General features: G+C 38.5%; 1 protein-coding gene, 1 non-coding gene and 2 pseudogenes across 2 annotated transcripts; 1 reads left to right on the top strand and 3 right to left on the bottom strand.

Moving 5' to 3' along the window:
• The first annotated feature begins 8,229 nt into the window (after window positions 1-8,229).
• LOC133304715 (small nucleolar RNA R71) lies at window positions 8,230-8,336 on the top strand. The gene has a single exon (XR_009750653.1). It is a non-coding gene; the product is annotated as a small nucleolar RNA R71 (small nucleolar RNA).
• Window positions 8,337-29,831: 21,495 nt separating this feature from the next.
• Window positions 29,832-30,473, bottom strand: LOC133304714 (protein DMP2-like). The gene has a single exon (XM_061504764.1). The coding sequence runs from the start codon at window positions 30,471-30,473 to the stop codon at window positions 29,832-29,834; it is 642 nt and encodes a 213-aa protein (XP_061360748.1).
• Window positions 30,474-33,930: 3,457 nt separating this feature from the next.
• LOC133304713 (glycosyltransferase BC10-like) lies at window positions 33,931-56,328 on the bottom strand (annotated as a pseudogene).
• A 1,228-nt stretch (window positions 56,329-57,556) lies between these two features.
• Window positions 57,557-61,404, bottom strand: part of LOC133304712 (glycosyltransferase BC10-like) — a 16,395-nt pseudogene continuing 12,547 nt past the window's right edge.

Raw genomic sequence — 61,404 nt, 5'->3', positions numbered from 1 at the left:
AAGATTGAGCATTTATTTTCATGTCACAACTATACTGAAGAAAAGAAAATTAAGGTGGCAGCCATGGAGTTTAGTGATTATGCTCTTATTTGGCTTCAACGGCTTACACAAGGTAACAAGAGTGTAGATGAGTATTATAAAGAGATGGAGGTTTCCTTGATTAGAGCAAATGTTAGTGAAGAACGGGAGGCTACTATGGCACGTTTCTTGCATGGACTGAATAGTGACATAAGGGATGTTGTGGAGTTGCAAAATTATGTGGAGTTGGAGGATTTAGTGCATCAAGCTAGTAAGGTAGAACAACAACTCAAGAGAAAGGGTGTCATGAGGAAAAACTCTTCTAATTTTAATTCTTCAAGTTGGAAGGACAGAAATAAGAAGGAGGGAGGTACTTCATCAAGCAACCCCACTGCTGCACCTCAAAGGACTCAAATTAAGTCCAATGAGACCCCTAAGAAGACAAGGAATAGTGAAATAAAATGTTTCAAGTGTTTGGGAAGAGGTCACATAGCTTCAGAATGTCCAACTAAGAAGACTATGTTACTTAAAGAGGATGGAGAGATTACTAGTGAGTCTTCTTCAGATTCTGCCTCACATGATGATGAAGATGAGTATGACGAGGAAATTATACCGGAAGGAGATTTGTTTATGGTAAGAAGGATGTTGGGTAGCCAAGTAAAAGATATGGATGATAGTCAAAGAGAGAACATTTTTCATACTAGATGCCTTATCCAAGGAAAGGTATGTTCTTTAATTATTGATGGAGGGAGTTGTACCAATGTTGCAAGTGCTAGAATGGTGTCTAAATTGGGCATGGAAACCAAACCTCACCCGCTGCCATATAAGCTTCAATGGCTTAGTGAGGATGGTGAAGTGACCGTAAGCAAACAAGTGGAGGTGAACTTCTCCATAGGAAAGTATGACGATACAGTTTTATGTGATGTGGTACCAATGGAGGCTTGTCATTTGCTTCTTGGGAGACCTTGGCAATACGATAAGAAAGTTATGCATGATGGTTACACCAACAAATTCTCTTTTGTGCATGAAGAACGCAAGACTATTCTTGCACCTTTGACTCCAAGAGAAGTTAGTGAGGATCATTTGAAAATGAGAGATAAAAGAAAGCAAGAGAGAAAAGAAAGTGGAGAGAAAAAGGGGAAAGAGAGTGGAAGAGAGCAAGAAAAAGAGAGAAAAAGAGAAAAACACAAAATTTGTTTATAAAAGAAAAAGAGGTGAAAAAGGCTATACAATTGAAAAAGCCAATGCTCTTACTTTTGAGTAAAGAGTGTAATAATATCAAAGATGCCAGTCCTACTAACTCTCTTCCAAATGAGGTTTCTTCTTTGTTGCAGGAATTTGAAGATGTCTTTCCCAAAGAGGTGCCTCATGGACTGCCTCCTCTAAGAGGCATTGAACATCAAATTGATCTCGTGCCGGGAGTTGCATTTCCTAATAGGCCAGCCTATAGGAGTAACCCCCAAGAGACCAAGGAGATTCAGAGACAAGTTGAAGACTTGATGAAAAGAGGATGGGTGCAAGAAAGCTTAAGTCAATGTGCAGTCCCAGTCCTTTTAGTGCCTAAGAAAGATGGAACCTGGAGAATGTGCACTGACTGTAGAGCCATCAATAACATCACGGTAAAGTATAGACATCCTATTCCTAGATTGGATGATTTATTGGATGAATTGCATGGTGCTTGTTTCTTCTCTAAAATTGATTTAAAAAGTGGATACCATCAAATTAGGATTAGAGAAGGGGATGAATGGAAAACAGCTTTTAAAACTAAATATGGGCTGTATGAATGGTTGGTTATGCCCTTTGGTTTAACCAATGCTCCTAGTACCTTCATGAGACTAATGAATCATGTGTTAAGGGAGTTTCTAGGAAAGTTTGTTGTGGTTTATTTTGATGATATTATGATTTATAGCAAATCCTATGATGATCATCTTGTGCACTTGAGGTATGTTGTGGAAGCACTAAGGCATGAGAAATTGTATGCTAACATGGAAAAATGTGTGTTTTGTATAGACCATGTTGTTTTTCTTGGTTTTGTTGTTAGCTCACAAGGAGTGCAAGTTGATCAAGAGAAGGTGAAATCTATTCAAGAGTGGCCAACTCCTAAGAATGTAAGTGAGGTGAGAAGCTTTCATGGCTTAGCTAGTTTCTATAGGAGATTTGTTAAAGATTTCAGTACCATAGCTGCACCCTTGAATGAAGTGATTAAAAGGCATGTTGGTTTTAAATGGGGTGAAAAACAAGAGAAAGCCTTTGCTGCCCTCAAAGATAAATTAACTCATGCACCTATTCTTGTATTGCCTAATTTTTCTAAATCTTTTGAGATTGAATGTGATGCATCTAATGTGGGGATAGGGGCTGTTTTGATGCAAGAGGGGCATCCCATTGCCTATTTTAGTGAAAAACTGAATGGGGCTACTCTTAATTATTCCACATATGATAAGGAATTGTATGCATTGGTAAGGGCATTGCAAACATGGCAACACTATCTCTTGCCCAAAGAGTTTGTCATCAACAGTGACCATGAGTCCTTAAAGTACTTAAAAGGACAAGGCAAGCTTAACAAAAGGCATGCCAAATGGGTAGAGTTCTTGGAGCAGTTTCCCTATGTGATCAAGCACAAGAAAGGTAAGTCTAATGTAGTTGCAGATGCACTTTCAAGAAGGTATGCTTTGTTCTCTACTCTTGAAACTAAGTTTATTGGTTTTGATCATATTAAGGCATTGTATGAGCATGATCCAGACTTTGCACAAATCTATGAAACTTGTGTGGATGCTGCTCAAAATGGATTCTTTAGGCATAATGATTACTTATTTAAAGAAAAGAGATTGTGTGTTCCTAACGGTTCTATTAGGGAATTACTTGTGAAAGAGGCACATGCGGGGGGATTAATGGGACATTTTGGAATCCAAAAGACTCTAGACATGCTGCATGAACATTTTTATTGGCCACACATGAAGCGTGATGTACATAAATTGTGTGAAAGATGCATTGTATGTAAGCAATCTAAGTCTAAATTATTACCTCATGGGTTGTATACTCCTTTACCTATTCCAGATTGCCCTTGGATTGATATTTCTATGGATTTTGTGTTAGGACTACCTCGGTCTAAAAATGGTAAAGATTCTATTTTTGTTGTGGTGGACAGGTTTTCGAAGATGGCACATTTTATTCCGTGCAAAAAAGTTGATGATGCAATCCATATTGCTGATTTGTTCTTCAAGGAAGTGGTAAGACTCCATGGACTTCCAAGAAGCATTGTCTCTGATCGTGATACTAAATTCTTAAGCCATTTTTGGAGGACATTATGGAGTAAGTTGGGGACTAAACTTCTCTTTTCTACTACTTGTCATCCACAAACTGATGGCCAAACTGAGGTAGTGAATAGAACTCTTTCTTCTCTTTTGCGGGCTGTAATTAAAAAGAACATCAAGTCATGGGAACAATGTTTGCCCCATGTTGAGTTTGCATATAACCGGGCAGTTCATAGTGCTACTCATTATTCTCCTTTTGAAATTGTTTATGGCTTTAACCCTCTCACTCCTCTTGATTTGCTACCTTTGCCTAACAACTCTATTTTTCAACATAAAGATGGTAAGAGTAAGGCTGAATATGTGCGAAAACTACATGAAAGGGTAAAAGCAAACATTGAGAAAAAGGTAGAGAGCTATGCTAAGCAGGCAAATAAAGGAAGGAAGAAGGTACTTTTTGAACCAGGTGATTGGGTTTGGGTTCATTTGCGAAAAGAGAGGTTCCCTTCCCAAAGGAAATCTAAGCTTCAACCAAGAGGAGATGGCCCTTTCCAAGTGCTGTCCAAAATTAATGATAATGCCTACAAAATAGACCTTCCTGGTGAGTATGGTGTAAGTGCTACTTTTAATGTGGCTGATTTGTCCCTTTTTGATGCAGGAGACGAGGATTACAATTTGAGGACAAATTCTTCTAAAGAAGTAGGGAATGATGAGGACATAGGAGGTGGCATGACCAAGACAACAAACTTGGAGGACATACAAGGTCTTGGAGGCCCAATGACAAGAGCAAAAGCTAAAAAGGCTAAAGAGGCTCTAAATCTCTTGGTGACCACTTTACTTGAGACAAGCCCAAGTCTAAAGGAAGAAGAGCCCAAAATGATACACTTAATTAAAATTGAAGACCTTGAAGAATAAGCCTCAATGGATATGCATGAAGGCTTTATTTTACTTGGCCCAAATTCTGCACTTAATTTTTTATTTTCTTATATTTAGTTAAACTTTTTGTAATAAGGCTTATTGGGCTGGATTATTGGGTTGTCTATCTTCTTTTATGTGTAAGTACTTTTAGGTTAAACTCAATATGGTTGTTGCCCACTATATAAGGGAACACCATGGCTTTTGAAGACAGATTTTTGGAATATCAAGTTAACCTATTTTGGTGAGACTAGTTCTCTTGGGTTCTTTTGAGAATCTCTGAACTTATCAAGGGCATCAATCCTTGTGGCGTTCTTGGGCTTATCAATTCTTTCGAATTGTGGCGCCTACCTATAATCCTTAAACTCCAATTTCGTTCTATATTATCTTGGATTCATATCTCTCGAATTCCTTATCCTTTTCCGGTGATTCTTGTGCCAAAATCGTGATTCAAGAAGCCATCTTTCACCTCGTTTTGGAATCACCCAAATCCGAGGTCTGTAGCGTGAGATACGCTCTGCTCTTAACAGGTCGTGTTGGTGGATGAATTTGGGGTTAGAATTTCCATTCCTAGTCGTGTTGGGGATGAAGTTCATTTACGAACAGCAACCTTCTTCAGGCTCCAAGGGACCGATTTTTGCTACATGCAAAGGGGGAAGAGACTAATTCAAGGCTGAACCTTGCACATGCAAACAAAAGGGAAGCTCGATGAGGACCATTGAAGCAGGGATACAATTAATGTAGTGTCTAATGTTAGTGGTCTTCCTTGTGTTCTTCTCCAGTATGCGCACGGTCAATAGAGAATGAGGGCCGAAATTGAGCTTCTGATTTAAACAACGCACATCCAGCTTAAGGTGTCACTCTTACAGAGCTTAGGGAGAAGTAATACAATGGTTTGAAGACTGATTGCAATGCTACAATGATCAGAACATAACTTGGTTTTACCCCCTTTCATGCGCATAATGTGGAAGAGGGGATAAGGAGAGATGTGGTTTTCAACCAATGCATGCAAACTGACTCCTCTATCCTAATTGGCTGCATGCTTGATAAATCTGACTTGGGTTTGCCTAATGGCACCAACATCAAATTGCTTTCTGCCCATTGTAGCACATGGGGCAAGGGATACAAGATGGCTGAGGATTTGCCATGTGTTGGTTTTAACCAATCATGGACAGCCTTGTAAGATTCTTAGGATAAGAGTAGGATTAGGTAAGAATTTAGGGCTGAACTTAAGTCCCCCTTAAGAACTTTGGGCCGTCGGCCATCACATGAATTGGGTCCAAAAATATATATAAGTCCAATGGCTCTCCTATCTTAGGAATTATAACTCATGCCTTATTATTTTATGTGCCCTCTAATTATTAACTAAGGAGATTTACTCGTTGTAATAAAATTAATCACCTAATGGTAACTAGCATTTAGTATATATATATACTAATCCCTAAGAGCATGCCAAGATGATTTCCCTACTCGAATTAATTCCACGCTTACTATATGTATAATCTGAGTTCCAAAGATGCTCTCCTATTCCTAACAGAAATTATATAACTTCCTAAATTCGCGGGATGTTACAACATGGGCATCCTCATCATCATCAATGGTGACAGTGCGTCTGAGTGTTTCAGGAATTGGCTGATCTGTATCAATGTAGGTGCTCCTTAGACCGTTCCAGGTCTTGCCATCGATGACAGATGCCACCTTCATTATGTCACCCTCGTGAGCTTCCACACCATCTCTTAGGCAGAGCTTTGTGATTAGGCAGGGGAGGCAGACAGTGGTCTTCCTCATCTCTCTTTTCAAACTGTCATAAATAAGAGGTACTGCATCAAAAGAGATGTTCCTCGTGATGCAGTAGATTTGGACTTGGAGTGCCCACTTGACAGTGGCTTCATGAGTGGAGGGGGTGAGGATGGAGTTGGAAAACAGTGCCCAGAATCTGGCCTCATCCTTCATGCTGCCTTTGCAGAGGGACCCTTTGGTGTAGGTGGGGTTCCTAGTGGCTATTGTCTCCTTCACGTCCCCTAGAAATTTGGACACATCCTTGCTGTCTATGTACTCCTGGTATGGACATTTGGAAATGGTGGGAAGGTAGAGTACTTCCTTGATAGCAGTGAGGGAGAATGATACTTGCTTACCCCTCACTGTGACCACATCAGTGGCGTCCTCTTGAGGCAGCCTCCTTGCCTGGTAGAGAAACTCACCCACTATGGAGACATTCATCTCACGTTCGTCAATGGCAAAACGAAGCCATTTAAGGCTGGTTAAGGCTTTCTTTACGAATGGGGGTAAAACCAGTTTGTCCTGCTGCATGGATATATTTCTTTCTGGGTACAGATGGATAATGGGTTCAGTGAGTTCAGGCTCTTGGTCACGGCTGGCTACAGGAATCACTTTTACTGAGAGTTTGGTCATTTTTTTTGGCAGAGAGGGTGTTAGGGCAACAATGCAGAAGGTGGGCAAAAGCCTCTAAGTTAGTGGGAAGTAGTAAAACTTGAAGGAATAAGGGGTTGAGTTTAAATAGATAGCAGGAGGAGGGAAATGAAAAGGTTTCTGGGACGTGGAGGTTAAGGAGAGGGAGTGGAAGAGGTAGTGGAATGGGGATGTTACAGAACGAAGGGTTAGGGTTAGTGGTCTATAACTGGTGATGATGATTGTAAGGATATGCAACGGTTAGAAACATGGGGGAGAGGGAAAGATGAAAAGGGGTCAATTGTGTTAATGGGTGAGGAGACAGTTGCTTTTTCAGGGCACGTTTTCAAGATTTGCAATAAATGCAAATTTGATACGGCTGCGTACTTTTTGAGTGACTTAGCAGGGACAGGTGTCCCACTTACTCTTATCTCCTAACACAGGGAATGTTCCCTTTGTCTTTTCCTAAATAAAAAAATATATAATAAAGGTGCTGACTAATTAGATATAAATCTAATCTAATAAGGAAAAAGGGAACGTAAAGCATATCAGATAACCAATTACTATTTACTGCAGCGTATACATAAAAATATATAATATATATATATATTTAATTGGGAATGTGTGGTTAGTAAACCACCCCAAAACTACGTTCCTGGAACGGAACGTATGTTATTTGGACTTTGGAGTTGAACATCAGACGTTCCCTCCTTTTGGGAGCTATGTAGTTAAGGTTAACCACCCCAAAACTTTGCTCTTTGTCAGAGAGCAAATGAATCCACTAGGTTGCCTCCCAGTCAGCGCTTAGTTTAATGTCTTTAGCTAGACATGGTACTTACCTTTTAGGTTTCTGGGGAAGTTGTTGAGGGAACTTCAGTGTCCCCTAGTAATGATCCTGGTGTTCTTGTTTGGAGATTGGCAGCAATCTGTCCCAGATGGGGACTCAATGTTCCTGACCACTGCATCATTCCGGGTGACATATTCCTTGACATAGTTTTCCAGGGTGTTCATGCGTTGGTCATCTCTATGGAACAGAACGTAATTATTTCTTCTTTGTTCAAATGTTCCACTGCTGCTACCTTGCTGGTACTGCTGTTGCTGCGTGTTGAATGGTCTTTGGTTCATGGGTGGCCTCCATTGGGGATTATGGTTCTAATCTTTTGTGATAGTTCCTCCAGGATTTGAATTGAAGTTGCGTCCTGCTTGCTGATTGTCTCTGGTGTAGTTCCTTTTTCCAAAGTTCTCTGCATAACACACCAATGCAGTGGATGGACAGTCTGTTGAGTCATGAAGGTCACCACAGGCTAAACATGGTTTAGTTTCAGCTGCTGTGAGTTGTAAGACTTCCATCCTTTGTGCTTCTTGATCAGCTTTCAGGTTCTTCACCTCATTCATGAGTGATTCCAGCTGGGCTTCCATGGCAGTTTGTTTGTCTATTTCTAGCATGCCAGGCTTCCTTACTACTGGGTTCACCCTGTCTATTGGCCATTGGAGACATCTTTCTGCAGTGCCTTCTATAATTTCATACCTAGATTCAAGTGTTCCTGTAAAAAAATATCCACATGCAGCAAAATCTAAATGTGACTGAAAAGTATGGTCAAGTCCTTTATAAAAAGATTGTAACACTCCCCAACTTTCTACCCCATGGTTTGGACATTTTTTGATGATGCCCTTGTATCTCTCCCAAGCTTCATAGAGATTTTCTCCATAAAACATCCTGAAGTTAGAGAGCTCTGCTCTCACATCAGCTTGTCGAGACATAGGGAGAAACCTCTCTATAAATTTGTTAGAGAGTTCCTCCCACGAGTGTATTGATCCAGGGTGAGAGTTTTCATCCATGTTTTTGCTTTTAAGCCCAAGGAGTGAGGGAATAACCTCATTCTCATACTCTCCTCTGTCACACCCTCAACTTTGAAATTATCACAAATATCTTGAAATGTTGTGAGGTGTGTGTAAGGGTCTTCTGCAGAGAGTCCATTGAAGACTCCAGCTTCCCTAATCATGTGAAACATGATAGGTTTAAGTTCAAAATTAGGTGCTACAGGAGGGAGGATTACTCCCCTCTCAGGTCTGTTCCTGAAAGGATCAGCCAAAGTTCTAAAGTTTTGTTCAGGAGGAATATCTTCATTGTGATCAGCCATATTTTCAAAAATTTCTTCCCTGAGGTTTCTTCTTCTTCTGTGAAAAGTACGTTCTGGCTCAGGATCAAAGAAAAACTCAGGTATTTCAGTGGAGTGGTCAGAATCTGGTTCAGACTCTTCACTCATAAACCATAAAACACAGGTTATATGAACAACAGAGTCAATGACAAGAAATAAGTGAAAAGAAAATATGAACTATACAGAGTATGTACTAAAAACAGTAATAAGAACCAGATTTAGTGTTTCTATCCCCGGCAACGGCGCTAAAAACTTGTTGGGTGGTTTTCTGATGGTGGAAAAATATTTATTCTGATGGAGGACGTTCCTTTGTTCTAAATTTGTAAGAGAAAACAGAGTTGTTCCCTTACTTCCAACCCAAGTGCGCAAGTGTACGCATCAAGTAATAATGGGTGTATTAATGCCCAGATTATCTTTCCCACGAGGATAGAACTCTAAATATTGTCTTAAACTATTTTATAAAGAATGGAAATGAAAAGAAAAGTTAGTGATTGAACTGTCTGGTCAAACGTTCCCTACTATCTTGACAACGTTCCTCAGGAACAGTAAGTTCAGTCTGATGGCAAACAATTGCTCGCTGCGTTATATATGTGATCCTTCCTGTTTAAAAGAAGGTGTGATAATAATCATTGGAGTTTGATAGATACAAGATTAAACAAAGTAAAAATAAAACAGTAATAACTATAATCAAGAGACAACAAGGTGGATGGTTTTAAAAACAGTTTAACAGAAGGAACAGATTCACTGCTCCATTCTTAAATAGTTATTTCCTCTGCTTAAGACTTAGCACTTTTTGGCTTTGTCCCAGTTTCTTATCTGCCAACTCTGATTCCTTAGCTCATGGACTAGATGGCTCACAAGTTTCCATATTCCTATGGCTCCCTTGACTCCAACAGGTACTTAGTACAAAACCTTAAAATGGACGAAGTGGCCCCTTATTCCTAAGGTGACCAATAGTATTTTTGCCATAATACTATCTTCCCCCAATGGCTAAGTTGTCTGAAATCCCTTCCTTACGGAAGTTCCTTTCTCAGCATGTGTTCAATTTCCAGTGATACACAATGAATATAGCTTACTTAGCCAGAGAAATACAAAAAACTTCAGTCAAGAGTTTTGAAAATAATTATTTAAGAGTTTTTCAGCTTATCCATCCCACAGATATTTCAGCCCATGGCTGATACTTTAAACATAATTATTCTAAACTGAAGTCCAATAGATCCGAGATTCAGTTCAGAGATAACGAGTGGAAAGAAAAGAAGAAACACTTATATTGAAATGAAACAAGAAAGATTACAACAAAATATAAAATGGAGAAGATGGTTGATTGTCGTGAGGAGTCTCAAGTGAATGTTATAGAACAAGGTAGAAGTTTTGTCACTTAACTACAGCTACAACTATACAGAATTAAACTACTAACTAATATTTAGGTGATCTCTTCTTCAGGAATTTTATTCCTAAGGAATTCGATGATGTCTTCGTGTTTGGGATGTCCTTTTTATAGGCAGAAGAGGGAGTGGCAGTCTCGTAAAATTATTTGGAGTTGGTTTCTTGACTGAAGGGATGGGGTGGTGGCAACAGTGTTTGGAAGCTTGCAACTTGCTTGATGGGTCAGTTATTGTTGATGATTAGCCATTTTCTTATAGTCCCCCATGCCTTGCTTTCTTCTTAGCCAGTGAGAACTCTTGATTCTCTGCTGTTCACGTTTCTTGGTGCTTAGTGGTGCACCGCCTTTGCTTTTAGAAGACGTTGTTTCCATGTTTCCTGCAAAATGAACAGAAGCATTAAATGAAGGGAGCAGGTGTAATAAATGCTCTCAATTCGTTCCCCTTTTAATATATTTTCAACGGATTACGTCATCATCTGTTCCTAGAATAATAGTTAGGACTGGTATACCAAGTTACGAGTCAAAATAATGAGAACTGACGTCAGGACTGATACCGGCTACGTAAAAACGCATACTGGCAAAGTGCTACGATAATTATAATAAAAATATGAAAAATCCTAGAAAAATGACTAGGTTCGGAATATGAAGTTTGCGATTAAAATGATAAGCGGAGCTATTAGTGCTAATACCGACGATTAAAACTTAATACGCGTATAAATAGGCGTGGCACAAATTTTTAGGTCAGATTCTTCTTCTTCTTACGTGCCTCCTTTCTGAAGCCTTGTGCTCTCCAAGCTTGCCACCTCCATTTCTCTTCAAAACTTCCCCAAGTGATCACCTTTCCTCACATTTCCTTCACCAAATTACCATTGATGAGTGAGAGCTAGCCTTGTGAGGAAGTGTGGATACACATTCTGAGTTTTGGTCTCTGTGTGGTGAGATTAGTGAGCTGACTTCACTGCTTTGTTTAGAGTGGGAGCCATTTTATTGGGTTGTGTTGCTCCAAGAAGTCATTTTTATTGAGAAAGGACCAAGCTTTGATTACCATTTTGTGGCTTTGAGTAGTTAGATCATTGGAGCTGCATAGAGAGCTCCAAGAGCAACCTTGCTTCTGTTTTAATCCTTGGTGGTAAGCACCATCACCTTTACCATTGATTTTCTATGATAAAGATAAAGTCTTGACATGTTTAATGAGATGATTAAGCAACTAGCATGGACACTGGTCTATAGGGGTTTAAAAATGCATGCTTTAACGTTTAATGGTGTTAAAAATGAAACCTTGAATGGATATCTTCGTGAAATGCAGAAACTGTATTCTGTCGCGAAATATCCGGATATGGGGCTTGTGATATTCGGATATGGATATCCGGATATGGGGCTTGTGATATCCGGATATGATATTCGGATATGCCCCCGACAAATATCCGGATATTCTAGGAATTTTGATGCAGAGCACTGTTCTGTCCGAACAGAAGTGTTGATTGGGTTTTTGGACCCATGGTTGGTTAATATGAACCTCTGTAGTAATTGAACTAAGTCAGAGTCACCTAGATTAAGGCTTATTATGGCTTTGGGAGAAGCCTAATGACATGAAATGAAAAAAGAAATGTTGTCGTAATGTCATGAACTCCTAGATTATGAATGTTGATAAGATTTCTGGTCTAAACAGATTGTGATTGTGTTGTTTGTGGACGGACCTTGGGCTGGTGTGAACTCTTGACTTGGGATTGATTGCTTAAGAGGTAAGGTTTCGTGTCCTCGGTTTTGCCATTGTTGGTTCCACCATACCTCATGGAGGGATGGTTTATACGCATGATGTGTTTTTGTGAAATTATGTGATGAATATTTGAAATGCTATTTAGCTGTTCTATTAAGTTCAAGTGCCTTATTATATGTATGTGGTGTACTACCTAGACGGTAAGCCTGAGTATGTGGAGACATACAAGATGGTGAATCTGTGGGTGAGGTACAACCGGTGTTCCTTGTACTGTAGGTTGTAGACGTATGTAATCCCTACATGTTTATTCTATGGCCAGTAGGATTATTACACACATGACATGGATATATGTTGCATTGCACAGAATTTGGAAATGACATTATTATACTGTTTTGGAACTTATATTGCACAAAAGTGAGCTTGGGGTGGAGAGATCCTTGAGGACCCCTTGTCTTACTGAGATTTCTTTTTAGAGATCTCACCCCGTGTTGGGGCATATTTCAGGTTCAGGTACCTCGGGAGTTGAGACCTCAGGCGGCAAGAGGCCAGAGTTGAACTGACTAATGCATGCTGGATGATTTAGTTATATTACATGATTATGTCTGATTCTCCTGTTATGACTATTGTATTGAGACTTGATGATTATGCTGTTTATTTGGTGAGCATGGGGGTTGTCCGTGCCACATTGATTTCAAACTTATTGGTTTATGTTTGAGTTGTATAATGTATCAGGATATTGTCTGGTCTACGTGTTGTAGTTCTGTGACCTTGGGCTTATGGAGGTTATTCAGTTAGTTATTTATTACAATTTACATACATGCTATATTTTGAAAAGGAATAAGTAATCAACTTGGTTAATATTGATGACATCATAATTGAAATGAAAAGTTAGCTTCCACATTTATTTAGCTGCGCCATTACCATATGTATGTTTAATACACCAGGTGCACATGGGGTGTTACATGCATCCTACTGGCCAGAGAATTAAAAGGTGGGGATTACATACGTATACAACCTACAGTACAAAGAACACCGCTTGCACCTCACCCACGGAGTTACCATCTTGTATGTCTCCACATACTCAGGGGTTACCGTCTAGGTGGTACACCATATACATATCATATGGCACTTGAACTCAATAAAATAGCTCAACATCATATCAAGAATCATCATTTAATTTCGTAAAACACAACATGCATAAACCCTCTCTCCATGAGGTATGGTGGAACCAACAATGGGCGAAACCGAGGACACGAAAGCTTAACTCGCAAGCTAACAATCCCAAGTCAAGAGTCCACAACAGCCCAAGGTCTCCAAACAACACAATCACAATCTATTTAGACTAGAAATCTCATAAACATTCAAAATCTAGAAGTTCATTACATTATGACAACGTTTCTTTTTTCGTTTCATGCCTTTAGGCTTCTCCCAAAGCCATAAGCCTTTAATCTAAGTGATTTTGACTTAGTTAACTTATTACAGAGGTTCATAATAACCTCTCAAAGGTTTGTTAGTATATGGGTGTCCTAGAGACAATCTTTTTGATTAAATAAGGACATAAGATGTGGACCTTTTGTCGCAAATAAATAATAAGCACTCTTTATCCTATTTCATATTTTGTCTCGATATTATTGTTAATATATTATGAATAAACTGGATAAACCCCTTGGAATAGAACAGGTATTTCTTGAGTATCTGTGATGAGATTATGAGGATTCAAGGATACCACACGTTTATTCTTAATTTTATGTTCCTAGTCTAGAGACACTGAGAATGGGGATCAGTGATCTTGGGTAAGACTAGCACGACTTATCTACTTGTATTTGGATACAAGGTAAAGTCCTCATCTGCTACAGATATGGAGATGTCTTAGCTAAAGTCATGGGTGGAACTATAAGGGTATAGCTCGCACTGAATAGACCCACAAAGAGACTCTATGAGGAAATCTCACAAAGAGTATCATTAGAGTAGTCTCTTTATATTTGGGTATGTTTTTCCTTAGAATAGAAGTTATTACCTAGACTATGTTCTAGAAGGCACGCTTTGACTGTATACCTCGTCTGCCTGAAACATGGAGACTCATAGGTACACTGTTGGGCTTGTCCTGAGAGAGCACAGGGCTAAGGTGATAAGCTGAAGGAATTCATCAAATCTCTGTGAGAGATTAGGTTATCGGTAAACCGGAGAAATCAGAATGACATTTACAAGGACTGGGGAATCTATGCATAGTAAAAGAGATCATGAGATGATCTGCCGTTAGAGTCAGTAAATTGAAGATTCCCTATTTCGAATAAAGCTTACCCTAAACTGCAAGGGTTGATACGTTTCCTTACCCTAGGTTTAATGGGAAGGTAACCGAGACGAAAGGAAATACATACGGCAATCAAATATGTGTAATAGGATGATTATGTCATTAACCTAACTAGCTCTGGGGTAACAAAGTATTGCTAGTGCTCTGTGTTGTCATTATATGGGTTGTGTGCTTGTTGGGCCCAAGCCCATTTATGTCAGTGGCTATGTTGGGCCTAATGGGTCACACACTAACACCTTATTGTCATGATAATTTAGCATTAAAGGTATTGGGCCTAATAATGGTTGTTAGCCCAAGAAGAAGTTTGGAAGCCCGCCAAAAGGGAAAAGGGCGCATGGATCATGTAATGGGCTTGGATGGTCCAACACATTACTAATTAATTTAATTAGTTAAATTAATAATCAAATATTTAAATTTTGAATTTTGAATTTGAAATTTGAATTTTGAATTTGAATTTTGAAATTTGAATTTTGAATTTAAAATTGGGATAGAATCAACTTACACCAGTGTAAGAATAATAAATCTTACACCAAATCTTAACCGTTGAATTGGTTGAATTTTTGAGAATTAAAAATTAATTAATGAGTGAGACGTAATAAATCTTAACTGTTAGATGTAGAAAATCAATGGTTAAGATTTAGTGTAAGATTTATTATTCTTACACTAGTGTAAGATGATCCTGCCCCTTTAAAATTTGAAATTTGAAATTTGAATTTTGAATTTGAATTTTGAAATTTGAAATTTGAATTTGAATTTCGAAATCTGAATTTAGAATTTAGAATTTAGAATTTGAATTTTGAATTTAAATGTTTGAACGTTTGAATTTAAATGTTTGAATTTGAATTTGAATTGGCTATGAAAAGGATAAGATAAGATCTTGTTGGAACAAATCCCAAGTATCAAGAGGAGATCTTTGGGCATCATCCAAGGCTGATTTGGGGCGCTAATTTTAGGGTCTTGTGATGGTCATAGGATCAACCAAATGAGCACCAATCAGATTTAGTTTGTTGAGAGAATAAGTGAGTGAGTTGGTTCAAGTTTGAATTTAACTGCTCAACGTATCTGGACTGTTTTGAGGCTAAATGGGGCGCACCATATGGCTGGCCATATGATGGTTGTTAAGTGAGATTTTTATTGAGATATGCACTTGATATCATGAGGATATGATAGGAGGTTGTTGGCAAGATTTGATTTGCAACAACTCCACTCATTCCTCTCCTAGTGTGCGCTACATAGAGCTGATTTTTGAGTGAAGAAATTAGATTTTTATTCACTCATTCTCTCATCTCCTTTGGTCATCCTTTTGTGAGGTTTTTCTTAAGAGAGTTTTGAAAATTACCTAGCACTTTCTAAGTGAATTCCATGCGCCACTTTTGTGTTTTTTCTTGCTGAAAATTCACTCAACTAAACACCTTGAAACCTTGCCTCCTACCTCTCCATTAGGGACGCCTAGCTTGCCTCCCTTGGTGTTCGTTGGTGGCCTTGAAGAAGAGTTCTTCCGTCTTGACAAAGGGTGGTGTGGATCAACATTAGAGGGCTTGTATCTTCAAGCCTCACCTTGATCATCTTCAAGTTTTGGAAAGCAAACAAGGTAACATCCATGTCCTAAAGCATGTTTCTTGATATGGTATGTGTAATTCCGCTTTGAAAATTTTGTTTTCATCCTCACATGCCTACGGCCTTCAAGGCCATTTTCTTTCAAGTGGTATCAGAGCCCGGTTGTTTTACCATCGGCGGCTGATGGTACTTTGTTTGTAAAAACTTGTTCTTTAAGGTCAAAAATTCTTTAAAGAATTAAAGCATGAATCATAGCATATGGATTTTGAAATACTATGATTTAAATTGTTAAAGTTTTTATTTTATGAATATGATAATGTGATTGCTATGTTCATATATCTGTATGTGTTCATGGTTTTGTTTCTTTTTCTTTGTGAAAGTTTTGAAAAGAAACACCTTTTTGAAAGGGATGACTCGGCCATGAGGGGTACTTTGAGTACCTTGATTGTTTTCTTATTTTTCTCTATGAATTGTTCCATGAGAATGACATGAAATTTTTGTGAAATTTTTTTATCATATATATGGATATGTGATTCGGCCATACAAGGTGTGGTGTCTACATGTGTGGTTTAATTTTGTGTTCTTTGAGAAAGAGTCATCAAAATTTGAATTATATTAATTGTTATATAATTCGGCCATTAAGAAAATTTGAATCATGATTCTTGCAATGATATTTTAATTGTTAAAATGATAAGACGTATGGATGAACATGTTATATAATATTTGATATTATGTGCTTGCAAGTTATTTGAATTTTCAGGTGCAAATTGGAAGGGGATGGTCATGGTGCCCGAGTTTGAATTTCAAATTTTATATTTTAAATTAAAGGTGTAATTTTGCTCGATTTGAATTAAAATGTAAATTTGAATTTTAAATTTTGAATATTCATTTGTCCCTCCAAAGATGTTTTGGAGTTTCTTTAATTATTTTGTAATTAGAGAATTAGGCTAGTGGCGTTTAGACGACAAGGAGCCGTGGCTTGAGAAGCAAGAAGGACGAATGCACGAGCACCATGACCGTCTCAAATAAAATTGTTTTATATGCATGTATGCTTTTATGTTTTAAAAACGACTAGTATGCATGAAATTGGACAAATCGCGTTTGTATGTATTATTATGCACGTCCAATTACGACTAGTGTAATCCGATAGATGTTTGACATAGGATACGACTAGCATGATAATTATACCTATGCGTTTGATGAGACTTAATAAACCCTAAATAAAAGGAACCCTTAAAAGGAATAAAATTATTAAGCATGATTACCTCCCACCACCAATATTACTCAAACCTCCTCTAAATAGTGGTGCTCCACAACTCAGTTGGGACCCACTGTTTCGTTGAGTAAGAGTAGTATTAGAAGTGTTAGACACTTAGGGTGCTGGTTAATGCTTAACTGAGGCATAAGTTGCAGGCTCAGCCGGGCTTATGTGCTTAGGGTAATAATGCTAGGTTGGTTGCATGAGATGCACCACTAAGTGACAAGGAGTTGTCAACCTAATGTTAAGAGAGGGTATGAGATACTGTTGATAAGGATCAACCCATTATTTAAATTAATCTTGCGGTCACAGACGGGGGTTAAAATAGATAAACACACTTTTAATCTCACTAAGTAGATTAACCCTAAGTCAAACGGTAAGGGTCATTGACTTAGATAAAATAGTGGGAGGGGAAAATTATTTAAAGTCTTTAATAATTTGTTTTTACTACATGTCAAAATATATTAATTAAATTATCTTTACATCTTTTCAGTTTTTAGTATGACTAATCCACTGTCACTGCGCTCAATACTCGATACGAACAAACTGACCGGTTCAAACTTTATGGACTGGTATCGGAACTTAAGAATTGTTCTTAGGGCCGAAAAAATAGCTTATGTCCTGGATGTTGCATTACCCGTAGCTCCTAAGGAAGGGGAAGATGGGTTCACGAATTTGATTTTGAGGCCCACAAACAGCACATGGATGACAATGTGTTGATTGTCTGCATCATGTTGGCATCCATGTCGCCTGAACTGCAAAAGCAGCATGAGCATATGGATGCTCCCTCTATTGTCTTACATCTCAAAGAGTTGTATGACATTAAAGGCAGGCATGAGAGGTATGAGGCCTCTAGAGAATTGTTCTCATGCAGGATGTCTGAGAGCATGTCTGTGAGCTGTCATGTTTTTAAGATGATCGGGTTCATTGAGAAGCTAGGAAATCTAGGCTTCGTGATGGATGCCGAGCTAAGTAATGACTTAGTCCTGACCTCGCTTCCACCTTCCTTCAGTCAATTCATTATGAATTACAACATGCATGGGATGCTTGTGAGCTTGCCTGAATTGTTAAGCATGTTAACAACTACTGAAGTGTCTATCAAGAAGGATAGGACACATGCTCTTCTGATTGGTGGGCCTAGCAAGGCCAAGGGTAAGGGCAAGGAGCCTGCGAAAGGCGACTCCCTTAATCCCAAAGGAAAACCCAAGAAGAAGAAAGGCAAAAAGAAGGGTAAGAATGCATCCAAGGACAAAAGCGATGTTGAGTGCTTCCATTGTGGCAAGAAAGGCCATTAGAAGAGGAATGTCCAGACTACCTTAAGAGTGTGAAGGACAAGAAGCATGGTGATGCTTCTACCTCAGGTATTTACATGATTGAGATAAATTATTCTTGTGCTAATCCGACTTCATGGGTATTGGATACCGGTTGTGGTTCTCATATTTGCAATTCGTTAGAGGTGCTTAGGAACCCTAGAAGATTGGAAAAGAACGAGGTGGATCTCCGCGTTGGTAATGGAGCAAGAGTTGCTGCTCAAGCTGTTGGAGATGCCGACCTCATTTTGCCTACGGGTCGTTTATTGCATTTGAATAATTGTCTTTATGTTCCTAGCATTTCTAGAAACATTATTTTTATTTCTTGTTTAGAACAAGATGGTTTTGCTTTCACTATTAGGGATGGTACATTTTCTATCATTTCGAATGATATTGTTTTTGGTACTGCTTCTTTAATAAATGGCTTATATGTTTTGGAAATGAGAACTGAAGTGCTCAATGTAAATGTGAAACGACCTAGGATAGATAATCAATCTTATCTTTGGCATTGTAGACTAGGGCACATAAATGAAACAAGATTGTCTAGGATGCATGCAAATGGATACCTAGATTCCATGGATTTGGAATCCTATGGACAATGTGAATCTTGTCTAGCTGGGAAAATGACTTGTCACAAGCCAAAGGGCTAGTGAGTTATTAGAACTCAATCACACTGATGTTTGTGGGCCAATGTCTATAGAGGCTAGAGGAGGATACTCCTATTTCATTACCTTTACTGATGATAAATCAAGATTTGGGTACGTGTACCTAATGAGATATAAATCCGAAGCTTTTGAAAAATTCAAAGAGTTTAGGACTGATGTAGAGAAATAGCGTGGCAAGATGATTAAGACATTACGATCAGATCGTGGTGGTGAATATCTGAGCCATGAGTTTCAGGATTATCTGAGAGAAAATAGAATTCTCTCGCAGTTTACCGCACCTTACACACCACACCAAAATGGTGTCTCCGAAAGGAGAAACAGGACCTTGTTAGACATGGTCAGGTCTATGATGAGTGAGACTCAACTTCCAAAATCGTTTTGGGGATATGCCTTAGACACAGCGGCATACCTCCTAAATAGGGTACCTTCTAAATCTGTTCAGACCACACCATATGAAATATGGAATGGTAAGAGACCCAACCTGAGTTACCTCAGGGTATGGGGATCGCCAGCTTATGTTAAAGTGTTGGCATCAGACAAGCTTAGTGCTAAGAGTACTAAATGTTTATTTGTGGGGTATCCCAAAGGTACTAAGGGATACTACTTTTACTCCATGGATGAACACAAGGTGTTTGTGTCAAAGAATGCTGAGTTCCTTGAGAAGGATTTGATCTCTCAAGGAGCCAGTGGGAGTAAGATTGATCTTGAAGAAGTTCAAGAACCACATGAACAGATTGAGGAACCCGACTCTGTTCCGCAGGCGACGTTCTCCAATGGATAAGTAAACACACAACTCTGTAGGTCAACGAGGGTCATCCATCCACCTGAGAGGTATGGGTTTGTGATTGAGAATCAGCAAACCGTCGAGGATGATGAACCAAGGAACTACGAAGGGGCAGTCAAGGATGTTGACTCTTCTAGATGGGTTGAAGCCATGGAATCTGAAATGGATTCGATGTATCAAAACAAGGTATGGACCTTGGTTCCTAAACCGCAAGGAATAGTTCCTATCGGTAACAAATGGGTCTTTAAAAGAAAGACTGATGCAGATGGCAACGTTCAGACCTACAAAGCTAGGTTGTTGCGAAAGGGTATCGTCAAAGACAAGGAGTTGACTATGATGAGACTTTCTCACCAGTTGCCTTGATCAAATCTATTAGGATCATGCTTGCAATAGTAGTATATCACAACTATGAAATTTGGCAAATGGATGTCAAGACGCTTGAATGGGTTCTTGAAGGAGGAAGTATACATGACACAACCTGAAGGCTTTGAAATCAAAGATCAGGAGCATATGGTATGCAAACTACAAAGGTCGATATATGGGCTAAAGCAAGCATCAAGGAGTTGGAATATTCGTTTTGATGAAGTCGTTAAGAGTAACGGTTTTATCAAGAACGAGGATGAACCTTGTGTTTACAAGAAGGGTAGTGGGAGTAATGTTGTCTTCCTGTACTTTATGTAGATGACATATTGCTAATAGGAAATGACATCCCCACATTACAAATAATGAAAGAATGGCTTTCAAAAAGCTTCACCAAGAAGGAATTGAGAGAAGCGGCCTTTATACTTGGTATAAAGATCTATAGAGATAGATCCAAGAGGCTGCTGGGTTTATCTCAATCCACGTATGTTGACAAGATGCTAAAAAGGTTTACCATGGAAGGGTCGAAAAGGGATTTTCTTCCCGTCAGTCATGGGGTACATCTTTCAAAGGCTATGTGTCCTAAGTCACAGCCTGAGAAGGATCGCATGAGTGGAATTCCATACGCTTCGGCTATTGGATCCATCATGTATGCCATGATATGTACGAGACCAGATGTCTCATATGCTTTGAGCATTATGAGCAGATACCAGTCTGACCCTGGAGAGGGTCACTGGACAGCAATCAAGACCATCCTTAAGTACTTAAGAAGAACTAAGGATGCATTTCTGGTCTATGGTGGGGTTGATGAGCTTTCAGTGAAAGGGTTCACTGATGCCAGCTTTCAGAGTGACAAAGATGACTGCAAGTCACAGTCAAGGTTTGTATTCACCTTAAATGGTGGGGCAGTATCTTGGAAGAGTTCAGCGCAGCAGGACACAACAGCAGATTCAACGACAGAAGCTGAATACATAGTTGCTTCAGAAGCGGCTAAGGAGGCCGTGTGGATCAAGAAGTTCATATCTGAACTAAGGGTGGTTCCAAGCGTGGATGAGCCCATACAGTTGCTTTGCGACAACACAGGAGCCATTGCGCAGTTAAAGGAACCTAGGTCTCATCAAAGATCTAAACACGTGCTCCGCAGATATCACCTGATTAGAGAAATCATTGATAGAATGGATGTAAATATGGATTATATTCCCACATATGATAACCTAGCCGATTCTCTGATAAAGGCTAAATCTCAGAGAAAACATGATAGTCATTATGAGGCTTTGGATATACGACTTAGGTCTGATTGATTCTAGGCCAAGTGGGAGCTTGTTAGTATATGGGTGTCCTAGAGACAATCTTTTTGATTAAATAAGGACATAAGATGTGGACCTTTTGTCGCAAATAAATAATAAGCACTCTTTATCCTGTTTCATATTTTGTCTCGATATTATTGTTAATATATTATGAATAAACTGGATAAACCCCTTGGAATAGAACAGGTATTTCTTGAGTATCTGTGATGAGATCACGATTATGAGGATTCAAGGATACCGCACGTTTATTCCTAATTCTATGTTCCTAGTCTAGAGACACTGAGAATGGGGATCAGTGATCTCGGGTAAGACTAGCACGACTTATCTACTTGTATTTGGATACAGGGTAAAGACCTCATCTACTACAGATATAGAGATGTCTTAGCTAAAGTCGTGGGTGGACCTATAAGGGTATAGCTCGCACTGAACAGACCCACAAAGAGACTCTATGAGGAAATCTCACAGAGAGTATCACAGAAGTAGTCTCTTTATATTTGGGTATTTCTTTCCTTAGACCAGAAGTTATTACCTAGACTGTGTTCTATAAGGCACGCTTTGACTGTATACCTCGTCTGCCTGAAACATGGAGACTCATAGGTACACTGGTGGGCTTGTCCTGAAATAGCACAAGGCTAGGGTGATGAGCTGAAGGAATTTGTCAAATCTTTGTGAGAGAATAGGTTATCTGTAAATCAGAGAAATCGGGATGACTTTTACAAGGACTCGGGAATCTATGTATAGTAAAAGAGGTCATGAGATGATCTGCCGTTAGAGTCTGTAAATTGAAGATTCCCTATTTCTAATAAAGCTTACCCTAAACCGCAAGGGTTGATATGTTTCCTTACCCTAGGTTTAATGATGAAGGTAACCGAGACGAAAGGAAATACATACGGCAACCAAATATGTGTAATAGGATGATTATGTCATTAACTTAACTAGCTCTGGGGCAACAAAGCATTGCTAGTACTCTGTGTTGTCATTAGATGGGTTGTGGGCATGTTGGGTCCAAGCCCATTTATGTCAGTGGCTATGTTGGGCCTAATAGGTCACACACTAACACCTTATTGTCATGATAATATAACATTAAAGGTATTGGGCCTAATAATGGTTGTTAGCCCAAGAAGAAGTTTGGAAGCCCACCAAAAGGGAAAAGGGCGCATGGATCATGTAATAGGCTTGGATGGTCCAAGACATTACAGATTAATTTAATTAGTTAAATTAATGATCAAATATTTAAATTTTGAATTTGAATTTTGAAATTCGAATTTTGAATTTGAATTTTGAAATTCGAATTTTGAATTTGGAATTTAAAATTTGAATTTTGAATTTTGAAATTTGAATTTTGAAATTTAAATTTTGAATTTAGAATTTAAATTTTGAATTTTGAATTTAAATGTTTGAACGTTTGAATTTAAATGTTTGAATTTGAATTTGAATTGGCTATGAAAAGTTGTTTCAGAACAAAAGGATAAGGTAAGATCTTGTTGGAACAAAACACCTTGAAACCTTGCCTCCTACCTCTCCATTAGGGACACCTAGCTTGCATCCCTTGGTGTTCGTTGGTGGCCTTGAAGAAGAGTTCTTCCGTCTTGACAAAGGGTGGTGTGGATCAACATTAGAGGTCTTGTATCTTCAAGCCTCACCTTGATCATCTTCAAGTTTTGGAAAGCAAACAAGGTAACATCCATGTCCTAAAGCATGTTTCTTGATATGGTATGTGTAATTCCGCTTTGAAAATTTTGTTTTCATCCTCACATGCCTACGGCCTTCAAGGCCATTTTCTTTCAAGAAGTCTGAGGTGTGGTAGATTGTAATTGATTAATGCCTGAAAAAGAATAAATAATAAAGTATGGAATTTGACGATTCCCAGTGTGTGATGAGATGATACTCCAATTGTTATTGGGAATAGGTCTGGCCAACACATTCTTCGGTAACACAGTAGTATCAAACTGTCAAACACTGAGAATCAATTAATGAAAAAGTTTTGTTTGGTGTTTTTGGTTCTTATGTTTGAAATTATGTGAGAATTTAATCTAGGGAATGACTTGAATAATTGGAACAAGCAAACTGATTTTTGGAGCTTGAAATATAGCCTCCATTGTGAGTATACTGCTTCGTTGAACTATCTTGTTGTAACTAGCTTTGCACGTGTCAAACTTAATTGTAGAGCATGCCTTTAGGACTCCCTTAGCGCAACCATGGCCTAGTAGAGCTGGTTATGAAAATGAAAAATTATAAGAACCTTATTAAGGGCCAAAGAACCGAACCTGTATGTTTAGGAAGCTTTAATTTTTGCTTCTTGTTAACAAATGGTAACACTAAATCCTACGTCAGAAATGGACTGGTAGAACCTAGTAATTATTTGTCCGTAGAGCTAAAACGTGACTCTATATTATAACAGTATTTTGTGCAATATTATTGTCTTGTCTTAGTGCCCATCTACCATTCCACATCTCCTCATTGATTAAAATTCGTAGTTACTGTCATAACGTGATGGTTGGATTACAATTGGAGAATAGTGATGTTACAATAGTATGCTTATGTCTATCTGCACTAGTCAGGTGATTGTCTTCAGGATATGTGTAAGTTGTGTGAAAATGTGAAACTAATGAGATGTAGGGCATTGAGTTCAGATACTACGAGTGGTGATAGGTCTGATGAGAACTAAGTATGTGTGCATGAGAATGTTGAGATTTGACTATTGAATCCTGATTGTTGGGTAAAAAAGGGTTATGATGCATAGAAGTGCTTATACAGGTGTAATTAGTACGAGAAGTTGATAGATAAATTGTGTCTATAAGGTATGTGAGGAAGTTTGGGGACGAACTTCAAAACAAAGTGGGGAGAGTGTAACATCCCGTAAAAATTAGGAACTTATATAAATTGCTATTAGTAATGTGAAACCATGTCTTGAACCCGAATTATATAAATATTTAGGGTGGAGTTAATTCAAGTTAGGGAAATTATTTTTTTATGCTATTAGGAACTAGTATGGATATTTTCTGAATTCGAATACTAGTTATAAGTATGTGATTAATTTTATAACAACGTATAAACATCTTAGTTAATAATTAGAGGGTGCATAAAATAATAAATAGTGGCTAGCTCATAAGATAGGTGAGCCTCTAGGACAGAAATCTGTGGACCCATTTTGTTCCTTGAAGGCCAACGGCCCAAGGGCCTTGAGAAGGGCTTAAGTTCAGCCTTGGCCCCTTAGTAATCCTCACACCTTATCCTAAGAAATCTTCAAGGTTGAACTACATTGGTTAAGTCCTAACATATGGCAAAGCTCATCCACCCTTGTGTCTTTTTCATGCACATAGATTAGGTATAGAAAAAAATTCTGGTTGCTTGTAACTTTATACAACCTCAAGCCAGCTTTGCCAAACTTGCATCCAATGGGAGGAAGGTGGTCAGCATGCATGTGCTCTTATTGGCCAATAATCACACCCTTCTTTATCCTCACTTCACCTAGTGCGCTCATAGGAGACCAACAAGATAATGCTTTGGACATTAATTCAGAATTTAGCTAGACCACTATCCCTCTTCCCTTCTTGCGCAGGACAATAGTAAAACAAGAAAATATTCTGGTCGTTTGTAAAAGCTCAATCAACTCCACTTTAATCTCTCCTTCTCTAACCACTTAATGGAGTACCAACTCAAAACTCTATCACCACTCCTCCTATTCCCCTCTAAACCGTAAACTGCCCAAGATGAACACCAAAACCTAGTCTGCACTTATTCTTCTCTCATTTCCTCTCATTGTCGTAAGCTACTTAGAGGAGGAACACCAAGCAATATCGTGAGCTCCATAGAAGGATAACCAAAGTTTCCAAGCACATTCTTCTTCTTCCTCTTTGTTCGGTTGTGCACAAGTATTCAAGGAGGTAATGTATTGCCTCTATTTCTATTCCCTCATGTTCCTTTTTGGTTTTACAAGAGATTCTTCCCTTACATGCAGCTGAAAATTTCGGAGTCTTGGAGAGTGGGAGTGTGAGGCTCTAGCGCAAATTGGTGGCTGTTCTCCTTATCCGCTTTGAGGGAAATTGTGTGTATGCCAAGAGGTAGGATTCGAATCACAAGCTTTCCTTCTATTTTCTCTGTTTCGGCCCTTGCATGTCTACAAGGAGGATTGGTAGTTGTCATTCTCCTTTCTGTTTCTGCCTAGTGGAGAACACCAAACCCTTCGATGCATGCAAGCTTAGAACCCGATTTTGGAGCTTGGAACATAGCTCTCTTGTGAGTTGTTGGATTGTTTTGGTTGGACTATATTGTGTATCAAGCCTTGTATGAATTAAATTAATTTGACAGCATGCTTTAGGTCCCTCTTGAGCGCACTATAGGTAGTTATGTTGAAAATGCGAATAAAAAAATCATGAGATTATTTTTAGTGTTGAAACTGAATTGTTATGCTTGAGAAACTTTGGATTGTTCACTGTTAACAAGTTGATAATATTTAATTGAAGTCAGAAACTTATTAGAAAAAGAACTCGGTAAACCGGTTGGGAACTAAGAGTCAAAAGAAATGAAAACGTATGTTACGTATAGGATAAAAATGTGACGTATAATTCTGACTTGCTATATTTTGCCTAGGTGCGCATATTCCCTAGTGTGTGGACTGAGTTTGGTGCTGTTTGATTAATATTTGGGCACACCAGGTAAGTGTTTGGTAGTGAAGCCTTTTGTGACTATTAGCTAGTGCATTGAATTTTGAACTGTGCTCACATGTGCCTTTGGATTCGTAATCTGTTAAACATTATTTGAAATCTGCCCTTGGACTTGACATAAGGGAAATTCTGTTTTGGAAGTATTTGTTATTCGAGATATTGGTGTTAAAATCCCATGAGTTATATGGTACTCTGATTCTGATTTAGTCATGCGCATATACATCATAATTTCATCTGTTTTTGGGCGTGCGAAACATATCATGGCATACACGCATTATTTTCTTGCTGTTTTGTGAACTATAAATATTTTGGAAAAGAAACATTTGTCTGAGCATGCATCATGTAGGCATCCCTCAGGTACCAAGGAGAAGGAACCGTGGCTCAGTTCGCATAGGTCGCAGTTGGAATTCCCCTCTGATGGGCCAAATGGAATCTCCATTGTGTTAGTTAGTTAGTACGTGCACTGCAATGCTATGAACGTACATTATTCTAGCGTTATATACGTACTCTGATTAGTATTCTGGCGTTATATACACACTCTGATTAGTGCTCTGGCGTTATATATGCATTCTGATTAAATTTTAGTCTCTGTCCGGAAAATTTTGATGATGCGACTGTTTTGGAATTCCTGTATCTAGACTAATATTGTTGCACTACTGGTTTTTTCTGCCACACTACTGGGATTTTTCTCACCCCTTTTGGGGCTCAATTTTTATAAAATTGCAGGAGGTCGGAGAAGCATTTGATGAAGTATTGGTTTTGGAAATATTCTGTTGACTGCTGCTATTTTGGAAATTCTGCTATTTGTCTGCTATTCTGTTGGATGTTGGCTGATCATTATATGTTAATGTAATATTTTGAGATACCAAAAAAATGTTAGGACATGCCTTAATTTGCTGTATTTTGGATTTTTATGGTCAGCTTGTATCTTGTGAAAATCTGGTACTCTTTTGCAAAAACAATTCATGTACGTTTTAAATCCTGAATTTTTAAACTGATTTAGCGAGCACTTTGCGAGTTCCATTTCTGGGGCTACAAAGCCCTGATTGGGGTATTATTTATATGTACGTAAAGCCCCAGATGTCTAGTTTCAGATTATATTAAGTTTATGTCAAAATCATGTAAGCCCGGTTTTATATGATTTTTGCAAGTCAAGTAGTTTTTGTAAAATTTGCACTGATTTATCGAGTACCTTGCGAGTTCTGTTTCGGGAGTTACAGACGTCCGAACGAAATAATTTGTATATGCACGTAAAGGCCCAGATGTCTAGTTTCCCTGTGTCAAAGAAAAAATTTTAAGCTGGTGAATTCGAATTGATATGATTTTTACAATACAGAAAGGTTTTCTGGAAAAATAAACAAATTCAGCAAGCAAAAGGGTTTTACCAAATGTTCCACTGTTTTCAGGTGCAATCAGATTTCAATACAAGTTTTTAATTTGTGACTTGACAATGCAGTTTCAGTATTTATTTTGATGACGTTACGACTCTAATTCGCTTAGTAGACATCTCCCTTGGATGCATACAGGGGAGGGTGTCACAAAACGTAAGAGGAAAATGTTGTAGTTATGTCATAGACTATTAGAACATGAATATTGATATGATTGTTGGTATAAACAGACTGTGAGAGTACTGTTTGTGGACCTTGGACTTGGTTGGACTCTTGATTGGATAGCTAGTTTGCGAGGTAAGCTTTCATGTCCTCGGTTTAGCCATTGTTGGTTCCATCATACCCCATGGGAGGATGGTTTATATGCATGATGTGTTTTCATGTATTGATATTTGAAATGTTGTTGAACTGGTATGTGCAAGTGCTTTGTGATATGCATGTGTTGTTCCACCTAGACGGTAAGCCTGAGTATGTGGCGTCATACAAGATGGTGATTCTGTGGGTGGAGTGCAAGTGGTGTCTTGCACTGATTGTAGGTTATAGACATATGTAATTCCTGCATTTTCTCTGGCCAGTAGGATATTGACACACATGACATGATTATATGATGCATTGCACAAATTTTGGAACTTATATTATACTACTGTTTTTGAACTTATATTGCACATGTAAGTGAGTTTGGGGTGGAGAAATCCTTGAGGACCCCTTGTCTTACTGAGATTTCTATTTAGAGATCTCACGCCACGTTTGGGGCACATTTTCAGGTTCAGGTACCTTGGGGCTGATGCCTCGGGCGGCAGAAGGCTGGAGCTTAGTTGACTGTTTATTGCCTGTTTATGCTGACCTGCTTGGATGCTGATTTATGTTTTATTGTCATGATATTATTATTTGAGTTAAGACTTTGTTGGGCTTTGTTGCCTTATTTGGTGAGCATGGAGATTGTCCATGCCACATTGATGTTGGTTATGCTTTTAGCTTGAATTGTATAAATTATTAGGATTTGTCCGGTCTGCGTGTTGTAGTTCCGTGACTAGAGACACACTTAATTATATATGAGGTTATTCAGTGTAGTTAGCTGTCTATTTGCATTTAAATGCAGACAATGGTTTATGAAAAAAGATTAGTTAATCAACTTGGTTAATAATAATGATGTCATAATTGAAAAGAAAAAGTTAGTTCTGCATTTTAATTAAGCAGCGCTTAATACGATGATATGATAACAAACCGGATATACACGAGGTGTTACACTAATGGTATTAAAGATGGACTTGGATAGAATAAAGTCACATGAGGGTAAACGATAACAAAAAAAAAACTATACGGGTGTAAGTGATAAAATAGTAACAACCATGTGAGGGTTTATGAACTTTTCCCTTTATAATTTGACCTAAATGTTCGTTATATAAATTAAATTAATAAGTTATAGGTGCAATATGAGCTCACAACTTGAATTTTTTTATTTTTTTTTTAATTGTAAAAGTAGTTCAAATCCTGTCAACTTTCTTTTATAGTAACTTACACTCTACAACTGAAGAAATGTAAAAATAACTGTTGTCTAAACAAGAGCGCACTCTGATTTTTTCCTTGCATGATGAACGTAACGCAATACACGGTGGGAAGGTGTTACGATCTCCATGTACTGCTTACAAATTTCTTGTCCATTGAGGCAGTCCCAAGCATGGCAGCGAAATTCGACCGACCCATTTGGTCAAACAGTGCTAATATTTTCGTAAGCTATATTGCATGAGGATAGAGTGGGACTCGTTGTTTCATTTTCACTTTGTTGTCATTGTACCATAATTGATAAGTAGCCATGGTTCTCGTTGTAAACTTAGTCTGATAGCTTTATGGTTTATCACAGTAAAAATATTGGCTGAAAATTTTGTTCGTGTTTACTTTTCGTTGAAGTTGCCAATTTACTCACAATGGAGTTCCACAAAGGCTCAATTGTGAGTCAATTGTATACAGCTTTATTCTTATGTTTTTGCAAAATCACTGTTTTCTAAACTCAATTGTGTAATCTTCTGATCATAAAGGGGCAACCTATCACTGCTCAAGCTAATCCTAAATAAAAAAGATAGAAATAAATTTAAAATAAATTTAAGGCCTTAAATAGACACAAGCAAGAGAAGATTTTTAAAACTTTATGCATAATGCACTCATTTAGACCTTGAATGGTGACCAAATTACAACAATTCTTGTGGTTTTAGGTGTTCTTTTTAATGATAACTGATAAACCTGAATTCCTTAACAAATAGAAGATTCTATCAGTCCTTTTCTATATCCTAATAGTTGGGCAAGAAGTTTTCCTTTTATCAATTCATAGGATGTGTTGGCTAAATCTTATGCAACAAGTCAGGTTTCTGTATGTGTTTCAACGTCTAGAGAAGAAAGGATCTCTCTGCAGCAAGAAAGGATAGCCAATCCCTCTTCTTTTTGAAGGAAACACAACAAACAAGATACTTACAACAAAACCAACCACAAGGGGAAGAGTGTTGGTAACCTTTCTAGGCAGTCCTGGATAGTAACATTTAACAACATCTTGATGCAATCCTGCAAAAGCAAGAAAAGACAAAAGGGATAGTGATGCATAGAAAAGATCATTCCATCTCAATCTGAAATCTGATGGCACACGTGGCTTCTTCCTGCCTCCATTAAAAGTCCATATCCCTCTGAATGTTGCCACCCCATAATACAACCTCCCAGTGGCTGTTCTGAAGCTATCTGTCAAGGTAAAGAATACACAAGAAACAGCCAATATAACAACAAAGATTCCCATTAACCAGCGATTCAGTGTGCTGCATTCACCATCATCTGTTAAGATTGGTGCGAAAATGCTGAAGGCAAGGATGGTGAATGTGGGCAAGAGAACATTGAGCCTTGCAGTGCCACTTAGTATTGCATTGATGACATAGAAGTAGTAAGATTCATCAATGTCATAGTCTTCAAGATTATAATAATCATCCTCATTCTCTTCACAGTGAACAATTAATTCTTGACTGGTTGAGTTGTTCATCTCAATGCTACAAAGAAGGGATTTGAGTTCCAAAACAAGATGTCACAGGAGGTGTTTATGTTATATAGTTCTTAAGTTCATGTAGAATTATAAGGGTTGTGTTCGATATTGAAAGGAAAGAAACAAGCAATTCCCTGCCTTTCTACTATATTTATGATTTTGGTTCCTTACTTTGTAATGAAAATTCGTAAAGGAATATATTTTTTCCTTCTCCAGCAATAATTGTGTAGAATCTGCTTTTGAGTTGGGAAATGTTTATTTGCCATGTTTCCACTTTCCAGAAGAAACCCTCTCTGTCCAACAAAATTTGCGATATTGCAGGATTTTCCAAGATGGGCAATTTAGAATTGTAATGCTACTCGAGCAGGGTCGTGGTTACAACTTCTACATTGTGCCCCTTCGTTATACAAAGTAGGATGATATTAACTTAGGGGTGTATTGGATTGAGATTTTAATAGATTATTTTTGAAAAAAAAATTCATTGTTATTCAATTAGGATTTTAAAGGATTGAAAAAAAAATTATGTGGTATTCGATTAAGATTTTAAAAGATGATTTTAGAGTCCGTCCAAATCCGTTAGTATTCAATCAGGATTTTAAACAAAGGAAAAACAATATTGTGGTATTAAAAAACCTAACGATTTTAATGGATTTTCCATGGATGTGGATTTCGTAAGACTTTTTAGTGAGAAATATAAATAGGATGTTTCTCTCACAATCTCATCCTAACCCGATTTCTTGAGATTTCTTTATTGCAGTGTCTTCTTCTTTCTTTGGCGGGTCAACTTACTCGAAATCGGGTTCTGCCATGGAAATTTTATCAAAGCTAAAAACAACAGATTTTTGAGCGATTTTCATCACAAAACAACAACCCAACAAGATTTTAATCTAATCCATCTCAAAAATAGCAGATTTTTGAACAATTTTAAGAGATTTTGAAAGTTTCAAAAATGATTTTTCAAACTATTAATCACGATTTTTTTGGCACAAAAATGTATAATTTTTGTATTAAAAATAATATAAGACAGTGGGAAAACAACAAAGGAACAAAAACTCTCAAATCATTTTTCGTTTTAAATCAATGGAACAATATCGATTTAAAGAAATATTGAAACTTTTATAATATGAACCTTATGTTTAATAACAATACATTCATGAACGAAATTCATCCGCTATAGGAAACGATTTCAAACAATTTTTATGTTAATGTATCACTAAAAACTTATTTTTCAAAAGCCCCAAAGCAATTTAAGGTTTCAATGTATCGATTGAAAATAATTTGAGAAATTTTCTAAACTTTCATGTAATAAAACTCATAAATTAAGATTCAAAGTTTTCTTAGAATACGCAATGAAAACATGTATATGATATATGGTTAGAAAACTCATTACATAGAACAAAAACCCCAAGGTTTACAAGATCAATTGCAAAAAATTTCAAACGAAATTTTATCATGACTTTTACTGATTCAGAAATTTATATTAGATTTTTCTTTTCTTATTAATATTATTGTATTTCTTTGTTATTTTTTATTTTTTTATTGACTCTTGTAATTTTGAATGTTTGTTAAAAATTCATATGATTTTTTAAAATCTTATAAATCCATATTGTCATTTTCAAATCTTATAAAATCTATTAAAATTATTTAAAATTCAATCTTATGAAATATTGATTGTAAAAAATATCTTTTAAAAAAGTCTTTAAAGTCCCTCCAATTCTAAATAATCTTTTAAAATCTATTAGATTTTTTATCTCAAAAAAGTCTTTTAAAATTCAATCCAATACCCCCTTAGTTAGTTGTAAAACAATATTCATATAAAAGAAAATCAACCATCATGGGCTCAATGACTGTAATAATTATCGAATAATTTATTTTTCAAATATATAACCAAACTAATACAGTTAGTCTCGCATTTTGATTAGACAAGATTAGTTCTGCACGTCAGTGATGCAAGATTTAGGGTTGTCGTATGTTGGGAAGTTCTGCACGTATAGTGATGTGCATGGGTCAAATTGAATCGGATCAAATTGAATCGGATTTTTTGAAAAGTCGAACCGAATTGGTTTAAATGGTTCAGTTCGGAAGTGGTTCGGCTCGGTTCAAAACTGGTTCGATTCGGAAGTGATTCAGTTCGGTTCGGAACCGATTCGGGTCGACCCTCTTTTGAAAAGAAAAAAATAAAAAATTTAAAAAAAAATTATAAAAATTAATTTGGTTCGATTTGAAAACGGTTCGGTTCGGTTCGGTTCAATATGATTCGGTTCTTAAACTGGTTCTAAAAACTGGTTCGGTTCATGAACTGATTTTTAAAAACTGATTATTTTAAGGACGTTTCGGTTCGGTTCGATTCATGGTTCGGTTCAATTTTTTAATTATTTTACACACCTCTATACACGTAGACCAGTCCCGTACATCAGCCTTACAAGACTTATAATTATCGTATGCTGGCCAGTCTTATATGGTTCACGTGTGAACTAGTTCCATATGGTCAAGCATGTGCAATTTATTGTTCCAAGCCACGCGACACGATTTTTTACATTACAGAAAGTCCAACACAAAATATATGTGTAAGTGTAAAGCTTAACCTTTTATTTATAGGAGGTATTTACTGAAGGTGTGAGAGTTTGAATTGGAGTCAAATTCTTAACACATAAGATCCTCTAATATTTAAATTGGGGTTATCCTAATTTACAGCAAAGTTACGGGGCCATCAAATAAGTCGAGAACAATATTACATTTTGTAATTTTTGTAATTCAGTCTCATTCTCTATAAAAGATATTGATGCAAAAACAAAATTTACCTTAAGGGTGTGTTTGGTACAGGAGAAATTTTTTGGTGACCGGGAATCATGATTAATGGGAATTCAATAGAAATTGAGTTTACTTGGAATCTTACGAAAGATGTGTTTGGTTCGCCAAAATATTACCGGGAATACTGGGTAAAAATTACTGATTCCATATTTGGTTTAGAACGAAATATGACTTGGAATATGAAATTATTTTACAAAAATAACCCCAAACTATTTTTACTTTTGTAATTGATAGATTGGGTCTAGATTTTTATGTGTATTGGGGTATTTTTGTCTCAAAATTTATTGTTGTGCTTTCCCTTTACTTGGTATTCTGATTGGTATTCCGAATTACCATATTATTTTTGGTAATCTGAATAGTGACTTTTCTTTATAAATCAAATTACCGGTAATCCTTGGATATCTGGGAATCGTAATTTATTCCTTCTACCAAACGTGGTAATTACATTTACCAAAGAAGGATTACCGGTAATCCTCTCCAAAAACTTGAACCAAACACCCCCTAAAGAGCTATATAAGACATTAATTCTCATGTTAGGACTACTTTGGCTTTCATATTGAACAGAACTCCTAGACCCTCACGGATCCTAAACTCAAAATTCACATATTATTTTAGTGACCCCTTGTGAACCATTTGCAAAGACAAATCAATTGAACTGCATTATCTTGGGAGCAATTCTCAGCCGTCTATCCAAAGCATGAGGCGAGAATTTTCTTGCAAACAAGTGACAAATATTGGTGATGTGTCCATTGTACTCACATGAGCTTCCATGCCTTAGCCTCTTCAAAAAATCAATAGTCACATCTTGTCTATTATACCTTGATGGGTGAGGTCCAACTACTGACCAATCAACCCATGTCAAGGTCCTGTTACAGTTCCTCTTCCGGAATTTGATATTAATCAATGTGGGCAAGTAGTGCTCATCACTAAAGCATTCATTAGCGCAATACTTCATGAACACTGGGAAATATTTCTGGTCAGACACCATTTCAATGGCAATGGTAGGGTCTATTTGAAACCATTGGGAACCTTTCCTCCACTGGGAAAGCTTAATCTGTGGCATCATTTTGGGGTTGTATCTGTCACGCCCCACTCTACCTGGTTGATCATGAGCCTCCACAAAGGTCTTTGTTGAGTTCATTAAGTAAGTGTAGATAGTTGAGAAATTAAACAGAGGAATGCATGACTCTGAGAGCAGTACAAAACGTTGGTTTGAGAAATCAAGCAATGCATTGGCCAGTAGACGTCTCTATGCCTCTATCATGGTATTCTTACCCCACCTTACTACCTGCATGTCAGCATACAAAATTAGATTAAGAATTATCTGGATCTTATATGTTCCTCTGACAAAAATTTCTAAAAAGAAGTGTAATTTGGTCATTAATAGAGAATGTGTTCATGTCCAAGAAAATAAATGTGTTAAATTTGGGTAATGACACTTGTTGGGACTTATGTAGCACTGACACTTTACGATACTCTCACACGTTACTTCTAACAAAATATATTTCGAAACTTTGGGACACATTTTAATATTGAATAAAATTTTTAATTTATATAGTGTATATTTCATTTAATATTTAATAATTTAAAAAAAATGAGATTAAACTAATAATACTCACCAATTTAACCAAAAAAATTCAAAGAAGAAATAAACAGAAATCGAATGTAACACCCCGTATATATCCGGTAATGTTATCATATCATCGTATTAAGCTGCGCTTAATTAAAATTGCGGAATATCTTTTTCTTTTCAATTATAACGTCATTATCATTACCAACTTGCTTAATTAATCAATTAAATAAAATATGGCCTGTACGTAGATTGCAAAAGACAGCTAACTGAAATACCTCATAACATAAATAATATAAGTATGTCTCTAGACACAGAACTACAACACGTAGACCGGTCCAACAAGCAGTTTATACAACTCCAACTATAAGTACTAATATCAGTGACATGGACAATCCTCATGCTCACACAAATAAGGCAACAAAGCCCACATCGTCTCAACAACAGCAACATAATAAAAGTAAGCTAATACATCAAATCAGCAGATATAACCAGCATCCAACATGTCAGCATAAATAAAAGCAATATCATCAACTAAGCTCTGGCCTTCTGCCGCCAGAGACATCAGCCCCCAAATTACCTGAACCTGAAATAAGCGCCCCAAACGTGGGGTGAGATCTCTAAACAAGAAATCTCAGTAAGACAAGGGGTCCTCAAGGATCTTCCACCCCAAGCTCACTTACATGTGCAATATAAGTTCAAAAGCAGTTCATCAATATCATTTCTAAAACAGTGCAATGCAGCAAATAATCATGTCATGTGTGTCAATATTATTCTACTGGCCAGAGAAATGCAGGAATACGTCTGTTACCCACACTAATGCAAGACGCCACTTGCACCCACCCACAATGTCACCGTCTTGTATGACGCCACATACTCAAGCTAACCGTCAAAGTGGAACAACACATGCATATTAAAAGCCATTACACATAAAGCTCAACAGCATTCCAAATATATCAAAGCATGCAACACAGCATGCATATAACCATTCCCCCATGGGTCACGGTGGAACTATACAATGGCTAAACCGAGGACACGAAAGGTTACCTTGCAAGCTAACACTCCAAGCCAAGAGTCCAACCAATCCTCAAAGTCCAAACACAGCATAATCACAATCTGATATGGACCAATAATAAATCAATAAACATGCACTACAAGCATACATCATAAAGACAACGTTTTTCTTATATGTTTTACGTCTTGAGGCTTCACACAAAGCCATAAGCTCTTAATCACTTGATTCTGATTTAGTTCGATTATTACAGAAGTTCAACTTCATCAATCTAGGGTCCACAAAACCCCCAATAGCCTACTGTATGAACAGTACAGCTACTGTTCTTCGAAATCCCAGAGTATCCGGATATTCGTCGGGGACATATCCGGATATCCATATGCGGATATCAAAGACCCCATATCCGGATACACATATCCGGATATTTCGCGACAGAAAGCAGCTTCTGCATTCGCGAAGATACCCATCCAAGGTACCATTTTTAACACTTTAAAACGTCAAAGCATTCATCCACATTGGCCTTTCCAAGATGGTACTTCAACTCAAAGTCGTAGTTCTTCAGAAATTCCATCCATCTCCTCTGCCTCATGTTCAGCTCCTTCTGATCAAATAGATACTTCAGGCTCTTGTGGTCACTAAACACCGCAAACTGCAAACCGAACAGGTAGTGCCTCCAAATCTTGAAAGCAAAAACAATCGCAGCCAACTCCAAATCATGAGTCGGGTAGTTCTCCTCATGAGGCTTCAACTTCCTCGAAGCAAAAGAAACAGCTCTACCAGACTGCATCAACACACAGCCTAGCCCCTTTCCAGAAGCATCACAGTAAAGCTCGAACTACTCCTCAGGATCAGGAAGGACCAACACAGGTGAAGTAGTCAATCTCTCCTTCAACTCCTGAAAACAATCCTCACACTCGTGAGTCCACACAAATGGAGTCTCCTTTCGGGTAAAGCGAGTCAAAGGGAGAACCATCGTGGAGAAACCCTTGATGAACCTCTGATAGTAACCTGCCAAACCTAAGAAGCTCCTCACCTCTGTAACTGTCTTGGGCCTCTCCCAATCCAGCACGGCCTCAATCTTATTGGGATCCACTGCAACTCCATCCGCTGAAATCACATGCCCCAGAAACTTGACTGATTTGAGCTAAAACTCACACTTAGAAGGCTTAGCATAAAGCTTTTTCTCCTTCAGCACTTGCAGAACAATCCTCAGATGCTCCGCATGCTCCTCCTCAGTCTTGGAGTAAATCAGAATGTCATCAATAAAGACGATCACAAACTGATCCAGATACGGCTGGAAAATCCTATTCATGTAATCCATAAACACTGCTGGCGCATTGGTGAGTCCAAACGGGATCACCAAATACTCAAAGTGACCGTATCTCGAACGAAACGCGGTCTTAGGGACATCCTCCGGCTTCACCCAAATCTGATGGTATCCGAACCGGAGATCAATCTTTGAATACACGCAAACACCCCTGAGCTGATCCAACAGATCATCAATCCGAGGAAAGGGATACTTGTTCTTGATCGTCACCTTGTTCAATTGCCTGTAGTCGGTGCACAATCGTATTGTCCTGTCCTTCTTCTTCACAAAGATTACCTGTGCTCCCCAAGGAGACACACTCGACCGGATGAAATCTTTCGCTGAAAGATCCTCAATATGCTTCTTCAGCTCAGCCAACTCCGGTGGCGACATCCGATATGGAGCTAATGAAATCGGCCCCACACCAGGCAACAAATCAATGGAGAACTCTATCTCCCGCTGTGGCGGAAACTTAGGAATCTCCTCAGGAAACACCTCGAGGAACTCCCCCACCACAGGAATGCTAGTGATATCCTCCTGTGTCCCACTCACCAAACCTCCCAACATGACATACCCGAATGCCCCTGCTCTCAAGGCCTTCCTAGCCAACAACAATGAAATATATGGCGAGGAACTAGCTGTGGAATCACACGGAGACATCACCACGCGCTTTGCACAGCAATCAATCAGTGCACAGTTTCTAGACAACCAATCCATGCCCAGAATAATCTCCAAGTTGGCCATCGGCAATCCTATCAGATCCACCGAGAACTCACGGCCGTCCCACTGAAACGTTACATCGCGATGTACAGTGGTAGAATCACATATTTCTCCGGTGGCGGTAGTCACCCGCAACGGTGGAGAAAGCACAGACATGGGCAACTCAAGCCCCAAAACAATCGGGGTAGCAACAAACGAATGCGTAGCCCCAGAATCAAACAATGCATCAACAGCAATAGCACCAATAGACACAGTACCTCTAACAAGGTTCGGAGCGCGGTTCAACTGCTGCCTATCCAAGGTGTACACACGCCCAACAGAAGGTGGCACCGCAGGTGCCGAAGTAGAAGCCATCGGAACCATCTGCAAAGGAACTGCCTGAACAGCTGCAGCTCTCGCCGTAGACGACGGACAGTCTCTAGAGAAGTGGCCCTCCTTGCCACACTGGAAACAGATCAACTGACCCGAAGCACAACAACCAGCATGCTCCTTTCCGCACCCCACACATCTCGGAGTGGAAGGAGGCATAGCAGAACTCCCCTGCTGTGAAGCAGCCCTCTTGAATTGACCAGGCGCCTGCCTAGTCGCCAACTGTTTACCTTTGCCCTTCCCAGCAAACTTCATGTCCTTCCAAGAGGTAGGAGCAGGAGTGGAACTAACAGTCCCCTTGGTCTCGTCGACCTTGGCCTTCTTGGCCTTGCTCGCAATGCAGACATCCTCAATGTCCTTACACTACTGAACCAGTGTACCAAAATCCCTCGAAGCAGCTCCAGCAATATGCTCAGCAATCACCTCACTAATTCCTCTGCGAAACTTAGCAGCCAAAAACATCGGAGTAGGAGGAACCATCCGGAAGTGCGCAAACTTCACAAGCTCATTAAACTTGGCCAGGTACTCGTCAACAGACATCAAGCCCTGAACCAATCTATCAAATTCCCCCTGCTTCCTCTCCTGCGCATCGTAGGGAAAATACTTGCCCAAAAAGCATTCCTCGAAGAATTGCCACGTCATGACATGACCCTACATCTCATAAGCACGAGAGGTGTTCGTCCACCACTCATGGGCATCACCCTCCAGCATGTAAGTCGAGAACATCAGCTTCTGCGGGTCTGTACACTGCATAACCCGAAATATCTTGTTCAGCGCCTGTAGCCATCTCGCTGCAGCAATAGGATCCAAAGACCCATCAAACACAGGTGGCTTATGCTTCCTGAAAGCATTCAGCCGACGATCAATCACATCACGATCTTCCGCAGGCCCCACAAGGGTCTCCATCGTCTCGGCGACATGAGTAGCACTGCCAAAGTGACTCAGGCTCTCATCCTGAACACTAGGTGGAGGCGACGGCGGTGGTGGCGGTGGAAACTGACCTACAGCAGGACCAGCCCTCATCTCCTCCAACATGACTCTCATCATTGTCATGTTCGCCATCTTGTTCGCCTCGAGGACATCCTCAGTGGTCCTCTGGTTCGCTTCACGAACCTTTTCTGCGGCTATCCGGTTCGCCTCGCAAACAGCGTCCATCATTGCCGCGTTGGCCAATCTAGTGGCCTCCTGATCGGCTAACCTAGTCGCCTGCATCTCAGCCAATGCAGTCAGGATAGGATCGGGTTGATCCTCAAAAGTCTCTCGTGTTCTCCCGGACGTTATCATGACTCTGCACAAGTTACACAAATTATGAGTTGATCAGGCCCACGCAATGTGATCACATATGCATTATCATAATAAAATTCGACGGAGTAAACACACAAGACAGACGCAACCAAACATCCTAGCTATTGCAATACACACAGGCTTTTCCCTCGAACCATTGCTCTGATACCATAAAATGTAACACCCCGTAAATATCCGGTAATGTTATCATATCATCGTATTAAGATGCGCTTAATTAAAATTACAGAATATCTTTTTCTTTTCAATTATGACGTCATTATGATTACCAACTTGCTTAATTAATCAATTAAATAAAATATGGCCTGTATGTAGATTACAAAAGACAGCTAACTGAAATACCTCATAACATAAATGATATAAGTATGTCTCTAGACACAGAACTACAACACGTAGACCGGTCCAACAAGCAGTTTATACAACTCCAACTATAAGTACTAACATCAGTGACATGGACACTCCTCATGCTCACACAAATAAGGCAACAAAGCCCACATCGTCTCAACAACAGCAACATAATAAAAGAAAGCTAATACATCAAATCAGCAGATATAACCAACATCCAACATGTCAGCATAAATAACAGCAATATCATCAACTAAGCTCTTGCCTTCTTCCGCCAGAGACATCAGCCCCCAAATTACCTGAACCTGAAATAAGCGCCCCAAACGTGGGGTGAGATCTCTAAACAATAAATCTCAGTAAGACAAGGGGTCCTCAAGGATCTTCCACCCCAAGCTCATTTACATGTGCAATATAAGTTCAAAAGCAGTTCATCAATATCATTTCTAAAATAGTGCAATGCAGCAGATAATTATGTCATGTGTGTCAATACTATTCTACTGGCCAGAGACATGCAGGAATACATCTATTACCCACACTAATGCAAGACGCCACTTGCACCCACCCACAGTGTCACCGTCTTGTATGACGCCACATACTCAGGCTAACCGTCAAAGTGGAACAACACATGCATATTAAAAGCCATTACACATAAAGTTCAACAGCATTCCAAATATATCAAAGCATGTAACACAACATGCATATAACCATTCCCCCATGGGGCACGGTGGAACTACACAATGGCTAAACCGAGGACACGAAAGCTTACCTTGCAAGCTAACACTCCAAGCCAAGAGTCCAACCAATCCTCAAAGTCCAAACACAACAGAATCACAATCTGATATGGACCAATAATAAATCAATAAACATGCACTACAAGCATACATCATAAAGACAACACCTTTCTTATACGTTTTACGTCTTGAGGCTTCACACAAAGCCGTAAGCCCTTAATCACTTGATTCTGATTTAGTTCGATTATTACAGAAGTTCAACTTCATCAATCTAGGGTCCACAAACCCCCCCCCCCCAATTGCCTACTGTATGAACAATACAGCTATTGTTCTTCGAAATCCCAGAGTATCCAGATATTCGTCGGGGACATATCCAGATATCCATATTCGGATATCAAAGACCCCATATCCGGATATCAATATCCGGATACCATATCCGAATATCAATATCCGGATACACATATCTGGATATTTCGCGACAGACAGCAACTTCTACATTCGCGAAGATATCCATCCAAGGTACCATTTTTAACACTTTAAAACGTCAAAGCATGCATTTTAAATCTGTTTTAGGTCCACATACCAGTTGGTTACTTGCTTAACCCATTTACATGCAAAGACATCACCTTTAAACCATTAAAACTCATAATCAAGGTTGGTACAACTTACCAAAGCTCAAAACAGAAAAGCAAAGGCTCTTGTAGCTCTCCAAAACTACCTCCAAGGTTCAGACTACCAAGGAATACGAAAATGACACCACAAGCTTGGACCTTTCAACACAAAGGAAGCTTCTTGAAGCTCCACAAGCCAAGAATAAGATGGCACTCACCCAAACTCCAAACTCAGCACTCAAACTGACCTCACACAGTGGCCAACAACTCAGAAGATGCACTCACACACCCTCACAATGATAGCCCTCAAGTGTTTACCAAGAAAAAGAGGAAGAAACCAAGTGAAAGATGACAACTTGGCTCAAAAATGAAGAAAGGCCATGCACCCAAGCACCAGCTGACAAGCCACCCAAAAACTCACGTACAACTGATATGCCTAGGGTTTTGAGCCAGAAATGTTGTATATATAGCCCACTTAAGCCTTAAACACATTGTATTAACTTTAATTGCTACGCTTAGCATTTTAATCCCAAACTCAGGATTCTTAACCTACTCAATTTTACAAAAATTATCATATTTTTACTTTATTTTTCGGAGCGCCTTTCCGGTACGCGCTTTTCCATAGCCAGTTTCAGTTCTAGCACCAGTTCTCATTATTTTAACTTGAAAATCGTTTTACAAGTCCTATATATTATTCTAGGAATATTCATGCACTTATAATAATTTTTCGGGATACTTTGCCGGTACGCACTTATACCAACTAGCAGAACCAGTATCTGCACTTTTCGTCAGAAAAGCGACTTTCAGCATTATTACTCACTTACTATAATTATTAGAGCCTCATAATAATTATTAGGGTCGATTATAGAATTATCTCATTAAACTCATAATTAACTGATTAATTTCCTTAATTAACGGTGCGGGTTCTTACATCGAACACCATAAATTATGGGTTATCACTGAAAAAGGGATGAGAGAAAGAGAGATTTGTCATGGACCCATATAAGACCCATATACTTGTAAGGCCCAATAAAGGAGACGTGTAGTTAAATAATGCACAGGCAGAAGGCTAGGCCCGGGAAAAAGAAGCTCAAATGATTCAAACCCTAAGGTAAACACTATAAATAGGAGATAAAGATCACATGTATAGACTAATCTCTCTCTGCTATTATTACTACGCAATCACTATGCATGCACACATACCCCACTTTTTTGCTAAGGCCTCATAATCGTGTACCCCAAGAGACATAATTTATAGGTATCTAGAGAGAGCACAAGATCTTATATTGACCCACTAGCCCTTGGCTAGACATCTCTGTCGCATAGACAGTACATTGGCGCATTCTGGGTAGAGACTTCAAGAAAAATTGTTATACCCCAACAATTTGGACAACCAGTCTACTATGTTGGGTTGGGCAATTCTAATTTACTGCACCCCGATAGCCTGAACAAAAAGCCTACCGTGCTGGGGGGCAATTGTTATGGACTCGTATAAGGCCCATATACTTGAAAGGTCCAATAAAGGAGGGATAGTTAAATAATGCACAGGAGAAAGAGGCCCGAATGATTCAAACCTTAAGGTAAACACTATAAATAGGAGATAAAGACCACATGTATGGACTAATCTCTCTGTTATTATTATTATGCAATCACTATGCACACACACCACCTCCCTTTTTGGCTAAGACCTCATAATCGTGTATAATGATTTGTTACCCCTAAGATACCTAATTCATAGGTATCTAGAGAGAGCACAAGATCCTATATTGATCCACTAGCTCTTGGCTAGACATCGCTGTCACATAGACAGTACAAGATCAAAGCACTTACCGGCAAGGACAATGAAGAAGCGACGATGAAGAGACCAAACAGACGGCAGAAGACAGACTAGAGGCGCGACGACGAAAGAAGAAGAGACAGCCAAGCAGAGCAGCAACAACGAAGAAGAGAGTTAGAGAGCCAAGCGAAGAACACGAAGGAAGAAGAAAGAGATAGCAACGCGAAGGTCGAAATGTATGGTTTAGGGTCCTAGTCGAAGTTTTATTTTAACTTTTTATTAAATTTTTTTAAATTTTTTTAAAATTATAATTTTATTAATATATTTTAATTTTTTAAAAATTATAATTTTTTTACGAAATGTCATTTGACCGTGTCTAATACGGTTAAAATCGCGTGTCAAAATGGTCAATGTGTCGAGAATATTGACCGTGTGTCAGACACCGTATCGAAACGTGTCGGAGTATCAGACATTACACTTCTAATTTTTTGAAGTGTCGGTACTACATAGATTGAGGCTTATGGCATGCACAATTCTATTATTACACCACTAAGAAGATAATACTCAATAAGTTATCATATTGTAGCAACAATTCTTTAGTTGACATTGTTGTATTGTATGCTAAATTATTAAAAAATTAGCCAATTAAAATCCTTTTTTGTATTTGGCCTCCTTCAAACAACAAATTGATGAATGCTCTTAGTATTGCGGATAAATTAATGAAATTTGACATCGGTGTCAAATTTTAAAATTTGACACCTAATCCTAACATTTGATTTCCGCCAATCAACATCATTTTTTGAAATTAATATTAATTAATAAGTTTGATTCTCAATAAATAATAACTATTGATTGGCAGAAATCAACGGATAGTATTTGGTGTCAAATTTTAAAATTTAACACTGCTATCAAAGAATCCTGCCTATATATTTATAAATATATATATATATATATCGAAAAATATTTTCTCATGTTGTGATCCTTCGATTTACGTGCAAAACTTAGGGGTCCACCACTAATTGAGTCATAACATGAATCAAACCCATATATATATATATATATATATATATATGTAGGGTTTTATAAGAGTTATGTTGTAGGAAAAGTGATTATGTAATGTTATAGAGATTCGTTTTGCGTGTCTTAGTTTTTTTGTTGCTTTAAAAAGTGCGGACCCCACAAAATGTTGTGTGTAGAAAAAAAATTTGTGTCATGTTAAAGGACAAAGTAAAATCCCATATATATATATAATGCATGCTCAAAGGTTTTTCAAATTAATATATGTTTTCTACATAAACAAGAATAAATAGCAAAGTGTGGCATGTAATTTTGTCTTTATATTCTTTTGACACGAGAGACAAAGTAAATTAAGAAATGAATTACGAAAAGTTTGATTGGGTGTATATAGGAAAGTGAGTTTGGGAAATGGAGAGAAATAGAATATTCTTGGAGCTGCATAAAGGAGTTGTTATGGAATATTTCCATATCCTAACCACCTACCAAAGGATCCCTTAAAGGATAATTCTCCAATTATCCTAACAATATAAAACAGTAAGGCAGCTAAGGATAAAGTCCCTATCCCAACAAAAAGGAAGTTAAATCCTACTACAACTGGGAGATCTACACAAGCCCAAGAGGTAACCCTTATAAATAAGAGGTTAAAGACCCCAAGTATACACTTTTAACCTATTTACTAATACTGCCAACACTGTGCACACACCCACGTCTTGGCTATAAGACTATTGCTTGTACGCAGTGATTGGGACATCGGCTATAAGCCAAGTATACATCAGTTTATACAGTATCTCTGAGCGCATACCATACGGTATAGCAATACGGTCTTTCTAGGACCGAACATTGGCGCCGTCTGTGGGGAATGATAAAATTTGATTCCTACCCAATAGTGGTGAAGGCGCAAAAGCCGCCGACATAACAAAATCCTATTATGATGGGCGTAAAGGACAAAAATGAAGCTCATCAACAGATCAAGGCCGATCAGATTTTGCAATCCGAGATACGAAAATCAATCTCAACGAGCATGATGAAACCGAGATCAAGATTGTGACCACCACTGTCGTCGGAATCATGAACGAGATAGTGGCTGAGATCGAAGTAAAAAAGAAGGGGGCGAATCAAGCGAATTGTAAAAGCTAAGTCTCCTCCCTTTTAAATCTTATTTGATAAAGGATCCACCTTTTAAATATTTTATATCGATACCTAATAAAAGGATATATTTATATATTTTTTAATAGAAAAAAGTATCTATCCTTCTTATATATTTATTTGATTCAGATATCAAATAAAGGTACTTGATGAAAAAGGTAGTCCGTAATGCAATTTGGTGGAGCCCGCCCATGATGCAATGCCTTCTGTTATCAAATATAAGGAATACGTTAGATAAGGAAGCTAAATATTGTTCAAAAGAAACCAAAATCAGCATTCATTTGATTGGCATGGGCCCACGAAAAAATGCTTTTTGCTAGCCATGTTATTAATATATTTATTAATTATCAATGCTAAAGGTTTCGCGGAAAGTTGCTATAGTTTAGCATGACTTGCAATATATATATATATGTCTTTGATGTGGTATACCGTGTATTAATATCAAGAGTACACGGAATATATATATCAATAGCTGATAAAAGGGTAATCTTTTTAATATTTTGTTAATATTTGAGAACCCGAAAGACCAACGAGAAGAATGCCTCGAAGCAAATCAATTTTTACCTTCATTTGATTTTTATCATATATTGCAAATTTGATTTAAATTAATATTTGCTTATTGCCGCTGATCAATTAGTATTGCTATGTTGATTGCCTTCTTCATATTATATTATTGTGCATTTATTTTTATGCAAAAATAATTAAATATGTGCTGGGCCCCAACAAAATTGGAAGAAGGTACAGACTTCATTGAATCTGATATCCTATTCCACCATGATGCTACCCTCGGTGATACAAGGGGTCGATATGAAGGCTAAGGGGTCAATATGGCTCGGCCATAACTTGAACTCGAAGTTCAATCACAAAGCTAGGCTGCCAACAGGCTGGGTGACCAACGACTTATACGGAAGGAAAGGTATGGAAGGATTGGCAGTTTCAAATAAATTAATCGATGATGCAACCCGATTTGCCATCCGGTATTCCATGAAACAGCACAAGCATAGTGGGTCCCATGAAAGCCTGCAAAATTTTGATTCTTTTATGGCATCCCTGCACAAATTACAGTTGGACCTCCTCAACACCGAAGTCATGGCCGCTCCCTGAATAAAAGTTCGATTCCGAAGCTGTGTCACGAGATTGGTCTTGGATAGTTTCAAGGGAAAATTTGTTACATGTCAACAACACTATCTCGGAATGATCCAAATCGGGAAAAAAAAAATGTGTGATGGCGAATAGCTGCATTTCCTGTCACGGTACGGCCTAACTCTGAGGAGCTCCGTTCACGTGCTTATACATCAATGGGAACAAGAAGACTGTGATGGTCAATGTGATGGTGATGGCTTGGCTGTTACAATTTGCAGAAAGCTATTTGATAATTCATTCCCTCACGAATGCTTTAATACCGGCAGAAGCAGAAGGAACCCGATTAATGCTTACGAGTGAAACCCGGATCAGATAGGGAGATAATTCCCCTTATAATAATTTTATTTATTTTCAATTATCGAGATATATTAAACTTACACAATCTACTCAAGTAGAGAATATTATTGTTGGTAACCACTAACAATTTTCACAAGCAAAGATGAGTAATTGATATGCAGGATGAAGAGGAGTGGGTTGAAATTCAATGCCGGCTTCAAAAAGCATCTCAGCCAACACCCAACAATAAGCATCTCGGCTAAGTCATAACTAGAGTCGGGATCAGACTTCAATAATTATGACGGTTCGGCATTATGACCAACCAAAATCAGGATCAGATTTCAATAAGCGTAAGCATAACACGCTGAAATTATGCCAATGAACCCAAATTAAAAGACCCGAGTTGGTCTATGTTACTCCCACTGCAGGAACCGTCCTCTATTGCAAGCAAGATGGTACAAAATAACAAGGGAACATTCTTTTCCTTATTTTTATATAATGACAATTATTATCGTGATTTTATATGACTTCTTGCTTGACCAAATTCTCATATGCTGTGAAATTTCCATAAGAATTGATATGCGAGTTGTATAATTTTGAAAGTTGGTCAACATTGTTATGCATATGTTTAGTATTATATGTCGACAAAAGAAGGTCGGCAGATATCTTTAATATCATCACAACAAAGGAGCATCAGGTTTCACCATGAGGCCACGTTCCCTATGTTTCATGGAGTATAAATGAAGGTCAAGAAAATTGGGGAGCATGGAGTTTTATGATGGGTGCTCAATCAGATCATATAGCACAAAATATGGTCAAAATTATTGATTGCGGATTGCAACCGGATAATTATTTATTATTGACTGAAGCAAAATTATTGCTAATAGCCTACTTCATGCTTTACTATGTTTTTGCAAAGAATAATCAAATAGGTGGTGTGGAGATCCCCTCTAAAAAAAAAGGAAGGAGATCCAGACCCACTCAAATAAAGAAGGAAATCCATTTAGATGAATGCAAGACTTGGGCGAAAGAAGCCAAGCTGAAAGAAGAGCCGAGACACAAGAACCCGGGCTCGAGAAAATGAAAAGACCACGGCAAATAAAGTCGGGTTCAGATAAAATGGCACCGCAAAAGAAGTGGGGCCCAAATTAAAAAGCCATGCAAGAAGAAGCAATACAATTCAAAAAGGCGAAATGTGTCTCCTTAAATATAAGGCTTCAACAAAAGAAGCCAAGTCAGAATGAAGACTGGCCCTCTGGGATATAAATGGTTAATTAAACGAAAGATCCGAGATGCAAATCGGAGGTAAAATGGAGATGGATATGGTGAGATCCAATCCAATCCAAGTCGAAGGCGGATATGGCGAGATCCAATCCAATCCAAGCTGAAGGCGGATATGCGAGATCCAATCCGAGATAGAAATAAAGATCTGAGTTATAAATCGAAAATAAAATGACGACGGATATGGAGATATCCAATCCAGGATAAATATAAATCCAAGATATAAACTGGAAGACGGATCCAATCCGGGTTCAAATGTAAGAATAATGCATGCATGCGACATCAAGCCTGGTTCAGGGAAAGCAGGAGGACGCTTCCATGACCTCGGCCAGGTCAATATACCGGAACTCGTAAAATGCACGAGTTGCGAAAATAAGAATTTATTCGAGATGTAAAAATAACCTGTCTCGGATGACGAACAACTCAAGTAAGGTTTGATATTCTTAGAAAATTGCCTAAGCTACAAACCTAGATAACAAGGATACAAGCTTGTTTATCAAAATCAAGAGAATGCTAAGTCCTTAGAAGTATTTAACGAATACTTCAGGCAACTCTGGAATCTGATGAACCTCGAATACTTAGAAAAACATATCTAAGTTATCAGGGACGCATAAAACTCAAGATGCGAGTATAAAGGCAATATCATTCAGCGGGAGTCTCACCCCGTTCTATCTGAACGTCACGGCAATGCAAGCCGGACTAAAAAAGGTGAATGATGTTGATCAAGTCAAAATCTGTGAAAAATACGGTATACACAGCCGGGTTGAAATAAAAGGCGATATCAATACGAGATTCTGGCAAAAAAAAAGCTCAGATAAATAAAGGTACAATATATAAAACTGGGCTAGTTATAGCAAGGAGAAACTCAACTCTGCAAATCAAACATGCAAAGAACTGGGAACAAAACCCCGCAGCATCAGTGAAAAAGGATGTCGAATATCCTCAAATAAGCAAAAAAGGAAAATTACAAAAGCAAGTCAGTATTCCAACATAAAGATGCTTGGATTAAAGCACTACAGCCCGACAACCCGGATTTCCCGACTGCCGGACTGGGGGGCAAGTGCAGGAATGCAACCAAAATTAAAAGAGAAAAACAGCAATCCTCATACTTCAAGATCTCGTTAAGACAGTCAAAAAGACTGGTCAACTACTCCGAGCTACGTACCTCGGCTAAAAAAAAAAAAAAGGTTGAGGGAGGAATGTTGAAATAGTACACACGGCACCCGGCTCATGAAGCTCGGCACCAAAGAAAGAACAAAAATAAATCTGAAACACGGATCAACAAGAATTTATGAATTCAGAACATGGATCAATGAATCAATAAAACTTCGGCAAAGAAGTCAACATAACAAGATAGCTGAAGCCATACAACAAAGGCTAACAAGGCTCGGACCATGAACATGGCCGACTTCCAGACACAGAATAAAATATTCGCAAATGCGATAAAATGAAGACGGGTTTGGAGATATGAGATCTTGCAAAAAGGATCACACCCCAACCCGCGATAAAATGAAGACCGGTTGGGAGAGATGGGATCCTGGAAAAAAGGATCACACTCCAATCTGGGATAAAATGAAGACGGATTTGGAGAGATGTGGTCACACCCCAATCCCGGATAAAGACCCATGATAAAAATCGGGGGTAAAGAATGAAGACAGGGTTGGAGAGATGGGATCCTAGAAAAAGGATCACACCCCAATCTGAAATGGCTCACAAGTCAAAACGACGAAACAAGACGAAGTCAAAAAATGACACCTACGTCAAATATTATAAAGCCAAGGTATTGGAAACCTACGTCTAGCAACGTGCAAGAACCTGGATAGAAAACGGGTTAAAAATAAAAAGCACACTGCAGGACTGTGGCTTCTAGCCGAGGCATAGGAAAACGGAAGGACGCTTCCGAATCCTAAACGTTGTCAAAATAAACAACATGTGTACAAGCTGTGATAAATGAAATCAGGCTTGAAAAATAAGGGGAAGATTGGTACGACCTTGATCAAGTCACCATGACGCCTCAAATTTGAAAACCTAATTAAGAAAATTGGGTTAAAAGCAAAAAGCGGAATCCGTATGAAAGACCTTAGCTAGGTCATTTTGTTCAGTTAACGCTAAAAAGCTAAATCTGAATCAATAAAGTCACAGTGCAAGAAGTTGGGCTCAAAGCGAAAGCCTCGGAAGGAACAGCTACGAGCTTGATGTTAAAAAGAGGCAAACACTGCCTCACCAAAGCACCACCTCAGCCAAAAAAGGTTGAGAGAGAAATATAGAAACAATATATTCAATACTCGGTTCACTACAACCAGCTGAATGAATGACAGAGATAATATCTACAATCGCTGACCCAATTAAGTCAGCCAAGAAAAGTTCCAACCTAAAGAAAATTGCTTCAATAAAGATGCCAAGTCAAAGGAAGAATTCAACTGCTAACTTGAATAAAATATGCAAAGAAAATTCAAATGCAGAGAGTACTGCTATTTCATCCCAGCAGCCTGGACAACCAAACTATCGGGCTGGGGGGCAACTTTTAGCCGGGTCACATGGGCAAATGCTTGGGGGGAACTCGCCAGTTGAATCCCAACTACTCAAGCACATTCGCAGAATGTCTTGTCGGGTTCATGCATAACCCGTCCACATAGTTGACAAGGGAAAATCATTCCCGGTTCAAGAAGAAAGCTACAAGCTCAGGACGTGTGCGTATGGAATGATGCTTGGGGGCAACTCGCCAGTTGGATCCCAACCACTCAAGCTCATCCCAAACTCGGTATACAAATGCGTGAAATGTTTTCCATGGTTCATGATCAACCCGCCGAGATAAGGGGCAATGACGACTCCGGTTTAAAAAGCCTGAGATGTAAGGAATATATATGCAAAAAGTTTACAAAAACTCAAACACTCTCAGCTCAGCAGAAAACCTGAAGCAAAATGAAGGGCTTCAAATTTATTAGCTCGGCCTCGGCCTTGAGCTCCAACTCAGCCCAATGAAGGGCTTCAAGTCTATTAGCTCGGCCTCAGCCTTGAGCTCAGCCCAACAAAGGGCCTCAAGTTTAAAAGCTCGGCATCAACCTCGAGCTCATCCCAATGAAGGGCTTCAAGATTAAAGCTCGACCTCAGCCTTGAACTCAGCCCAACAAAGGGCCTCAAGTTTAAAAGCTCGGCATCAGCCTCGAGCTCAGCCCAATGAAGGGCTTCAAGATTAAAGCTCGGCCTCAGCCTTGAGCTCAGCCCAACAAAAGGGCCTCAAGTTTAAAATCTCGGCATTAGCCTCGAGCTCAGCCCAATGAAGGGCTTCAAGATTAAAGCTCGGCCTCGGCATTGAGCTCAGCCCAACAAAGGGCCTCATGTTTATAAGCTCGGCCTCAGCCTTGAGCTCCAACTCAGCCCAGTGAAGGGCCTCAAGATTAAAGTTTGACCTCGGTCTTGAGCTTCAACTCAGCCCTAGCCTTATCTTCAGGCTCCGAGATCAAAATGAAGACAGAAAATGAGAGATGTGATCCTAATAAAAGCTCGGCCTCAGCCTTGAGCTCAGCCCAACAAAGGGCCTCGAGTTTAAAATCTCGGCATCAGCCTCGAGCTCAGCCCAATGAAGGGCTTCAAGATTAAAGCTCAGCCTCAGCCTTGAGCTCAGCCCAACAAAGGGCCTCAAGTTTAAAAGCTCGGCATCAGCCTCGACCTCAGCCTAGTGAAGGGCTTCAAGATTAAAGCTCAGCCTCAGCCTTGAGTTCCAACTCAGCCCAGTGAAGGGCTTCATGTTTATAAGCTCGGCCTCAGCCTTGAGCTCCAACTCAGCCCAGTGAAGGGCTTCAAGATTAAAGCTTGACCTCGGTCTTGAGCTTCAACTCAGCCCTAGCCTTATCTTCAGGCTCCGAGATCAAAATGAAGACAGAAAATGAGAGATGTGATCCTAATAAAAGGATCACACCCCAATCTGAGATAAAAATGAAGACAGAATCGGAGAGATGTGATTCTAGTAAAAAGATCACACCCTAATCTGAGAAGACGAATTTGGAGAGATCGTGATCCTGAAAAAAGATCACATCCCAATTTGAGATAAAAGAAAAATTGAGGCGACATATGATGTCGGACTCGTATTCAAGGTTTTGGCAACAAGTCAAATGACAAAGTTTGCGGCCCAACATACCAGCCTAAAATTAAAAATCCATCGCTAATGAAGCATTGCTTAAAGTAGAAAGCCATGGTATGCGAAACCGGGCTCAAACAAAATATGGCAAAAAGTCTGGTCCTATTGTAAAGCCACGATATGTTAAGCCGGGCTAAAATCAGAAAGGCAAAGATACTGCCTTCAAAAGTGTAGACATGGCAAAAGCCAATTCAATCAAAATATAAGCCACAGTATACGTATTCGGGCTTAAAATCAAGGAGGCGAACTCCTCCTTCAAAAATCCAAGACTATGGCAAAAGAAGCCAAGTCCGTCATTCGAAGTCGGACTAATCATTCAAGAAGGCACGAAAGACCTTCCCAAAATTAAGATATAGGCAGCAACTGAAATCCAAAAGGGGAAGGCAACAAGTCAAATCCAAAAAGGGGAAGTCATAGTAAAAAAATAATTTGTGCTCCCTAAAGTATAATACACTTTTGCAAATGGTCATATCCATGCTAATAGAGATCTCGGTATACGAAACCGAGCCAAATCTGGAACCACGACACTTAAAGCCATGAAGTGCAAAGTCGGGTTAAAGATTAAGGAGGCACGAAAGGCCGTCCTAAAACTTAGGCGAACGCCTATATAAAAGATCATAGTGATCACGACGAGGGTGGTTGGAACAAGAATCTTTCAGACATTTTTCTCTGCTTCTCATTATTGAACAATTTTTACACACACCTTAAATATCAACAGAGTCTTATCTTTCCTATGACTAGTTGACATAGGCACTACTGTCACAACAAATTCAATGTCTGCTATAAAGGATGCGACGACATATTTAATGATTTTTTCTCATACGCATGATGCGGCGACCAATATATGCCCTTGTCCCTTTTAAATTTGATTTATATATTATTTTTGAATTTTGTGAGGGAATATATTCCTTCTCAAATTCCCTCGCAATTTGCGAGGAAATTGGGAATATATTCCCTCGCAAATTGCGAGGGAATTTATTCCCTCGCAGTTTGCAAGGGAATTGAAGAGGGAATATATTTCCTCGCAATTTGCGAGGGAATTTGTGAGGGAAATTGTGAAATTTCGGTTGTAATTTTCAGATCCTGAATTTTGCGAGGGAACTTCCGTCGCCAATTTTTTCCCTCGCTGTTTCCGTCACAGACTTATGATTCTTGCGAGGGATTCAATTTCCCTCGCAATTTGCAAGGGAATTGCGACCGAACTGCAAGGGATTCTGCGACGGCAATGTAGTAATGGAAATCTTACCTATTTTCCCTCGCAATTGGTTTTCCCTTGCAAATTCCGTCGCAGTTTGCAAGGGATTTTTTCCCTCGCAAAATTCCCTTGCTATTCGCGACTTTTCCAGTAGTGAGACTGACAATAAGCCTAGTCAAAACAAAAAAACCTCGGCAAGAGAAGCCGAGCTCAAAGTCAACAAACTCACCACTCAGAGACTTAAAGAGAAAAGAAGCCAATATAAAAAGCTAAACCCAGAAGAGGTAGTCACACCAGACCCAAGGCAGGATCATAGTACCTCGGTAGGGTCGACCTATCAATCAAACTTAGGCACCCCAGCAGTCCAAGCTTCCGAACTGCCGGGCTGGGGGGCAACTGTTATGGAATATTTCCATATCCTAACCACCTACCAAAGGATCCCTTAAAGGATAATTCTCCAATTATCCTAACAATATAAAACAGTAAGGCAGCTAAGGATAGAGTCTCTATCCCAACAAAAAGGAAGTTAAATCCTACTACAACTGGGAGATCTACATAAGCCCAAGCGGTAACCCTTATAAATAAGAGGTTAAAGACCCCAGGTATACACTTTTAACCTATTTACTAATACTGCCAACACTGTGCACACACCCACGTCTTGGCTATAAGCCTATTGCTTGTGCGCAGTGATTGGGACATCGGCTATAAGCCAAGTATACATCAGTTTATACAGTATCTCTGAGCGCATACCATACGGTATAACAATACGGTCTTTCTAGGACCGAACAGGAGTGAAATTAAAGAAAGGGACAATGATCAAAATACCATCTTTTTGGGGTCAAAAAATTACATTAGGTGGTGTTTGGTTTAAGGGTTTTTTCAAATTTCCCTATGCAAATGAAGTTGCCAATCCACAAAAAGACTTGTTTGGTAGACAAATTCACTCAGATTGCCCAGCCATGCTATTTGCATATCATTTACAATTTGGTCTTGGAAGCTAGCTTGTTTCACTGTTTAGAAAGAGATGTTGGAGGTGGGTTTATGTGAATAGCTGGCTAAACCACTTTTTGACAAAATAAAGGAGACCATTATATCCTCTGTTAGATCGGAAGCGCGAATTGCGATTCGGATGGCTTCGTAAGCGTGTGTCTTGAGGCGGCCACGTGCGAGGATGTGAATGATGGTGGAGTAAGAAGGGAGGTTGTGGTGGCATAGGGATTTGGATTTGGTCCAGTGGAAGAAGCGTAGTGCGAGGTGAGGTTTGTTCTTGAGTTGAAGCGTGATTTGGGAAAAATCAATAGGGTCGATGCCGTTAGGGCACAGAGAATGAAGATAGCTCCAACGAGACTTGGAACGTTGCTGGGTGAGGATCGTAACCACGGTTTTATACTATTTATAATTTCTATTGGGGTTAAGTTTGCAATTTCTTATTTACAAAAAAAAAAATAAAAAAAATTTGCAATTTCATACTATTTACCCATCCAAATTTTACCCTAAACCAAACAAAGGTTTCATAAATTTCTCTGGTAAAATTTCGTCCAACCAAACTATTTTTTTAAAACTTCTCTATCTAACTCATTTTTCAACTATTTCTCTAGTAATTACATTTTCTTAGTATTCAAAAAATTTCTCCTCAACCAAACGCTCCCTTATTGCCACATTCATGAAACTCTATCAAAATGTCATGTGAGTAGATTCGCTGGGATGCTCTATGTGTCTTGTTTAATCATAATCATGCTTTGAGTGTAGTTTACGGAGGACAAGACCCGCTAAGTCAATTAGCGGCTCTTGTTAAATGCAATTTTAAAACTGCACTAATATAATTAACAAAAAAAAACTGCACCTTTTAAAGTGTAGGGACCAGAAACCGGTAAGTGATTTATATATAACACATTAAAACATTGCAAATAGCCATTTTTTGAAGTTGCAAAGGCTGTTTTGTGATGAAAACTGTGTTGTTTTGTGATGAAAACTGTGTTGTTTTGTAGCTTTCATAGCGAGAAAATCTCCAAAATCCATGTGAGGCATAGCGGTTTGAACTTGGATAGTTAGCAAGCTGCCAATGGCACATGCAAGCATCTTCCATTTGCCACAAATACCCTTTTACCTCACATTTCTGCTTTTTTTTCTTGGTCCCTTTTTGGCCTTTTCAAAATTCTTTAATTCTTTTGGATACAGACTAATTTGCATTAATGACATTTCCTTATATTTTGATAATATGGGATTCTCTTTCTTCACCAAAAATCATTGACTTTCTCTCTGTTTTTGAACAAAGATGAAGCAAAGCACAATTTCACAGCCTTCTAGGTAAATGACCAAAAGGTGCTGCTGTGCTGGTTGTCTTGGCAGGTCTTGTTTTGGTGAAATGTTTCGGAAAACTGATATTTAGGTAATATTTTTGCCAAAAGAATAGCATTAAAGTATGACCTGTTTGCTTTAACAGCCCAATTCGTAAAGCAACAAAAATGAATATGAAAAATAGAAGAATACGCTGACCTTGCTGGGGACTCTACGGGCATGAAACACAGAGGCTTCGGGCACTGTCTCGTTGAAAGATGGGTGAGAATGAACATAGACAGAAAACAATCCTTCATTTCCTTTGAAGAATCTCTCCCACAGTGGTGCCAAGAACACATGACCTTTTGTCAAGAACAAAAATGCAACCTTTGGTGTCTGTTCGAATAGGAGTTTATGAATTTTGGGAACCATGGAGGCTCTCCAAAGCAACTCTTCCTCACTCATATCATGCATAGCCATGGGAGGCTCCAAAAACTCCCTGAACCCATTTTTATTTTTGGTGAAGTTGGTGACCACTCTTTTTTGATTGGTCTGTGAGGAAAGTTTTGTCTTGTTATTTAACATTGAATTGTTGGATGAGATTTGAGAGTGAGACAAAGGTTCAATGGATGGGACAGGGAATTGTTGGATTTGAAAGTTGAGGGAAGAGTTGGTGAGAATGAAATAGAAGGTAGTAATACCAGTGAGTAAACCACAACCAAAGACTAGAACATGGGAGAAGAAGTTGAGCAAATAGAGTTTAGTATTGAAGAGCTTCATATATGATGATGATGCACGTGTGCTTTCTTGTTGCTCCTTATTCTTCATGGTGATGGCAAGAAATAAGATTAGAAGAATAGGAGGTGAAAATATGAAGCTTGATTCTAGACACACAGATATATGTTGCTCCTTTTTTTTTCTTGGTGATAGGGTATTCTGTGTTTTATATGAGCTGTGAAAAAAAGTATTCTTCTTCTAATTAATGTTTATGGTTTAAGAATTGTACCAATAGAACGTTAATTGAAAAAAAAAAGTGTTTTTAAAAAAAAATAAAAAAATTGAACCCCTTATTACACAACAAAATGAATCTTGATATTTGACTTTTTTACCAAGTCAAACTCCATTAGTGGAAACCATAATTGTAACGTATAATTAATTGGTTGTTACAAAAGTAATAATAAATAATAATAGAAATAAAGAGACAATAACGCAACTAATTAATATCAAATGTTTAAAAAATGCATTGAATTGAATAAATTAACTATAATTCAAGAATGATGTAATTAAAGTCAAATCAAATATGAGTTTTTCAAAGTCAGTAGGATTGATTAACGGTAAGGGATTTGGGTAGTTTGTATTAGGTTATGTGTTCAATTCTTAATATTGTATCCAAAATATATATATATATCAGTTTTCATATAATCAAATATAAGGACGTTTCGGTTCGGTTCGATTCATGGTTCGGTTCAATTTTTTAATTATTTTGCACATCTCTATACACGTAGACCAGTCCCGTACATCAGCCTTACAGGACTTATAATTATCGTATGCTGGCCAGTCTTATATGGTTCACGTGTGAACTAGTTCCATATGGTCAAGCATGTGCAATTTATTGTTCCAAGCCACGCGACACGATTTTTTACATTACAGAAAGTCCAACACAAAATATATGTGTAAGTGTAAAGCTTAACCTTTTATTTATAGTAGGAGGTATTTACTGAAGGTGTGAGAGTTTGAATTGGAGTCAAATTCTTAACACATAAGATCCTCTAATATTTAAATTGGGGTTATCCTAATTTACAGCAAAGTTACGGGGCCATCAAATAAGTCGAGAACAATATTACTTTTTGTAATTTTTGTAATTCAGTCTCATTCTCTATAAAAGATATTGATGCAAAAACAAAATTTACCTTAAAGAGCTATATAAGACATTAATTCTCATGTTAGGTCTACTTTGGCTTTCATATTGAACAGAACTCGTAGACCCTCACGGATCCTAAACTCGAAATTCACACATTATTTTAGTGACCCCTTGTGAACCATTTGCAAAGACAAATCAATTGATCTGCATTATCTTGGGAGCAATTCTCAGCAGTCTATCCAAAGCATGAGGCGAGAATTTTCTTGCAAACAAGTGACAAATATTGGTGATGTGTCCATTGTACTCACATGAGCTTCCATGCCTTAGCCTCTTCAAAAAATCAATAGTCACATCTTGTCTATTATACCTTGATGGGTGAGGTCCAACTACTGACTAATCAACCCATGTCAAGGTCCTGTTACAGTTCCTCTTCCGGAATTTGATATTAATCAATGTGGGCAAGTAGTGCTCATCACTAAAGCATTCATTAGCGCAATACTTCATGAACACTAGGAAATATTTCTGGTTAGACACCATTTCAATGGCAATGGTACGGTCTATTTGAAACCATTGGGAACCTTTCCTCCACTGGGAGTGTAACATCCCATATAAATAGGAGACAATGAGTAAACTACAATTAGAATTACAGGATCTATTTGGATTCGAACTATGTATGCATAGCTCGAGTGGGATTAAAAGTTGGTTTACGAAAAATTACATTCATTGAGTTATGGTTGAGAAAATATATATGTCTTAAGAATTGGGAACTCTAGTTAAAAATATAGAGCTAATGGTATTACAATATGTAAATATTGTAGTTAATAAATTAAGGGCACATGAAACAATAAATAAGGGGATTATGTCCAGCCTTAATTATTTAGTGAGCCTCACACTTTATATTCCTTCTCATGCGCTGGTAGTAGGAGAAAATAAAAAAATAAAAAATAAAAAAGGAAATTTTAAATTACTTGTTTGAGTGTCCAAAGAAATTCACCTTGTCGCCCCATGCAGCCAATAAATTGAAAGTAATCCCTTGCATGTGATCCGATTGGCCAATGGCAGCCATCATCAAAATTATTCATCCCTTATGCGCATGGAGTGAGAAAACCGATTTGAAGTGTTAGTCTTTGATTCAGAATTGTGGTCCAGTACTGTTCCTCCTCCTTATTCACGTTTTTGGCCAACCTCAATTCTTACATGCGCAAATTGAAAGGGGGAGTAAGCTGATCCCTTCTCCTTAATCCTCTTTAATCAAACTCAGCTAAATTCATCCTTCTTACCCCCCCTGCGTAGACCAAAGAACCGTTCAAGAAATAGGATTGTCATTCTTGATTCAGATTACAATTAGTTTCCTTTATGGTCTCACTCACCACCGTAAGTCTCCATGAGAGACATCTCAAAACCTGCGTGCAACCTCTTTCTCTGCACTCCCTCAAAAACATGAACACCATAAGAAAACCATGAAGTAACTTAGCAACTTTTCCACCTCTCACTGTTCGGCTGAACCCTTTCGCCAAGGGAGTAATGTGTCCTCTCGGTTCTAGTTCCTCATACACAGCTTTGGCTTGGGTGGAGCATTTCTCTTGCATGCAGCTGCAGGCACGGTTCTTACTAAAAAAAAAAAATCGCCACTCTGAGTTCGGCACTACCATCCGTTACATGCACGAACAAGTGAGCCTTCTCCTACCTTCCTTGTTTTTGGTCTCAACGCATGAGATGTAAGAGTGAATTGTTTCTTATTCTGTTTCTGTTGTAATTCCTTGACATGGGGAGAGACAGAGGTGTTGCCATGGAGTTGGTGCTGTTTCTGCAATCCATTGAGAGGTGTTGGTCGTATACCTTAAGGTACAACCGAAAAACAATCTTCTTGTGTCTACCTCCTTAGTCGGCTAACCTTTTTGTCAATCTTTTCTACCTGCTGTACAGCCGTGAACCATTGGCTATTGATGAATACAAAACTTAAAGACTCAAACTTTGAAGCTTGAAGTACAGCCCCTTAATGTTGTTAAATCGGTCCTTGGGTCTTGAAACTTGGTGGAACCGTGTTATGCTAAAAATGTTTTTACAGTTTGCTAATGATATTTTTTTGCCCACTCAACCGTAAGCTTTATAGGAAGAAGGTTTCTTTTGTTTTGTCATTCTTCCCATTATTCTGCCCCTCTTTGAATAGCATTGGAATTGATTCATATAAGCCAAAACAGAATTTTCGTAAACTTGGAATTATCGCTGCTAACATATGAAGGTCTAAACTATCAATCAGAAAATTTATCTAGTTGTGGAACCTTGGGAACCGAGAAAATTGCAAGAATTAGAGAACATTTTATTTTGATTACTTGCTCCCTTGGATTCTCTTTTTAGAACAGCCTAGGATTTTATATACATAAGACCAAAACTGAATTTGTGAGCATGCGACTAGCTCTTTGTTCTATTGTAAAGCTGATTCCTTGGACTAAGAAAAATGATTAAAATTGTATGTACTAAGAACTTTAAGGGCAGCACGTTGAAGCCTTCTACTGCCCTCTATGTCATGTGAAAATTGCTATATAAATGAATCATGCTAGGAACCTAGAAATGGGCAGAATATAATTTAGTGTTTAAGGCCTCTGAAATTAATTTAATAAACTTGGAAGATGTCTCCTCTATTTTTGCTAGACCGGTTGCTGTATTAGAAATGAATTTAATAAACTTATGCATGCTAAAACTTAGGGGACAGCGTCTGAAGAGTTTGTTAAATCTTACATAAGTCACGCAAGTAATGATATTCGAATAAATATTTTGGGTCCTTAATTGATGGTGTTGGAAACCGAATTTACATGCGTGGGTAACTAGTTTAGATTCTGTCAATTAAGGACAATTGGTATATTAACTTAAGTAAGAAAGTACTCTAGAGTAGGAGCTATGGGAAACCGATCACAGAATAAAAATGATAAGCATGAAAATTGTTGGTGAATTATAGGAATGGCATGGATCCAATTCTGATTTGTCACACATGTATTTTAGGTGCACATAATTCTTATTGAGTGAGCGGAATTTTGGTGCTGTTGATTATTGCTTGGACCCAAGGTACGTGTAGGCGGTATTACCTAATGTGACTATTGGCTAGTGTATGGAATTGTGATGTGTTGCTCACATTTGTTCTATGTATGTTATGATGATGATGAGCCAATGGTAAGAATATGAAAGGATGATATGATATATGCATGCATTTTACATCATAATACATTTTTCTGTTGGGTGCGATTGCATAACATGGCATGTATACTTGATTCATGACATCTTGAATATATATATATATATATTTGTATTGAGGACATGTGACTGAGCATGCATCATATAGGCATGCCTGGTACCAGGAGAGGGGACACTTGGCTTCAGTCCGCATAGGTTCCACAGTGGGATTCACCTTCATGGGAGCCATTAGGAATACCCACTGTGATGCTACGCGCACGATGGTGCTATGAGCGTAAAGGAAAAAGGGCACTATATACGCGTTATGATATATGATGAAAAGGATTAAATGTTTGAAGTGACTATTTATGATTTTGTGCCTAGTTAATATTGTTGCATTATGGTTTTGTTGCCACACTACTGGGATTTTCTCTCACCCCTTTGGGGCTGCTATTTTTACAAAATGGCAGGAGGACGTAAAAGCTTTTGAGGACTTGGATATTTGATGTTGGCTTCTACTGTTTGGGCATGCTGCTATTGATGTGATATTTTATGGATGACTGTATGAAATTGAGAAGCTTGTATTACTGTGAACTATGATTTTATTATTGCATTACGATTTTATGACCAGCAAGTATTTTGGAAACAGATGTTGAAACGTTTGCGAAAAGGATTTTGACATGTTATCTAAATGCTGAGTTTTGAAAAGTCTTTGCGATAAGTTGTCGTACTGGGGCTACGGACCTCTGATTTTCTTATAATTTATATGCCCGCGTAGCCCCAGGTGTCTAGTTTCATTATATATAAACCTTGCAAAGAAATTATGAAAGATCGATTTATTATGAATTTTACCAGCCAGGACATTTGTGATATTT

The sequence above is a fragment of the Gastrolobium bilobum genome, unplaced genomic scaffold, assembly GCF_033153095.1.
Source record: "Gastrolobium bilobum isolate Gb01-03AN ecotype WA unplaced genomic scaffold, APGP_CSIRO_Gbil_v1 utg34743, whole genome shotgun sequence".
Classification (NCBI taxonomy): Eukaryota; Viridiplantae; Streptophyta; class Magnoliopsida; order Fabales; family Fabaceae; genus Gastrolobium; species Gastrolobium bilobum.
The sequence above is the reverse complement of the archived record's forward strand: the minus strand, read 5'-3'. Positions and strand labels throughout refer to the sequence as shown.

Excerpts from the sequence above, each read along its gene's own strand:
- LOC133304714 (XM_061504764.1), bottom strand. The coding sequence starts at position 30,473 with ATGAACAACTCAACCAGTCAAGAATTAATTGTTCACTGTGAAGAGAAT.